This window comes from Salvia splendens, chromosome 21, assembly GCF_004379255.2.
Source record: "Salvia splendens isolate huo1 chromosome 21, SspV2, whole genome shotgun sequence".
In the NCBI taxonomy this organism is placed as follows: domain Eukaryota; kingdom Viridiplantae; phylum Streptophyta; class Magnoliopsida; order Lamiales; family Lamiaceae; genus Salvia; species Salvia splendens.
In genome coordinates this window covers 20740707-20800016 of record NC_056052.1, presented here as the reverse complement: position 1 = coordinate 20800016, position 59310 = coordinate 20740707, and the positions used below count along the sequence as shown (strand labels likewise).

Genomic DNA, 59310 nt, shown 5'->3' with positions numbered 1-59310 from the left:
TAATCTTAAAAAAAATATCAGGCTATTTGAGCTAATTAGCATGTTTCGGATTTAATTCGGATCCCTAATCTTGATAATAAAGGAGACTTATCGAATTTTGAAATATAAGGTACAAAACAATATCCAAATAATAATGATAAAAAATTAGTCAAATTACATAGTAGAGTAACTTTCCAATTCATTATAAGTAGGCTATTTACGCTTATCCTTACTGAATAATTCAAATTTATTAAAGTGCAGCCTTGCATGCAAGCAAGTCGTTTTAGAGGCAGTGTAGTTGGGTTTCACTAAAACGAGGGATATTTTTTTTCAAAAGTTAATATCTAATTCAAATTTCCTGCACTATTAGGCCACCCGCAACTCGTCTCGCGAGTGACTCGTATCTCGTCCCGCCGAGACGAGACAACGGCGAGACGCGTTGCAGCGCCCCGTCTCGTCCCGGTCTCGCCGAGACGCCCGTCCCACCGAGACACCTCGCGGGCTGTCTCGCCACGCGCTTGCGCGACGTGGCGCGCTCCGGCGCCATGCGTGACGCCCACTCGCCGGCCCGCGAGTGGGCTTCGTCACGCTGACGCAATAAATCATTTTTTTTTAAATTCGAATTTAATTCAAAAAAAATAATCGAAAACAGTAATATTACCGTTTTTCGACAATTTTCCTTTTTTTATTTTTTTATATATTTTTTTTACTCTATAAATACTCATATTTCATCATCATTCCACACACAAATACACATCAAATCCTCCAAATCATCTCCATTTCTTTTCCAATTTTCATCTAACCTCTCATCACAAAATGTCCGGCGACGGAAACTCTGGCAGTAGCAGCTCCGACGGGTTTGACATTAACGCGTTTGGTGACTGGGGGGCATATACAACGTGTTGGGTGGTTCCGGTTCCGGTTCGTCTACGCTGGGCACCCAGGGCTCGTCGACGCCGGGGGGTACCAACCACCCCATTTTGATGTGGATGCATACGCTCATCCCTCCGCCCCGAGGTATTCGCAGGGATTATCCCAAATTCCGGAGGATTATCCGGATGAACCCCATCCGGAAGGAGGACGAGGCAGTGGAAGCTCCAGGGCATTCGACGCCGTGTTGGAAGAGACGGATGCGGTCGAGGAGGATGAAGATGTAGGTCGGCATCCGTACAGCAGCAAGGACACGATGGCGGTGTACAACGCCTGGATCAGCGTCTCGTACGATCCCATCGTCGGGAATCAACAATCCCGGAAGTGCTTCTGGGAAAAGGTCATCGAGGCCTACAACGAGATTAAGCCAAGAGGGTCCCGCCGCCGCACATTGAAGATGCTTCGCGCTCACTTTGACCGAGTCGACATTTAGGTCAAAAAATTCTGCGGCATCTACAAGAACGAAGCGGCTTATTACCAAAGCTGAGCCACGGGAGCCGACATTCTGAGATCGGCTTTGCGAGTCTACTTCGACGACACCAGCAAAGAATTCTGACATGTCGATGTTTGGGAGGCCGTCAAAGACGAGGAAAGGTGGGCCGGCGGTGTGCGGTCCAGCTCGGGCTCGACCTCGAAGCGCACGAAGCACACGGGGGGTGGCCAATACTCGTCTAGTGGGGGCGGTTCGGGCAGCGCCGCACAAGAGGCTGTCTCGCAGGAGGTTGAGGGCACGGCAGACGATGCTGGGGTCCTCCCGTGTGCGCCGTTGGCCGCAAGGGACCAAGACGACGAAGGCGGCTAGAGGGAGGAAGGGCCGAGGCGAATCAAGCCAGGCGGGCTCGGGCTCGAATACCCTATTGTCTATGTACTTGACCGCCACGATGGCGGACACTTCCCGCATGCCGCCTCCACAATACCAAGCCCATCTTACCGGAATTGAGTATATAGCAAGACAAATTGGTATTCCGTCTCCAGGTAGCTTGAGTGCACCGCCACCGCCTTCAAGAGATGAATCGCCGACGGAGTAATTTTTTTAATTTCTATAAAATTGTATTTTAAATTATTTTTTTATTTATTTTGCCACGAATTTAATTATGTATGTTTTTTATGATTTTAAGTTGTATTTTTATTTTATTTAATGAAGTGAGTTTTTTATTAATTGAATTTGTTGGAAAAAAAATAAAAAAATTAAATTGAATGAATAGTAAGTTAACAGATAGTTAATAGACTAATAAGAGATGGAGGGTTGCAGGTTCTGTCTTTTAGTTAAGAGATGGAGTGAAAAGTACAGTGAGGCCGATGAATAGTTAAGGGATGAGACGGTTAAGAGACGGCGTTGTGGATGGCCTTATCTACTTCTTCAACCTCAATCCCGCGTCAAAAAGATTTGCAATTGTCGAATTTGCTACAGGTCACGAACAATTGCATATTCACCTAGCAATTATCATTTCTTATTTATTCGCTTTTCTCTCTTTTCCTTTACTCTCTCTTATAAATTATTTTCTCTCCTCTTAACATTCTAAATATTATTTATTTCAATTCTTATGCTCAAAATAAACATCACGCTTATAGCAGGATATAGAAAGTACATAATTTGATTTTAGTCTTTGTATTTTGTAAATATTTATTTATTAAATGAATGCAATCAATCTTTCTTTCGCTTATTACTTGTTTCATACTCAAATTTTTTGTTTAGCAATTCATAAATAGGTGAATTAAAACAATCATTAAATAACAATATACTCTCCTCGTCCCAACTAAGTTGAGTTGTATTCCCGTTTCGGATGTTCTAATAAAGGTGATTCATTTCTTTTTTTTGATAAAAAACAAAACATTCAGTCGTTCTTACTTTATTTCATCATCTACTTTACTCCCTCCTTATCTCTCCTACTTTTTTCTCTTTCCAATTTTATATTACTTTCATTTAATCTATTCAACACAATTTCTTAATCTTCGTGCTCAAAAGTTTTAAGAAATGTAAATAATAGTGAGTTGAATAAGTTATTGGACTACGAGTCTCACTTATATATATTATTTTTATAATAAAATGTAAGTGGGATAAGTTGGTGGAATACGTGGCCTACTAACAATTTATGGTAAAAATGAAATATGACTCTTATTGTGTTACAGACTGAAATAGCAAAATGTAACTCTTATTATAGAGGTAGTATATGTAAACTAGGGAAACTTCTTCAATTGGATACCAATGTCTTCAATCTTCTTGCTTTGATTTTTTGAGCTTTTATGCAAGATGGAAAAATGAGCTGGAGATGCCTTGGAGGCTCTTAGATGAATGAATTGATGAATAATGAATGAATGGGGGTACTTATACGCTTAAAAAAGGTTGAGATAACGTACGCACGATGCTAAATGAAGGTTGTATCACATCCCTTGATCTTAATGTCCGGGTCCGATCCCAAAAAAGTGAGTAGAAGGGAGGTACAGTGGAACGTGAACTCTACTTTTATATACTACTTCATTCATCTCATAATAGGAGTCACATTTGGTATGAGCACGAGTTTTAAGAAAATGTAAAAAATAGTGGATTGGAAAAGTTAGTGGATGGGTCCACTTTTTATATTGATTTTATAATAGAATGTGAGTAAGTGGAATGTGGGACCTACTTACCATTTATGGTAAAAGTGAAATGTGACTCTTATTGCGGGACGGAAGGAGTATTAGTTTTATAATAATTGTGAGTAGAACGAGTTCGTGAAATGTGAGTCTACTTATTAGAATTAGAAAAGGTGAAATGAATATTAGGTACCGTTAAAAAAAATACTTCCTCCGTCCACGAATAGGAGTCTCGTTTACATTTTTGCTCTTATTTTATAAAAATGGTAATAAATAGTTAAAGTGTAGAAATGATAAAGTAAGAGAGAGAATAATGTAGACAAGTTGTCTACATTATTCTCTCTCTTACTTTATCATTTCTACACTTTAACTATTTATTATCATTTTTATAAAACAAGTGTAAAAAAGTAAACGAGACTCCTATTTGTGAACGAATATAGTAGTATGAAATATTTAATAGGGACCGTAAGGAGTATTACATACTGTGGGGGCAAACAATATCCCACATTGGAGAATGAATAAAAGTTGCAAGCATATATATGTGCTACCTCAACTCCATTAGTATGAGGCATTTTTGGAAGTACCCCAAGAGCAAAACCGTGAGGGCTTTGCCCAAAGCGGACAATATCATACTAATGTGGAGTTCGGGTGTGCACTACGATTCCCAACAGGGGTATCAGAGCCTTGGATGTGAGCTCAACCAAGACATGTGATGACTTGGTGACCTGTAACATGTGTGGTCGACATGTGGTCTTGGTCTGGTGGTCTTAGTTTAAGGGGAGGATTGTGGAGGCAAATAATATCCCACATTGGAAAAGTATTCCCAGATGACCCCTCTCTTAGGCGGTACCAAATTTTATACTCCCTCCGTCCCCGAATAAGAGTCGCTAATTTCCTTTTCGGGATGTCCCCCATTAAGAGTCACTCTACCACTTACCATTTTTGGACATCAAAATTACCCTTAATGTTTAGCAAAATTTACAAAGAATGCCATTATTTACACTAAAAAAAAAAGAAAATGCAACCCCTCATTCTCGATTAAACTCACTCACTCTCGACCCTCTCTCACTGTCGACCCTCTCTCATGAATCCTCTCCCCCTCCTGGATTCATCGACGACGTGAGCTCCGCCAGGCCTCCAGCTGCTCCGAAATTGGATTTTGCACCTTTTTTTCATTTAATTTTGGTAAGACAAATTTAATTATGGAATTTAGTTAATCACTACACCATTAAATTTAATTGAATTGATTGAGGCAGTGAATCTGCATTTGTAAAATTAAAATTGAACATTGAATTGATTTAATTAAATTTATTATACCAAAAGTCAAAGAGGTCCCACATTTCACTACCTACCTCCATTTACTGCACCAACTATTCAAACACTTCCTTAAAACCCGTGCCGAGTCAAACAACGACTCCTAATCGGGGACGGAGGGAGTATCATTTTAATGTGTGTTAAGTGAAGAGCATGAAGTAATAAAGATGGAATAAAGTAGAAGGAGCTGTTAGCTTGACTTTTTTTGAACACCATCATAAATATAACTGGGCCCGAACTGGAGAAGGGTGGCCCACCAAGTGTGATTTACTATTTCTCTCTCTGTTCGGTGACTAAGATCTGCATGCACTACATGAGTGGACAAAAATCTCCCCTGAATTGTTCGATTTAGGGGTGATTTTATTTCTGGAGGGATAAATTAGTCATTTGCACCCCAGATTTGAATTACCGTGATTTTTTTCTGTTTTAATTCATGGGAATTGTTGAATGAATAGTGAGGCCTGGACCCCGTATCTTGGGCCTGGCATAATGGATCATGGGCCTGGTATAAATGGATCATGCACGTGATTTTTGCAAAATAACCCTAAAACATGGCAATATCTAATGGAGTTGTATTTTTAATCGGTTTGTGTCAATTTAACCAAGAACCTTCAATTAAATTGCTAGTCAATTTTCTGGTCTTGATTACTCTGATATTATGTGGAACAATACCCAAGGCCATTCACTTAATCAGGCCCAGTAATGGAGTCACAATACTTCTCTCATTCACTCATAAATTTGGAATTTTCCCTTTTATTCTTCCTTCTCTGATCACTTGTGGCCAAAATTATGTAGTATTTTTTTTATTTTTGTGTGAGATGTGATTTTTCGATTGTAACATAAATAAGTTCAATAAAATTTGACCAATATATTTAAGAAAAAAAATCAATAGTTCTCGTAAATCTACGATGACTCAAACTTTATTGGACGAAGGAAAAACATACCAAGTCAGTTGTGTTGCATGGTCCTTAGAGAGTATAATTTGAGGAGCAATACTTTACACGCGTTAAGATAGGTGAGAACAAAATCAAAAATAAATAATGAAGCTTTTTTGTATAAATAATTAAGTTCTAAAGGAGGTAAATAATTCCCAAAAAGTTTTTTGCAAATGAACTAAAAAAATTTGGAATTCTGAAATTGGCTAAACGTGTATCTAAAAACCAACTTACATTAGCACTATAATAGAACTATGTAATAGTCGTACGATATGAATGACACCAGGAAATATTTATAACTTCAAGTTTTGTTACCATATCTTTAGGTGTAGTACAATTTAGTTACATTTATTTTTATTTTTTATTTTTTTTAAAAATAAGATCAACAATTGTTCTCCATCTACCCTATGATGACTCGAACCTCCAACTTATTAATTGGAGAGAAAGCTTTTTACTAAGTGAGTTACGCTTCATTGTCAATAAAATTTAGTATATCTACATATGCATGATATGAGTATATGTTTTTTGTTACATTTAAAAACTGCAAACAAATTATAAATTTATACATCAACAATTACTAAATTTTGTGATATGCTTTTATATATTTTTGCGCCAAAGAAGCTGCCATAATCTATCGGTTGTTGAAATGTGATGGGTGCAAGTGCAAACTAAAATTTATGCATTGACCAGCCACCAAATTATGATTACTTAATAGGAAAAAATATTACCATGATTTAAGATTATTTAAAAATATAATACGCTTAAAAGCATTAGATCCATACATATATAGAGACAAAAGTTGAATGGATGTGAGCTGTAGTTTGTTCATAATAATAAATTATATTTTGGATTTTTCAAGTGGAATCTATTTGTGTATGATCCTATGCACAGAGTTATTTTGCTTTGCCACTTCTTTTTAATTACCAGCACCTGAGATACCAACCACCACCTCTTCAGTTCTACATTTCAAATTTTATAGAGTTATTTAATTTTAAAATTAATAGTATCATACTATGTACTTGATATTTTTTCAGCCAATTATTATGAAAGTGATATGACATTATTATATTATACCATGATGCATATTCCTAAAATAATAAATCCCATAATTCTCGAGCTTTTCAATTTTAATACCCGCCACCTGCTGGGAGACTTTCGGTCTTAATCCGCAAACCCAGTCGAATAAGATTAGTTGAATTCCGTCAATGGCGAATTCAGTATACATGTAGTTTAACCAAAAATAAAAAATTAAAATAAAATAAGGAATTGAGTAAATGACTTCGCTAATTATTTAATGCAAATATCTTATGAAAATTCATATACACTAGAAGAATGCCCAAGTCGAATTACTATATTAATATAAATTTATTCTTTAGTTAGAAAACGTATTATGGAGTATTATATATTATTTCCTATCTTGTTATTTTGAATATATTTCCTATGTTGTTATATGAATTTTGAGTGCAAAACGATAATGTCATTCAGTGTAAATGACTATACATGTACTACAAAAAATTTATCTTTTACGGACTTAAAAATTGAGACGCAATTACTTGTCTTAGAAAATTTTTAAAAATAACAACAATTTAAGACTAAAAAAAGCGAACCTAAATGAAGGACAAATTAACTTACTATTTTATTTTTTTAGGACGCTTTTATATGCATCCTCTAATTTTATTTAGAACACTAACAATAAGGACATTTTTGAAGCATTGATAGTATATTTTGAAACACAAATTAGTGTCTTTAGTTGCATTAAAAATATCATTTAACAATTTTTTTAGGGATGAAACAATGAATCTAGTTCAAATACCAATCGACTGTTAATTTAATGTGATAACCTTGTAATGAGACTTCTTTCAAAAAACTACTTAATGCTTGAATCAGCATTTGGATTTTCCCTTTTATTCATTGTATAACGAGTAGTGCGATTTACCTATATTGTGGTTGAGAATGCATTAAATAACATTTGCTATAAATTCATGAGAATACATATATGTTAACTGGAAACTGAAATTAAATAATTTATTCACTATTAAATTAGGAAAGCATTTCGACCTAATTAGTTTTTGCCTATTCAGATAGTGAGACATATATACTAATTAAGACTAAACATAAAACAAAACAGCATCTCACCCACTACACATGAATTTGCACACACTCATAAACACAAAATCAATTGAAATACACTATAAGTTTCACACACTACACCGTTTCCACAACACAAAGTTACAAACCATGGCATTGGTAGCAGCCATCCCCATCTATGAACCCTTCTTCCCCAAAGCCCACCCTTACCTCCACCACTCCAACACCAGAATCATTTCTTGCAAGAAAATCACTCCCACAAATGCTACTAAAACAACATCCTCATCACCGTCACCACAACAAACCCTAGCCTCCCCAAATTTCAAATTCGAAGAATACATGAAAACCAAGGCAAAAAAGGTGAACAAGGCCTTAGACGACGCCGTTCCACTCCAAAACCCGGTAAAGATCCACGAGGCGATGCGTTACTCCCTCCTAGCCGGGGGAAAGCGCGTCCGCCCCGTCCTCTGCCTGGCCTCGTGCGAGCTCGTGGGGGGCGACGAGGCCGCAGCCGTCCCCATGGCCTGCGCCTTAGAAATGATCCACACGATGTCCCTCATCCACGACGACCTCCCCTGCATGGACGACGACGACCTCCGCCGCGGCCGCCCCACCAGCCACAAGGCCTTCGGGGAGGAGACCGCCGTCCTGGCCGGGGACGCCCTCCTCTCCCTGGCCTTCGAGCACGTGGCCGCCAAGACAACAAATGTGGGCCACGAGAGGGTGCTCCGGGCCATCGCGGAGCTCGGGTCCGCGGTGGGGTCGGAGGGGCTCGTGGCGGGGCAGATCGTGGATTTGACGAGCGAAGGGAAGGAGGTGAGTTTGGATGTGCTGGAGTATATCCACGTGCATAAGACGTCGAAGCTGCTGGAGGCGGCGGTGGTGTGCGGGGCGATTGTGGGGGGAGGAGATGGGGAGGAGGTGGAGGCGCTGAGGAGGTATGCGAGGTGTGTGGGGCTGCTGTTTCAGGTGGTGGATGATATATTGGATGTGACCAAGTCGTCGGCGGAGCTGGGGAAGACGGCGGGGAAGGATTTGGCGACGGATAAGGCCACCTATCCGAGGCTCATGGGGCTCGGTGAGGCGAAGGAATTCGCCGGGGAGCTGGCGGAGAAGGCCGTGCAAGAGCTCGCCTTTTTTGATACTTTGAGGGCGGCGCCGCTTCATCATTTGGCTCAATATATTGCTTCCCGACAGAATTAATTTGATTCTCAAATTATTGTTATGATTATTCTATACTGTACCATTTTGATAATCGAAATGAAGAATCATATTTAGATTTTGGGGTTGATTCAGTATATGTATATAGCATCTTGCTAAGCAATTAGGGATATTATATTGAAAGGAATTTTTCAATAGATTTTCATTCATGGTGAACGACTCCACGTAAGCAGAGCGTATATTAGTAGATGGAAGAAGTATATTATTAGACGAAATGTGAATAGTGTATTATCCGATTCTGTAGGATACAAGAATAGTACTAGTACTTCCTCAAGCCCTTCTTGGAATGATAGAATGGAATAGTAAAAATGAAAAGTGATTCATACTTTCATTTTTTTTCATTTGCTTTGCATGAAAGAGAAAGAGGGAATGAAATGAAAATGCAAAAAACATTGTTATTTCAATCCTACATTCATTCAATTTCACTTTCATTTCATTCCATTGTACCAAGAAGGCCTTAGAAAAAATTAGTTGCTCCATATGATAGAATTAAGAGTCCACATTTTCTCCTAATTATGTGGCACTGTCGAAGATCTTAATTTCTATTTTTTCTCAATTCTTCATTTCTTCTCCATTTCTTCATTTCTCCCTCGAATCCAATTCTATTCACTATCATCATATCAGCAATACACTTTTGGCGATATGGGAATTGTTACATGAACTGCAATTCGAAATTCAGTAAACATCGCTCATTGCATTCCTAGATGTCCTTCAACGAAATTATTTTATTTTTTTAAATAATATAAACTAATACACCAAAATAATTTCAACATCAACACGACCGGAAGAAGATAAATCAGCCTTCAACTTTTGGTCGCCAACCCTCAATCACATCTTTAACTATAGCTCTAGTGTTCACAAACGACTCCCTCGAGAATATAGTCTGAGAGTTGAAGCCAAACAATTTGAAATCAGTGCATACAAGATCCACATGTAAGATCAAACTAAATTTCATATGATGAAAGCATATACATATATGCTTATGAAAAAACAGGATAAAATTATTGTCAGATTAACTAATGCCCATTAAAATCTTATCCTACAGTACAAGTAGGGCAAAGAAAATACAGAAGTTCTCATATCATACATTAACTATTAGTAGTATCGATTTAATATTGTGGTCATCAATCTAGAGTCAGTGCTACTGATTTTTCCACAAATTTTACAGTCAAAACCAAACTACCTTTGGATAAGTTATATACAGTTGTACAGAGAGTTCAAAAGGTATTGTATGCCATATTCAGTTGGAGAGCGATAGACGTTAAATTGATGGAATATGTGTCAACAAAATAAAATGGAAGAAGAACAGAGAACATACATCAAAGATTGGTTTTCACCAAGATAACAAGTGTATGCACAGGATCATTAATGCATAGCATAGTTTGCCTTGTTCCAGAGAAAATTGGCATCTAGATGACCCATGTTAAAGCAATATTGGCAATATATAAACCTATGGCATCACAAAAGCGACTCGATGCTGGAAATAAAGAACTATTGATGCATATTTACACATACCTTCATGTATGACTTAACGTAGGTGAGTGAGTCTGGAATGGACCACTTCTTATAGTGTCCCAAAGCAATTTCTAGATGATAGAGCTTAGGAGCAAGAGACAAATCCGCAGCAGATATCACTTCCCCATTAATAAACGGGCCCTGAGTGTGGAAGGTTCAAACCAACCAATGTTACAAAAATAAAATTTGGAAAACATGTCATCATGAACTAAGTTTCCTAGTATGACATTATTCGCCAATAACAGCACTGTGATTGGGTCTTAGCATATGAAAGAGAGTGGTTTATATAGACTGTTCAGACAGAGCCAAAATCACAAGGCAGATAAGTTTAGCACAATCAGCATAGCCCTTTCATCACTTAGACCAAGCAAGCAAATAGAAATCTGATAATTGTAACGTCATTGTTTCTCTGCCTGAATCATGTTCTTGGGACATGCTAAAAATTTCTGAAAAAACAAATTATTCAAAATCCACTGCAAATGTTAGGTTGCTGTAATTATAAAGGATAAAGAAAAAAGAAATCCATATGAAACAAAGGAAGACTTCTTGAATTCCTAAGAAAGAGACCGAAGCAAGGAATTGACATAGTACCCTGTTCCGTGGTCACTATCAGAGGCCCTCTTATAATACCCGATCATCGAGAATTCAGAACTTGATACATTACCATCATGACTGTTATCACTATACACTTATTTTTAAAACCATGTCGTCCTAATTCAGCAACATTGAAAAATAAGATCAGAATCCTCACATCTTTTTCAAGATAACTATTGAAATCAGTCAGCTGATCAAGTAATGCCTGCTCTGTTCCATCACTGGTGTCTTTGCTTTTAAGAAATCCAATAAACGTGGAGAAGATCTTTGAACCACTACAAAATAAATTGATACTAGTGGTGAAAGGATGTTGACTGTTGTGTTGACAACTAACCATAAAATATTTGCAGGCAGTTCAATACTACAAAAAGAACCCATAATCTGTTAGAAACTACAGGACGGCTATAAAGCAATTACCTATATTATATTGGCATGCATGAGAAATATCATCAAGGAAAAAAGCATCTTTTAGCATTAGGATACATGAACTTGTTATGTTTACTCCTTTCTTTTTATGATTAAACAAAGCAGGGAAAGTTGTGGTTTTCCTTACTAATTTCAAAGCGAGTAAGCAACCTTATGGTGCAATAGGTACAAAATTCAGCCCAAAAGTAAAAGTGAGAGTAGGTAAATTAGTTAGACAACAGGGCTGACCAAAGTCATACTAACTAAAACAAACAAACAAAATATTTCCAGGTGCAAAAGAACATTTAAATCTAACCTTAAGATAGGAGAAAGAAAGATAGATGCAAACTTCCTAAAGTATACTAGGAAGCAAGAATGGCAACAAAAGAAACCATTAGATTGTAGAAATGCATCAGTATTCAAGCATGTGATAAGTCATCCTGACAGCCACGAACACTCGGAAGAACTTTTTTTTTGTCCCTCTTCATCAAGAGTCAACAAAGACCAATTTTTATTAGGGAAAACAGTATTCACTATTCACTCCAAAAAATTGAATTCCACTCTCCGCTTTTAATTTCCTCTAAACAGTTGTCCTAAATATCCAATGGATTTGACAAATCAATAGTATGTTACATCTACGACGAGTAACTACAATGGGAAACTACTTCATCGTTTCCAGTAAAATAGAACCAAAGATAGATTACCTAGCAAGTTCAATTTTAATGTAGACTGAGAAACATGTCTAAATTATACTCAAATATAGCCACAGAAACTTCGACGATACTCTGAAACCTCCCCCAGAGGGCCCTAGGAACCAGCTTAGGTTTTAACATCTTTGCTAAAACTAATGAGAACATGAGTCCAGGTAGCAACATTTTGAGCAGATATTTGAATTCACACACTTTTATCTTTAAAGATGAATATAACAAGGTGCAGTCATAAAGATAGTGCAAATGTGCACGTACACTGCAGCTTTCTCAGGAGGTGTAGCAAGAGAAGGTTCAGGGAACTTTTCTTCCAATGCCTGCGTTATAACATCCGAATCTGGAATCCATTTCTCTTCAAGCTTTATCAGTGGAACTTTACCTTCTGGACTAACATTTAAGAACCTAAGCAATACCCGAAAAAAGAGTACATATTCATAAAAAATAGCCCGAATAACCAATATGAGCATGAATAGCAACAAATACAAACAAATCAGTAGGGCCATCACCACTCAGGCTTGTTCCTAAAATCAACCAACTTCAAGTCATAGGGAAGGTTCTTTTCCTCCAATGTAAGCAAAACCCTTTGCGTGAATGGACCTGTGAATAAGTTTAGCATCATTTCACAACTCATACTGCATACCTTAAATGGGCGGAAGCCGGAAAGGCACATTTGAAAAGATGGTTTTTGTTGAAAAAATTTTACTGTAACAAACAGATACTGAAGCTCAGAACAAATCCAAAAAACTCAATTATTCATATTAACATACATAATCTCTTATTGACATGACATAGAACACCAAATACGGATTCCAGCTCATCAATTTTCCCTCCGCAGCACAATCAGATAGTAAAAAGAATATATTTTTTGAAACTCACAGTCTCCGAGCTTGTTGGGGGTAGTGAGAGATTCCTTGGCGCAGACCTCGAGCGGCTCCGACGCTTTGGAGTAGATTTTTGGAGCGTAATTTCTCGGTCGTCGACCAATTACCAGCGGGGGTAACAGAGTGATAAGAAATGTGCGGCGGGAAGGAGGGGTTAAGGAAATGTGTCTGATGGTGGCGGAAATTGCCGTAGCCGACGGTGAGATTCTCGCCGTCGACATATATCCTCTTTTGTAGGAAACTGATATCTCTGGAAAGTGGGAGAAAGTGATGAGCCGTGGGTGATGGATGTGATGTGTGTAGGCGTCATAAATTGGCGTTTGAAATATTTTATTTACAAAAACTCAAAATAAATATTGCACATATTTTTGGCAAAATAGGGAATATTTTTAGCCGAGTTTGAATCAGAAATTAAGAAAGTAATATTCCCTCCGTCCACAAAAAATAGGGCATATTTTCCATTTTTAGTTGTCCACGAAAAATAGGGCAGATTTAAAAAAGAAAAGTTTTCAATAACTTCTTTGTTACTTTTTTTTCTTTTCTCTCTTACTAATAATATGGACCTCACATTCCACTAACATTACTTCTTTCTTACTTTTTTCCATTCTCTCCTACTAATAATATAGACCCCACATTGCACTAACACTACTTCTCTCTTTTACTTTACCTATTCTACATTAAAACTCGTGTAATTCACAAAGTGCCCTATTTTTCATGGACGAAGGGAGTAGTATCTTTGAGAGCACCCTCAACGGTTGACCGAGCACCGCCGTCCCAACGGGACGAAATGCATCGGCACGGGGGGTTGGAGGTGGCTCGCTAGAACGGTCGTTCTGCACAGGCAAGCCTAGCTCGCTGGAACGGCAACACGCCCCGAAGCGACGTGGCGCATCCAGGAGGAGCATGATGGCCACTCACTAGCTTGCAAGTGGAAGTCAATTATGACCATTTTAATATTAATATATTTTTAAATCTGAAATATCAGAAAAAATAAATAAATTTCACTTCGCCATATATTACCATTTTTTTGAAGTAGAAATATAAAAGTTGAATTCTACTATTTTCATTTTGAATCGTTCCTTAAAAGTAGAAACTTTTTAAATTTTCTATTTTAGGACATGGATTTCACAACTATTAACACTATTTCTACTATTTTTTCTTCTCTTATCTTATACTTTACTCCATCCGTTCCAGTTTAGGAGTAAGATTTAGTTATGGCACGGGTTTTAAGAAATTGTTGGAGTGTGTAATAATTGAAGTGATATAGTGGTTGTTGAAGTGAATAATAATTGAAGTGAGGTAGTGGAAAGTGGGACCCTTTTGACTTTTTGTATGTTTATGATTTTGTTTTGTTTTATTTTTATGAAAGTAATGAAATTTGAGTGTAAATTTGATGAATAATTAGGTTAAATTTTATGTCTAAATATGGTAGATTCTAAATATGACTCTTACACTGGGACGGACTTAAATGACAAAATGTGACTCTTAAACTGAGACGAAGGGAGTATTAATTTTTTTCCTCCTCTCTTTTATTTTACCAATTCTTCTCTTTTATTCTATTAATTATGTATTCAAACTCGTATCGTTTTAAAAGTTTTCATTTTTAAAAAATGGAGATAGTAATATATTGTTATTTTACTTTTTTTATCTTTATTATTATAATAGCAAGTTTGTTTGTATACTGCTATCTTATTTCTACAAATTGTTTTACTATTTGTTGTATAATTTCATACTCCTTGTAGTACTACACAAATTCGTCGAAACAAAATCAATCTATGCAAAATTGATTTCCAAAATCAATGATCACTGAAAATTACCAAAAGTCCCCATTAATAATACTCCATATTGGCAGAAGTAATAAACAGGCTATCAAAATTAAAATCAAAATCAACGCGAAAATTTAATCTGCAACAGAAAAGCTAAAAATGAAAGAGAAAGAAATGAGAATAAAATTGCAATTAATCAGAGAGGAAGAGGTTGAGCCCCATTTCTGCAGTTAATCACGATGGACTCCACCCTAATTCAATCCCCTAACAACAAGACATTCGCTTCCAAGCTCCCCATCAAACGCAAAACCCCCGACTCAATTCCTCCCAACACGCCGCCGTTCAAGTTCCACCGGATATGGACCGAATCCGACGAGATCCGATTTCTCCAGGGCCTATTGGACTGCTCCTCCCACAATTTAGCCTTCCCGCGCGACTTGGGAATCTTCTACACCCGCTTCTCCCACACCATGTCGCAGCCCTACACCAAATCCCAGCTCTCCGAGAAGCTCCGCCGCCTCCGCAAGAAGTTTCGGGTCATCTCCACCCGTCTCTCCAAGGGCATGGACCGATCGCAGTTGTCCTTGCATGATCGCGCGCTCCACGACCTCTCCAAGCGCCTCTGGCACCCGGAATTCGCCGCGATCTCGCCCTTTAGCGGTGCCAGGAATGTGGGATTGAAGCACGGCAGCAATGCCGGTGATGACGGCGATGGGAATTTGAAAAAATCGAGTCTTGTTGGAATCAAGGTCGATTTTTCGCCTACGTTGCCGGTGATGGAGAATTTTGGGAATTCAGAATCAAATTGTGGCAATGAGGGAAGTGATGATCACGATGATGAGGTTAAATTGAGTGAGGTGAATGTGGAGTTTGAAGGGAAAGAGGCAATTGCGGAGGATGAGGCATTAGAGGATGCAGAGGTGGGGCATAATGTGGATTTCAGGCATGAGAATGAAATTGGGGAGGTGGCGGCTAAGGTGGTGATGAACGTGTTTGATGAGTGTTTGAAGGAGGTGAGGAGGGTGATAGGTGGTGGAATGGGCTCACGGAGCTTCCATGCTCGGTGGCGGGATCAGCGGATTGCTGAACTCGATGTGTTACGGAGCAGATTGAGGTTGGTCCTCGAGGACTCTCTTACAAAAAAAATTTGAGCAAACTAGTAAAGTATGGCTACTTTTTTCAAGGGGTAGGAAAAGTCGATTATATAAAAGAAAGCCCTCTTTTTTGTGCTTCATTATAGGTTCATCTCTCTCAATATTAGTTAACTTGAGATACCTGTAAATTTATCTGGTAGTATAAAAAAGTCTTTGCTGATATTCTTGGTCTTTTGTGTGTTTTATAGTACAATTTTGTTATCTGTATATTTTTCATAAAATGATGTGAGAGCAGTTCAAGAAACCATACGGGAAGGATTAGGAATAACAACAATTAAGCGAGTAGGGCCTTGCTTCTACGGACTTATGTCCGCTGTTTTGGTTGGTGTTAAATGTGTGTTGCTAATTTGGTAGCTTATCTTAGTCTAGCTTGTGGTGGAGCAGAAAAGTTATTTTTTCTTTATACACTTGGATGAACAAACTGTGTCTCAAGCTATTTGCAAAGTTTGGGAGTTAGACCTAACTTGAAGTTGGTTGAAAGGTATCTGTGATAACATCACCTCTATCATTTTCTGATTGCCATGTTAAGTTATTGGATGGAATTAGATTCTCCAATAAAACTATAGTACTATACTAAGGGGTGTTCAAAAGGATCAAAACAATGTAAATTTCATTCTTGTTTACGACCATGAATTTGTTTGATCGATGGAGTGACTGTAGGATAGTTGGAGGCATAAAGTGAATGGACCCATGAAGCCTATGTTGGGATTTCCCTCCTCTTTGTAGTTCATTGGTTTTCTGAGCTTTACGAGACGTTAACAATGGAGATGATGAGGTCCGAGTTGTGTGTTAGTACGGTGTTGAAGAGGTTGATGGTGAGGTGTGTATGTATATATAACTAACTTCGTGGCATACAATAACTTAATATGCTTCTGATGTTGAATGCTGATCTTGATTTTCTTAATATGCATCCGGGTTGTCTGTGGTGGCCAGAATTTGATTGATTAGTGGTGAAGATGAAGCTTTATTTTGGATTTTTCCTCCTTACTTTTGTTTTTCTCAGGCAGACTATTCTTTTTTTATAGAAAGATGAAACAATCCAACATTTGCATATCCTGATTTATCATCAATCAGGAGAATTATTGATATCTAGGAACTCTAAATTGGTAAGAAGAGTATTATTTATCTGTATGGTTGGGGCATGATATGGGGAAGGTGGATTCCAACAACACCAACATGATTTCAGCTTATAACATTTTGCAAAGCTGAAAATTTACTCAACAAGGATGGTGATGTAGGAATAAAAATTTAGTGGTCAAAGCATACCACATGGCAATGTGATATGGTATGTCCCACTAATAATACTTTGACAAATGGATTTATAGAAGTCCAACTAAATACTTTCATCCTTTTCTAAAAATGGACATTATTATAAAATTTGGAAAGTCCAAAAATTAATACCACCTATATAATGAATACATGTATAACACACTTATATATTTTGTTACCAAATTAGTTGTCAATAAGAATGCAGACGAGTATTTAATATAACAAAATTAAGGTCATTTGCCACCTTTATGTTTAATAGTATAATTATTCATATATGTGCAATGGTAAAATAATATAAAAATGAAACTATATAATTATTCCTAATTTCGCATAGTTAATGTAATGCCACTGAATTTTATTTATAATTTAATTTATAGTTACATTTTTTATTTGTGATTTTTCGCACAGTTAGTGTAATGATAACTTAAATTTGTTGTTTACTTTATTTCTTGTTTTATATGTATGCAAAAAATTACAAATGATTACCATAACCTTAAACTAAATCATAAACAAAATTTGTTAGCATTATATTAAACGTATGTAACTATGATTGATTATATAGTTTCATTTTTATACTTATTTTACCATTGTTAAAGACTATATGAATAATTATATTAAATATATAAGTAGCTAATAATAAGAAAATGACATAAAAGTTAATTTTATTATATTAAATTATCATTGACATACCATAAAAAACTCTAAAAATCAAAATATAATAAGTTAATTACTACATATATTTTGTTTATTAAATTATTTTTAGAATTAGAAATATAAAAGGACGAAATAAATTTTACTAGTTCATAGTGGAAGTATTTTGGTCAAATATAAATGCATTCATTATATTAAATATAAGTACTCTTAATTTTTGGATAGTTTCTGAATTTTATAATAATGTCCATTTTTAGAAAAAGATGAAAGTATTTAGTTGGACTTCTATAAATCCATTTGTCAAAGTATTATTAGTGGGACATACCACATCACATTGCCATGTGGTATGCCTTGACCACTAAATTTTTGCTCGGTGATGTAGATGTGGTGCGCATTATGCAAGAGTGCAAATCCTAGTCAATCTCAACTTTTGTTGGTCGATTAAGGTAATATTGCCCAATTAACACGTGCGGGGGAATGCTAAATGCTACTCCCTATGAATATATTTTCTTATCAAATTTGTACTCCATTTTAAACTTACTATGAGATATTTGTGATGACACATAATAAGAATATAGTACTAACATAAATCATTGAGAGACAATAAAACAGTCCATTCTTAAGTTATTGCTCTTTCAAAGGTTTTTCTCAAATAGTATTATTAGTAATATAGTATTATCATTTCACGTGTAGTAGTACTAGTGTTGTTTTATTTATGGTTGAGTTTTGTTACCGAACAAAGATTCAGTTTTGTAAACACTATACACTTGTCTACATAACTACATTGAATATTATACTCTACTCATATGAGTGTACACGAAATTAGATTAAAAATTCTAATATTCAATTGGTCTTTTTATTACATAAACATCTGAAACTTCAAATATGTAATGCTTAAACCTTGTTAAGTTCATACTACTAAACTAAATTTGGAAAATAAACTGGCATAGTTTTATACTCTATAATTTATAAGAATGCAGAGAATTCACATGAATACTCTACATTTGGATTCTGTGGAGAAGAAAAAATCATAAATAGTTAGAAATGTTGAATCAAATCTATCTATAGACAAAAAATTAGTGTTGAGAGTAATAATCAAAGCTATGCTGTATTTATAGGCAAAAAATTAGTGTTGGGAGTAATAATCAAAGCGTAGTTGTATTCAGGTTGGTGCGGTACTATGTGTTACTCACTTACTCCCTCCATCCCTCGCTAAGAAAGATGTTTTTCGGCACGAAATGTAAAAAAATGGAGATTTATTAGTTAAATAAAGGGATAATAAAGTAAACGAAGAATAAAATAGAGAAGAAAATGTAAGGGAGGGAATGCCAAAAAAATTGTCTCACTTTAACTTTTATACTTCCAAAAAGAATACTACCCATCACTTAATAAGGAGCAAATGAGTCTAACTTTCTAAATAATTAATTAATACTGGACTAATAAATCCAGTTATATACTCTGTTATGCAATTAGGTAGAGTATTTCATTTTGACTTTAACATGAATTTTTAAAATTATAAGGAGTAGTAAAAAGTAAGTACTTATAAAACATTGAATAAGAAACGTCTCAAACTGAAAAATCAAGGGAAACGTTTTATCAGTGTGCTATAAACTAGCTTAGGCATTGCTCTAACTAAAATTATGATAATATTGTAGGCAAAATCTTGTCTTGTATTGGTTTAAAATCCTTGTGATTGTGGTGGGAGGCAGGGTGTAAGGTTGATATTGGCCCAATAACTCCGGCCGCATCTGTCTCACCCACTTTTTCCTGGCTTGCATCGTCTCTGAGATTACACTCACGTGGCCCTCCAAGATTCCTGCTTTCCATCTCTCTCCACCAACCACCACTTGTTTCACTCTATATGTTCACATCGTCAATTCCCTACCCAACCCCTCTCTATCATTTCATTCTAACACGCCGGTAATTCTTTCTTTCTTTTCCCCTCTGAATAGAAAGTGACTCTGTAAAAAAACACTTAAATTTTTGCATTTCTTATTTAACTGCAGAAGGGGCGTCGTTCCTTTGGTTCCACAACACTCATCGGGGGTTGAAGGAAGGGAACATATTCAAAGGTGAGATTTTTAGCCAAATCACTTTTTGATTCTTTATGTATTCGAAAACTAGTTGCCAAGTTATTTTGATGTTTGTGTACTGAATTGGCCTCTGTTGGTGAAATCAGTTTATCATACTGTTTCCTGTGTGTTCTTGCGAAAAGAATTAGTAATTTAATTGATTATGGGTTTAGGTAATGAAATGTGTGTCAGCATTTGTATATTGGTTTTTAGTTCTTGATAGCCTTGTGATAAATCTCAGCAACTCTAGGAGAGAAACCAAGACTGAAACTTCCAATTCTATAATGATAAGTAAGTTGAATTGCTGATTGAAGAAGCAAATATTTATGATATCAGAGTCAGAGTGGTCTTCATTCCATGGACTTTGTGTGTATGTTATCTGCGCGGTAGCACGATCCTTTGTTATGCGCCATTCGGAAAATGCAGCCCTTCAGGTCCTTGTGGATATAACAGTAGCAATAACATCGAAAAACACGGAATTACTCGTATAGCTTATACATTTGAAATCAAAGAATGGAAGTGTTCTGCCTACAGATTACAGATTCTGTTCAATTCTGTGTTCTTGTAGTTATTATGTAGGAGTATGTCGTCGTGATAGAGGAAGTCAAGCTTTCTTTTCAACTATACATCTATTGAAGGAAAGACACTTCCATTCATGTCAATTAATCAGTAGGGGATTCATAGAGTAATTATCATTGGCTTTATTGAACAATAATTTCATTTGCTTTTTTTCTCCGGAAGTGTGCTATTTTCGTTAGTTATCATCCTTTCAAGAGACTTTTGAAGTGGTTTTCTGTTTTCAAAGGCATTTAGAGAGTGGAGAAGACCCAATATGTTGGTTGTGATAAACAGTTTGGTGTCTAAAACATCATGACGGAATACAGGCGGTACTGTAACTTAAGTTTGAGCACGGATGATCATCTTTGCACCCGATGTCATAGAAAATGTTATCTATAAAGAAGATTATTTTTTTTCTCACCATCGCGATCTCCTTATGGTTGATATCTACTGGCTAATCATTTATTGCACTACAAACTGTGTAGATGGGTGATGTAGCTAAAGATCTAACCGCTGGGACTGTGGGAGGGGCAGCACAGTTGATAGTCGGGCATCCCTTTGACACCATTAAGGTCAAGCTCCAAAGTCAAGCTGTCCCACTTCCTGGACAGGCTCCAAAATATTCCGGTGCCATAGATGCCGTGAAGCAAACATTGGCTGCTGAAGGTCCAAGGGGTTTATACAAAGGCATGGGAGCTCCACTTGCTACTGTGGCAGCCTTCAATGCAGTGCTCTTCACTGTCCGTGGCCAAATGGAGGCGCTCTTGCGGTCTTCTCCTGGCACTCCTCTTACTGTCGGCCAACAGGTTGTGTGCGGAGCTGGAGCTGGCGTGGCTGTTTCCTTTCTGGCTTGCCCCACTGAATTGATCAAGTGCAGGTTAATATCCGATCCCAATTCTAATCGAACCAAACTGTATACGTCCTCTTGAAATGCTTAATCCGATGCTCTTATAGATGCTAATATTCATAGGCTTATTATGCATTTCTGCATCTAAAACTTCATAGGCTTATTACAGTATTGATCGTCTGGCTAATCGTTTAATCACTATGACAACAATTGCACGAGTGCAGACTACAAGCACAGAGTTCACTAGCAACTACTGGGCCGGCAGTTCCTGCTGCACCGGGTGGTGCTGCTGTTGCTGTTGCTGTTGCTGTCAAATATGGAGGGCCCATGGATGTGGCAAGGCACGTCCTTCGGTCAGAAGGAGGCGCGAGGGGTCTGTTCAAGGGGTTGCTCCCAACCTTTGCCCGCGAAGTTCCTGGAAACGCAGCTATGTTTGGTGTGTATGAAGGACTGAAGCAGTATCTTGCAGGAGGGCAGGACACTTCTAGTTTGGGAAGAGGTTCGCTGATACTAGCCGGAGGGTTAGCTGGAGCTACGTTCTGGGGTTCTGTTTATCCGACCGATGTTGTCAAGAGTGTGTTACAAGTCGACGACTACAAGAACCCCAAGTATTCGGGCTCTGTAGATGCGTTCAGGAAGATATTGAAGTCGGAAGGAGTGAAGGGTCTGTACAAAGGGTTCGGGCCCGCGATGGCCCGTAGTATTCCTGCAAATGCAGCTTGCTTCTTGGCATATGAAGTTACTAGGTCTAGTTTAGGATGATGGCTAGATAGTTATCTTGATTTAAATTTCTAAATGAAAAAATGTGAATATTTTCAATGCAGAGAAGAACTATTATCATTTCTATCTTGGCCTTTCTTCAATCATGCATAATATCATATTCTTTCACCCAAGAAGTGTGATAGTATTATACTATGAAAGAGAATTAAATTCATTCCATGTTAGCTAAATTTTAAATGAGAAAATTGTGGTTTAAAGAAGCCAAATTTACTAAATGGATAAAATGTTGATTGATTACTTAAACGCTATCGTCTAGATAGACTTGGAACAACGTCGCTTCCATCATTATTAATTTTATGAATTTATTTCTTAATTTGCATCATTAACACCTAAAATTTAGGATGTTTGCTATTTGGGTTTGCATCTTCAATTTACGATTGAGTTGACAACTCATCGCGATGTAGACGCTGAATTAGGGTTTGCATTTCTCAAATTGGGATTTGGGCACCCGCAATTTAGATTTTCTCCTATGACAATTGTGAATTTTAATAAAATTATGGTTTAACCAAAGAATTTCAAAATTATGAAATTTAATTAACTAGAATTTGCTCTGATTTGAGTGACAATTTTTCCAATTTGAAATAAAATAATTTGATTGGGAATTGGCCCTCAAACTCCCTATAATAGCATGATAATAGTTGGGTGAACACAATCATAGATGGTGATCATGTTCATGCCCCAGTGACCAAATAAGATTTAAATGAATAATAAAAAAAAATCATTTTAACAAACAATATCAAGAAAAATCTCTTACGAATTTGGAGATAATAATTCAGGAAAGCTTAGGTTAGGACCACCATATACACACTTGAGAGAAAAAGAACTGCAAAAGTGAAAAGAAGCTTTGGTTTGAATATTTAATCCACACCAATGTATAAAGCTATAAAAATAGTGAGTCATCTTTATCACTGCCCTTAATTTGATGTTCACTTTTCTTCCATCTCAACTTTTTCACCAAACATCTTGTCCATTCTTGATAACTACATTTTATTAATTTATCTCAATTTATTGAAAAAATTATGTATAACTCTTACTCTGTATTTTATTTGATATTGATATCTTATTCTTGCTCCCCACTCGAAAAAAGAAAAGAAACGGTCGCATGCAAATTCATGTGGTATCTATTTGTGTTGAATTACTTCTTTAATTTTGTAGAATAAATTGAATAACGAATGTTAACATGGTTAGGGATCTTCAACATTTTTTTGTTTCACTAAATATATGCTGTTACTTGTCAAAAAGTTAACTCCAAGATCACTCATTGATCCATTAATCACAACAAATTACCGGATCTAATTGACTGTAATAATTTGCATGTTGCAAAATTGTACTATTAATAGTTCCACAATAATCATGAAATGCCATCGAATAAAACCTTTAGGTTGTGATAATAATGACGAATTCAGTGATAACATATCCTCAATTTCATGTTATGTGCTCACTAATGCACATGTCTCGGGCGAAAATAAAAGACCTAAAATTGAAACAATTTGCTATAAAAAAATATTAAGTGCATTAGAGTTCAATGAGATTTTATAAAAATAGGATATTGCAAATACAAATCATAACAGCTGGAAAATACATTTTGATTTATTTTTCTCGCTCTCAAAACATTAATCCAAAAATTCACAATTGAAATATGCACAAATAATACAAGGATGATTCGGAGCGGATTCTGCTGAAATCTCGACTCCTTTATTGATAAATGAGTTAGTATTAGTATAATTAAATACTCTAAAGAAGGCATTAATAATAATTGGTAGCCAAAACCTTACGCTTTACCAGCCTTGCAACTCAATATGCTGATGATGTGGTGGGCTAAATAATATTCCACTTTTCATATAAATACTAAAATATAAATAGTATAAAATACTCAAACTTTATCAACATTATAAAATCTGCATATATTATGGAATAATTGTAGATCTAAAATACCCCATAATCTAGGAAATAGTGTAATACAACTAATGTGAAATGTCCAAGTAAATTTTTGTTTAACCCTTATTTCCGGCACTTAGTTTAATAAACTCAAAACGGATTCTCACTTATGAATTATGATCACCTTGCAATAATTGTATTTTTTTTTTTCATTTTTATTATAGTGAGCACTTCTCATATTTGTCAAAAGGAAAACCACAAAAATATCATGTAATCATATCGAGCGAAAAAGCAGATTTTGAAATTAAAATCATCGCTATCATCATAGGATTTTGAAATTATGCGTTTTTGATTGAGATTAAGTACGTTTCTTACTCAATCCACGCACAAATGAAACCTTTTTTTCTCAATTAATATGGCCCTAATCAAATGGAAAAGCACCTTTCCAAAATTTCTAAAAGGTATAATGAATTGGCCCGCTCCTAAAACTTGTATCACGTCCAAAAAAACTTTTTTCACATGGGGATGACCCAAATATTAAAAATTTAAAACAAAAACAGTTTAAAATACAAATGCTATTTTAATGAAAACCACCCCATATTTCTTCAATGAGATTAACTCAGACCACAGCTAAATCTCCTCCATTCCACCAAGTGAACCAAGCAAGCTTCAATTCATACACAAGAGCACCATTCATGTTTTCTTCTTCTGCATAGGAAAGAAGCATCCATGGCTGCCAACAAGTTTGCAACCATGCTACACAAAAACTGCCCCAAAATGATAGTGATTCTAGTGTATGCATTTCTTGAATGGATCCTAATACTCCTCCTCCTCCTCAACTCCCTCTTCTCACATCTCATTGCAAAGTTTGTCAAATTTTTCGGCCTTAAACCATCCTGCCCATGGTGCTCCACACTAGATCACCATTTTGATCATGTGTGTGAGGCACACGGCACAGAGATAACCAAGATGACCTTCTGCTCCGCTCACAACAAGTTGGCCCCCGACTCCCACACTTTGTGCATCCGCTGCTCTTCTTCTACTGAAGCCACGAACGATGTTTCATCCACGGTTGCCTTCTTTACATGGAGGAGCGAGAACGCAGGAGGCGGGGGGGCGAGATGTTCGTGCTGTGATGATCAAATTTTGACCACACGTCAATCTTTTCCCTTCAAGCCTACTTGGGATCTTCTTCTTGAATATGTTCATAAGCATAAGCTAGGGTATGAAGTGAAAAAGGAGACTGAATTTCAAGAAAATGGTGGAGATGATGGTGATGGTATTGATCAGAAAAAGATTGAAGGTGGAAAAAAGGCTGAGGATTCAAATGTTGAGGTTGAAGAATGGGACTCTAGCCACACAGTTGATGAGCCCTTCAGCCTAGGGCGAAACGAGGACGAGGAATCTGAGTACATAGAAGACATGCTCTTGCAGAAAGCAGAGTTAATGGATTCAGATAGATTCATCTGCATAGAGCTTATTGACACAGATACAGAAGCAGCTGCAGCTCCCACACCCACAAATAGCTCTGAAGATGTTGAAGACAATGACACAAAGATTGATGGAGCAGCACTTGCACATGAAATTGGCCTAATTGAATCGAACAACATAGGTAAAGTTGGCAATACTTTTCTACTCCAATTTAATTCAATGTGATGATCTAATCCACAAATGATCCGCAGAGCAATTGAGCAGAAACGAGAGGCACTCGATCGAGGCACTATACGCAGAGCTAGAGGAAGAAAGAGAAGCCGCAGCAGAGGCAGCCAAGGAAAGCATGGCTATGATAACGAAGCTCCAAGAAGATAAGGCGGCAATGCAGATGGAGGCGGTGCAGTACCAGAGGATGATGGAGGAGCAAGCCGAATACGACCAAGAAGCGCTCCAGCTCCTCAACGACCTCATCATCAAACGAGACAAGGAGAATAAGCAGCTCCACGAGGAGCTCCGGATGTACAAGGTCACGCCCACGACGTCTCCATACAAAACTAGGATGACTCATTCAATTGATTCGGAACACGAAATGGGGGGCGTATCACTAGCTGAATTCGACGAGGAAAGGGCGTCCATCCTCGAACAAGTCAAGGTTTTGTGTGATGATGGGGATCATCCTATGGCGAAGAAACTACTCCCACTTTTCGATGGAGCAGAAGATGATCAAGAGGAGATGGTTTTGATGGAGGAAGAAGTAGAGCATGTTTATGAGAGGCTGCAAGCTCTTGAAGCAGATAGTGATTTTCTGAAACACTGCATCCGGTCGATGAGCAAAGGCAATGAAGGGATGGCTCTTCTCCAGGAGATTATGCGGCATCTTCGTGATCTCAAATCCGTACAGCCAAAGCTTCTCTAGGATAGAATGTGATGTATGTATATATAGTATTGGATGAACTTTGGGTTTACATGATGAATTGAGAGGGGAGTGGTCATCCTGGTAATTTTTGAATTTGTGTTTATAAGTCGAGATTTTTGAAGTTGTTATTCATGATATGAAACAAAATCATTATCATAGGTTGCAATTAGACAACTTCTTGCCTGAGGGAAATACCATTGGAAATTGGTTACTTTTAAATTGCAATATTAGCTTATACTTTCTTCTCCGTCCGCTATTAAGAGTCCTATTTCTTGGCAGCATGAGTTTTAAGAAATGTTAAGAAAATTGGGTGAAAAAAGTTAGTGGAATATAAGTTTCACTTGTATATATTAGTTTTAAATGAAATGTGAGTTGAATAAGTTAGTGCAATGTAGGGCCTATTACCATTTATAGTAAAAATAAACCGAAACTCTTATTTGTGGACAAATTAAAATGGAAAAACGGAACTCCTATTCGCGGATGGAGAGAGTAGTTTTTCTTATCAAATTTATTACATGGTGTATATTCAATAAGAAATCAAAAATCTAAACTGTGAGTTTGGGAACTCTTTATGTTTAAGAATCAAATGGGGATTTGCCCAAATTCCAAGCAGGGTAGGGTACGAGCCTAGCGTCCGTAGGGGATGAAGGTCAGTGCCTATAGAGAGTCGTCTCATTGAAATTAAAGCGGCCAAGAGGAAGGCGAAGGCGACATCAACCGAGCTACAAGCCTCAGCGTCGCTGCCTAGAGACCCAACCCTCGATGGCTTGGTCCAGACTTCGTTGCAAAGGATGTTGTTGGACACCGTCAGGTATCTCTTCGTGACCCAGGACGAGGAAGAGAGAAAAGTCCTACAACGATTCATCAACAACCATACTAGACAATTGAGTTTCAATTGTTTATTTATTTTGTCTACTAGTTCTTTTTTATTTCCTTTTTTTTTGTTTTGTAGCACCCTTTTTAAAAAAAATATTGAGTATGTATTGATATTGTCTTTACTTAATGTTATATTTTGCTATTTTGTCTTATTTGTTAACATTTCAAAAATTAAAATAAAATAAAAATAGTGGTGGAAATGATAATAGGCAGATTTTAAGGACAAGATTTAGGACGTTATTGCAGGTGTTGAGTTTGAAAGATAAAATACTAACATGATAGGGGGAAAATGAGGATGAGAGAATTTACAGGATGAGTTTCTAGGGCATTATTGTGGATTTTCCCAAACGATTTACATTCTTTTTTTGATGTCCCACCTAAATTGAATGATTTCTTATTTTTTTTAAAAATACAATATAGTAATTCTCTATTACTTTATTATTTTATTCTATACCCTTACATCATTTTATTAAATCTTTTTTTTAACTGAAACTACGCTTATAGCGGGTGGATTGCAATACCAAAAATATTCATTTCCATAATAATTTTGAAATATAAAATTAATTAAAATAAGGAAAAAAATAATTAAAATACTCCATCTATCTCATTAAAAATGAAAATTTTTTCTTTTTGAAATGTTTCATTAAAAATAAAATATTTTATAAAATGTAAACTGTGGATTGATTGATGAATCAGCTGCGAGTATGATAATGAAGTATGAAGTTTAAGTGAAGTTTGAGCTGGGATGTTTCAGTGACCGTCGGATGAAGCGAGATAAATCAGATTAAGTCACAGCCGTCGATTCTTTCGACCGTTAGTTTTTGTATTAGTTTTAAGTAGCTGTTATGTGTGTTTTTGTTAGTTAGTTAACTCATTCATTCTCAATAAAAATTCCCTTTTCAAAACTCTCTCTTCTCCTTCGTTCAAAACACAAGAAAACACCCACACAAATATTCACCAGAAGTTTACAATGGGCGCCGTCTGTGGGAAGTCCGATTAGAGGATCGACTTGAATCTTGTGGAGGGAATCGAATCTGTGATTGAAATGGCGTCGAGGTTTGAGGCGGAGAAGTTTACCGGCAAGAACGATTTCGCACTTTGGAAAATGAAGATGCGAGCAATGCTTACTCAACAAGGGCTTGTATTGGCTCTGACCGAGAAAGAAAAGGATGCAGAGGATAAAAATCTTGATGAGAGGGAGATACAACAACGTGCGGAGATTGAAGCAACGGCTTATAGCACGATTGTTCTTTGCCTCGGGGACAAGGTTCTGCGGGAAATTGCCAGAGAGAAAACAGCTTCAGGTATAATGGCTAAACTTGAGGATTTATATCTTACAAAGTCGCTTGCGAATAGGTTGATTATGAAGCAACGTTTGTATTCATATAAGTTCTTGGAAGGAAAGGGAGTGTTGGAGCAATTGGAGGATTTTAACAAGGCAATTGACGATCTGGAAAACATAGATGTGTCAATTGGTGATGAGGATAAAGCGATTCTGTTATCGAATGCGCTCTCATCAAGTTACGATCAGCTTCGTGATGCTATATTGTATGGTAGGGAGATGACTGTGGGGTTTCTTGAGGTGCAGGCTGCCTTGAGATCAAAGGAGCTGCAAGGTGGGGAAATGAAGTCAGGAAGCTCGGTCCATGAAAGCCTGAATGTGAGGAAGTTCAAGGGCAAAAAACCATACAAGAAATATAGTGATGCCTCCAAAGTCTCCACACCTGAACAAAAGGAGACTAGATCTTGCCATTGGTGCAAGAAACCGGGCCATCTTAAGAAAGACTGTTATGCATGGAAAAGAAAGCAACAAGAAACTGGAGGGAAGGTTGTGAATTCAATCAAGGAGGTCGATGAAGGTGAACTTCCAGTGGCTCTCAATGTGACAGACAGAAGGGAGAAGGGTTCATGGATTATGGACTCGGGTTGTAGCTTCCATATGAGTCACAACTTGTCTTGGTTTGAAGATTTGAAAGAAACATCAGGCTTGGTTATTCTAGGAAATGATCAGGTATGTTCTATCCAAGGGATTGGTACTATCAGGCTGAAAGTTGAGAATGGTGGTAGCATATTGCTAAATTCAGTCAGATACATCCCGGAGATAAAGAGAAACTTGATTTCGTTGGGATCTCTTGAGATAAGAGGTTGTAAATTTGTTTCTGAATCTGGAGTCATGACTGTCAGTAGGTCAGGAAGACTATTAATGAGAGCAGAAAGAAGGGGGAGCCTATATTACATGACTGCCACTGTTGAAAGAAAATTATCAGAGGAGTCTTATGTTCTAGTTGCTCATGATCTGAAAGTTTGGCACTCTAGATTGGGTCATCCAGCCATGGGGACAGTGAGAGAGCTTGTCAAAAGAGGATTTGTAAAATGTGAAGGTACTGATGATGATGATACAACAAAGTGTGAAGAATGCATTTTGGGAAAGGCAAAAAGGCTGAGCTATCCGAAGGCCATCCATTCATCCACAAAACTACTTGATTATGCTCATAGTGATTTGTGGGGTCCCTCTCAGGTGAAATCTATTGGAGGAGGAAGATACTACATGAGTATTATTGATGATTTTTCAAGGAAGATCTGGATATTCATCCTAAAAGAGAAATCAGAGGCTTTCTCAAGGTTTAAAGAATGGTGTGTAAGGGTGGAGGCAGAAAAGGGGGTTAGCTTGGGTTGCTTGAGGACAGATAACGATTTAGAGTATTTGTCAAATCAATTTGATGAATTTTGCAAGTCCAAAGGCATCAGGAGACACAGGACAATACCAATGCACCCACAACAAAATGGTGTGGCTGAGAGAGCCAACCGCACCATCTTGGAGAGAACTAGATGTATGTTGATTGCTGCAGGTTTGGAGAAGCGTTTCTGGGCAGAAGCAGCAACAACAGCTGTGGTACTATTGAACAAATGCCCCACATCAAGCTTGGATGGGGACATACCAGATACCAAATGGTATGGAAGACAATGCAATTATGACAATCTCAGAACTTTTGGCTGCATGGCTTTTGCACACATCAGTCAAGGGAAGCTGGAGGCTAGAGCTATAAGGTGTATTATGGTGGGATATCAACCAGATGTGAAGGGGTATAGACTATTGTGCATTGAACCTGGGAATGGAAAGATCATTGTGTCCAGAGATGTCATCTTCTGGGAGGCTGATATGCCATTCAAACAGAAAGCTAATACTGATGTGTCTAGAAATATTTTGAGGAAGAGTGCTCCTGATATTATAGAAGTTGAGGTGGAGCATCCAGGAGCTACACCTTCTGAGAAAGATAGTGAGAATGGTGCAGATACTGATTCTCCACAGCCTCAAGAACCAGAATTAGAAAATTGGAGATTGGCTCGAGACAGAGTGAGAAGAAATATCAGGCCTTCAAGTAAGTATTCAGATGCTGAGTACTTATTCCTTTGTTTGATGGCTGCAGAAGAAATAGAGTACTCTGAACCCAATACCTATGAGGAGGCTGTGAACAGTAGGGATTGGGAGAAATGGATGAAAACCATGATAGATGAGATTGATTCGTTGTTGAAGAATGGGACATGGGTGCTGGTGGAGAAACCAGATGGAAGGAGGATAGTCAGTTGTAAGTGGATATTCAAGAGAAAAATTGAAGGTGCAGATGGTGAGAAGCTGAGATACAAGGCTAGGTTGGTTACGAGGGGTTTTACACAAGAATTTGGCATTGATTATGATGAGGTGTTTTCCCCCGTAGTCAAACACACTTCTATACGAATTCTGCTAGCCATAGTGGCAAGAAATGACTGGGAGTTAGAGCAGTTAGACGTTAAAACATCATTTCTACATGGAGAACTCAAAGAGACTATCTACATGGCTCAACCTAGAGGTTTTGTGAAGGCCGGGGATGAAGGCAAGGTTTGTCTTTTGAAAAAGAGCATCTATGGGTTGAAGCAGACTAGTCGTCAATGGCACATGAGATTCAATGAGCACATGCTCAAGAAAGGTTTTCTGAGGTCATCATATGATGAATGTGTATACATCAAGAAGGTAGGTGGAGCTGTTGTGGCTTACTTGCTACTGTACGTAGATGATATGTTGTTGGCTGGAGTTAATGTGAATGAAGTGCTGCAAGTAAAGAGAGATCTCAGTGATGCATTCGAAATGAAAGACTTAGGACCAGCTAGAAGGATCCTAGGAATGTCCATTGTCAGAAAAAGGGAAACCAAGCAGATATGGCTTTCTCAGACTGACTATGTTTCCAGATTACTAAAGAGGTTCAAGATGGATAGCATTAGAGGAGTGGCTGTACCGATGGGACAACACTATAACTTGTCCACATATCAGAGTCCAAAAACAGAAGCTGAAGTAAGGGAAATGCAGAAGATACCATATGCAAATGTCATTGGTAGCATCATGTATGCAATGATATGCACTCGGCCTGATCTAGCACAAGCAATCTCAGTGGCTAGCAGGTACATGTCCAATTATGGGAAGGAACATTGGTCAGCTTTGAAATGGCTAATGAGATATTTGAAAGGGGCTTCTGATTTTGGAATTCTGTATGGTGGTGATGATAAATTCGAGGGAAATGCTCTGATGGGATGGAGTGATTCTGATTTTGCTGGGAATTTAGATACTAGAAGATCACAATCAGGATATCTATTCACTTTATATGGTTCAATCATTAGCTGGAAGAGCAGTCTACAATCGGTAGTGGCATTATCAACCACTGAGGCTGAGTTCTTGGCATTAACCTCTGCTGTCAAGGAGAGTTCGTGGCTCAGAGGGATGTTGAGAGACTTTGGTATACTCCAAGAATCTGTGAGTATAGGATGTGACAATAACAGTGCTTTTTGTTTGGCAAAACATCAGGTATACCATGAACGTAGTAAGCATATTGATGTGAGACTACATTTCATCAGAGAAAGGATAGAAGAAGGGGAGGTCAAGCTGTTCAAAGTTGGGACAGCTGAGAATCCGGCGGACATGTTAACCAAGCCTTTACCAAGAGCAAAACTGGAGTTGTGTATGGACTTGATGAAGCTGAAGAAATTCAGATAAATCGCAGTTGAATCATCAAGGTGGAGTTTGTGGATTGATTGATGAATCAGCTACGAGTATGATAATGAAGTATGAAGTTTAAGTGAAGTTTGAGCTGGGATGTTTCAGTGACCGTGGGATGAAGCGAGATAAATCAGATTAAGTCACAGCCGTCGATTCTTTCGACCGTTAGTTTTTGTATTAGTTTTAAGTAGCTGTTATGTGTGTTTTTGTTAGTTAGTTAACTCATTCATTTTCAATAAAAATTCCCTTTTCAAAACTCTCTCTTCTCCTTCGTTCAAAACACAAGAAAACACCCACACAAATATTCACCAGAAGTTTACAAAAACAACATGATCTCTATTTTTTCTTCTTTTTTTTTACCTTCTCTTCATTCACTCACATTGGCAGACATAAGAAGAAGGGATAAGGGGCTTAAGCCCCTCCCAAAAGATATTTTTAATCATTTTTTCTACTACTGCTATTTTCAGATTGGTTGAAAATCATGTTTAGCCACTGCCAAAATGTGTCACTAAAGATTAAATTATTGAAAAGTGATTAGTTGGAAGGGGCTGAAATTTGAAATTAGAGAATGAGAAAATATCAACTCTCAACAATGGCTGCCAATCGTTTGATGAAGAAGAAGCAAACCAAAGTTTCATATAGCATTCTAATTTCTTACACTACTAGTTTTATCAATTTAACTTGATGAAATATTTATTAAAAGATTTAAAATTTGTTTCCTCAATGGAGTGCATTTATATTTAAACGGCTTATTACTTATTAGATGTTTTAATCTCTTATATAACAAGTTATTTATTTTTAATATTAATAAGAGTGTCATCCTCAATTTGTTTCGATTATAAATTTAGGAAGTACTCTCACAAAAATGGTCAAACTAAAAGATATTTTGTTTTTTATTAGTCCATTGAGTTATTGAATTAATATAAATTTTAATCTATTTGTTATATATTACTCCATATCTTTTAAACTAAAAGATTTTTCATTGCATATATTTAATGAGTTTTTTCAATGATTTGTAAAATACATATCTTGAGCGTTTTTAATCAATAGAAAATGTAGTGTCCAACGTGGAACTGTCATTTTTAGATAACGTGGGAGTAATTTTTAGTTCGTTATAAGTTCATTTTCAAAAATTAGGATTTTAAGAACATAGATATCATTTTTAGATCGTTTTAAGTCATCCTTACTAAAATAACTAAAAACTGAATAAAAATCACTTTCGCATTGTCTAAAATTATTCAATCTAGCCCCTGCCAATAAATTTTTCTGCGTCCGCCACTGTTCACTCATAAAACAATAGCGCAAAAATCATGTATGTTGGAAATAAAATATTTTATATTTATTGAAATGAAGGGAATATAAGAAAAAGAATTTCTATTTTAAAAATGAAATTTTTTTTTGGGGGATATCTAGGCATGCACACGGTTCATAAACCGCCGGTTCGGAACCGGCGGTTCATGGTTCAACATTTTCATGAACCTGAACCGGCCCGCCAAGGGTTCCAGCGGTTCCGGTTCAAAAAACCGCCGGTTCGGACGGCGGTCCAGAACCGCCGGTTCAGGACCGGTTCGGCGGTTCGTAAATTTTTTTTTGCATTTTCTTATTTATTTATCTATGAAATATGCGTAAATAAAATTCAAAAAATCACAATGAAAATTGCAATTTTATTGAGATTACAAGTTACAACAATTACAAATCACAAAAAACTTGAAGTCTTGAAGTCTTAAACAAAAAATTTAAATACAATGAGACTACTAGTCTACAACGAAGCTAATTACAAATTACAAAAAAGACTTGAAGTTCTGAACAATAAATTTATAAGTATACATACTCTTAGTCGGCGAAGGAGATGTTTCTACATAACTAAACTGATGACACATTTAGCAATTCAACCTTAAATGTTGAATTTAGTCTAACAATCAACAATTATAGTAGAATTGTCAAAAGTTTCCCGGATTTAGCCTTATAGAGAAATCTACTTCACCGACTAGATTATGTACAAATACAATTATTTAATTGTATTTGCATATTTTTAAAGTAGAAACAAATGGAAAAAAATAAAATTAAGGAAAAAGGACTTTAGCTCAACTTAAATTTAAATTTTAAGTTGAGGTGCCTACATATCCCCAATGCTCATTTGCATTAAGAAATCAAAGCCCACGTAGTTCTCTTACCTTACTTACCTATTTGTATTGGCCGACGGTTGACGGTTGGCCTACGATTCATCCTCGGTGAAATCTTCTTGTGATTCCTGCTGACGATCATCCCAATCATTTTCTTGTTCTCTGACGTCAGTTTTGGTCCAATCATCAAGTAACATCACGGCTTCCATATTTTTCGCAGAGAGCTTACTTCTTGATTCATCCAACACATGTGATCCAACACTGAAAGCGGACTCGATGGAGACAGTGGAAGCCGGAACCGAAATAATCTCCTTGGCCATTGACGCAAGTATGAGAAAATCTTTCTTGTGTGTTCCCCACCAATCGAGGACGTCGATTTGGGCGGGAAGATTAGGACCTTCATCACCAAAGGAAAAGAGTGAATCGAAATATAAATCTAACTCACTTACCATACCTGAGGTCGACCTTCCACCGCTGTTGTAGCTGTATAGGTCGGCTAATTAGGTCTTCTGACTTGGTGGGTACTGTTATACTTGGTTTCATATTCGGTGTAGAAAGCACGCAAGTTAAACTCGAAGGTTTGTTGGACGATTGACCAATCCGAGAGGTTTATTTGAAATGTTTCGGTTAGGTTCACTCCCCATTGGTCATTGGTATCTGCTTGCAATGCTTGGGTGTTGTGGGGTCCAACGACGACCTCAATGTGTTGAACGAGTCTCCATTGTTCAATGACTTGTGTGTCGGGCGAGCGCTGAACCTAGATTTCACGGCCAACCACCATCGGTATAGTATGAGGTACTATCTGGCAGACGGGATCTACCCTCGATGGCCCGTGTTCGTGAAGACTATCACATGTCCGACAACGGATCGGAGAGCATTGTTTGCCCAAAGGCAAGAGGCGGCTCGGAAAGATGTGGAGCGTGCATTCAGAGTCCTCCAAGCACGGTGGGCTATTGTGAAGGGAGCGACCCATGGTTGGCAGCGTCCACTAATCGCTGACATCATGTATTCAGGTATCATAATGCATAACATGATCGTTAAGGACGAGGAAGGAAATGTCACTTTGTGGAGCGACGATCCGCTCTCCAGTACCGGGAGTGACTACACTGTCACCGCCCCGCCCGTGCAGGGCCTTCCTCCCGACATCCGCAATGTCATGGCCCGTTCAGCTGCGATGCGCCAAGACGAACTACACACTCGCCTCCAGGCCGATCTAATTGAAGACATTTGGACTCGCACCAACGTTTCCTAGCATTGACGTTGTTGACGTTATGTTTTTAAGATTTTTTTTGTATTTTTAAATTTCTATATTGTAATTTTCAATTTCCGATCAAAGAACAACTTTTTCGTGTTTTAAATTTCCAGCATTTTTTATTTTACGAGTAAAATAGATTGAAGTTGTGAATAGTATAATTTATTAGTTGCTGCCCGGGTTGGGGTCTGAAGGGTTAGAGCAGCTGTGGCCTGTGACTCAAATTTAGGAAAATGATGATTTGGAGGGGACTTGGGGCCTGATTCCGGCCAGGTTAAGGCCATCCACTACGCTGTCTCTATACCGTCCCTTAACTACTATTTGACCACTATTTGAGGGCCCCACTGTCCTTTTTTCCTCCATCCCTTAACTAAGGGACGGAACCTGCAACGCTCCGTCCCTTAACCGTCCCTTATTCCGTCCCTTAATTACTATTCATTCAATTTCATTTTTTATTTTTTTTCCCAACCCAATTCAATTAAAACAAACACACTTTATTAAAAAACACACAACATAAAAAAACACACAACATAATTTAAAATACAAATTTAAAGAAAAATAAAAAAACTACTCCGCCGGCTAATCATCCTCCGGAGGCGGTCGAGGTTGGGGGAGTCGGAAGGCCAAGTTGTGCTGCCATATGCACAATTTCGTTCCACCAGGCCATGAATTGGGCGTACGAGAAGCGGGAAGTGTCCGTCATTGTGGCGGTCATGTACGCCACCATAAGTGTGTCCGAGCCTCCCCGCGAGCCCGATCCCGAGGCTGACTTTCTTGATTCACCTCGGCCCTTCCTTGCTCTAGCCGCTTTCGCCGCCTTCGTCCCTTGCGGCCGACGGCGCCCACTCGCGGATCCTCCAGCATCGCCGACCGTACCCGCAAACTCCTGGGATTCAGCCTCAGGTTGGCTGATTCCCTCAGCGGTGTCACCACCAGATGAGTATTGGCCACTCGCCGTATGCTTCGTGCGCTTCGAGGTTGAGCCCGAGCTGGAGCGAAAACCGCCGGCCCACCGTTCCTCGTCCTTGACGGCCTGCCAAACATCAACAAATCTGAATTGATGACGTTCGTCCTGGTAGTAGGCGCGCAAAGCGGACGTCAAAATATCGGTTGCCGTGGCGCCGCTTTGGTAGCGCCCCTCTTCGGCCGAGTAGATGCCGCAGAATTTTTTGACCTGTCGGTCGACTCGGTCAAAGTGAGAGCGAAGCATTTTAAATTTGCGCTTGCGGGAGCCTTTCGGCTTTATCAGGTGTTAGACCTCGCAGACCTTTTCCCAGAAACACTTCCGGGATTGTTGATTCCCGACGATGGAATCGTACGAGACGGTGATCCAGGCGTTGTACACAGCCAGCGTTTCGAGGTTGTTGTACGGATGTCGGCCTAGTTCCTCTTCCTCTTCTTCCTCTTCCTCCTCGTCCTCGCCCGCCTGGGGTTATACACCGCCTCGGCCACCTCCACCGCCTCGGCCTACTCCCGGCGTGGGATCAACGAGAAAATCCTCCCGGATCTGGGATAATTCATGCGAATACCGCGGGGCGGAGGGACGGACATATGCATCAAGGTCAAAATTGGGTGGTTGGTACCCCCCGGCGTCGCCGAACCCTGGGTCCCCGGCGTTGACGAACCGGAACCGCCCAATGTGTTGATCATGGTCTCTCAACCGCCGAACGCGTTGAGATCCCACCCGCCGGAGCCGGAACCGCCGTAGTTGTCGTCGCCGTCGCAGGACATCTTAAGTTGTTATATGAAAATTTGAGAGAAAATTTGAGAGAAAATTTAGATGATAGGAAGAATAGATGTGTAGTTGTGTGTGAAATGAGGATGCGTTTAGGAGTATTTATAGAGTAAAAAAATTAAATAAAAATCAAAAAAATTAAAAAAAAAAACAAAACACACGGTATTATTACCGTTAGAAAAACAAAAACGGCGGCAGCAGTCTGCGGTACCTCGGCCGATCCATCGTCGAACTACAGTACCCCGTGACCACATTGCTGCACATATTCGGTTGTATGCAGACTACTTCGCTCCGCAACCGCGTTTTGGGGAAGCCTTATTCCGGCGACGCTTTAGGATGCATCGTCCGCTGTTTCTGCACATCGTGGGTGCTTTAGAGAGAAGATACCTGTATTTTAGGATCAGGGAGGATGCAGCTGGCAAACCCTGACTCACGCCCTTGCAGAAGTGCACTGTCGCAATCAAACAACTGGCGTACGGAGGCGCGGCCGACATGTTCGACAAGTACTTCCACATTGGCGAGTCGACAGCCGTCGAGTGTCTGTAGAATTTTTGCGCGGGCTTGAGAGCGATATTCGGTGAGCGGTATCTTCGGAGTCCGAGCCCCGAAGACTGCCAGAGTCTGATAGATATGCATGGGTCGGTGCACGGGTTCCCTGGGATGTTGGGCAGCATAGATTGTATGCATTGGGAGTGGAAGAATTGCCCCGCCGCCTGGAAGGGGATGTACACTACTGGCTTCAAAGCCAAGCATCCCACGATGATCCTTGAAGCTGTAGCTGACTACCGGTTGTGGATATGGCATGCTTATTTTGGAGTCGCCGGGTCGAACAACGACATCAACGTTCTCCAGTCGTCGCCCCTGTTCAATGCTCAGTGCAATGGCGTTGGTCTCGCCATCAGTTTCGTCGCCAACGGCAACCAGCACAATATGGGATACTATTTGGCGGATGGGATATACCCAAACTGGCCCGTCTTTGTGAAGACAATCAAGCATCCGCTCGGACAAAAGAAGTCATACTTTGCGAGTCGTCAGGAAGCAGCGCGCAAGGATGTGGAGCGGGCATTTGGTGTGCTCCAGAGTCGATGGGCGGTAGTCAAGGGTCCTGCACGATAGTGGTATATTCCCAACATCGGCGATGTCATGTACGCATGTATCATAATGCACAACATGATTGTCGAAAATGAAGCTGCGGAACTGACTCAGTGGACCAATGAAGATGATACGGGTGCAGGTCCAAGTCACGGCGTGACCACCGCGAATGTGAATATGGGGGTACCTCATGGAGAGGCCGAGCGGATGCGTGCATTTGCCGACATGCGGCAAACAGATGCCCATGTTCGACTTCAGAACGATATTATCGAAGAGGTTTGGACGCGGAAGGGTTGACGTTGATGTTAGTACTTTTTTTGTTTTATTACTATATAATTTTTTTTCAAATCATGTATGTTTTTTTAAATGAAGTTGTTAATTTTCCCCGTTCGTATTCGTGTTGAAATTTTATTTCCGTAAACGTAAATTGCTTTATTTGTGAATTTGTGATTTTTTTATTGCGGGAAGTCCTAGTGGAAAGGGCGATGGAAAGAGCGAATTGTGTAGGGGATGTCCTAGTGACGTGACAGTGGGATGTGAAGTCCTAATAATGTGGCAGGAGGTATTTTTGGGAAGTCCTATTGAATGTCCTAGTGGGACGTCCGCCCAGCCCAATGGAGATGCGATGTTCTAAATTTGAAATCATGCCTGGTACCCCTGGTAAAGTTTGCAGTTTGGTGAAATCAATTTAGTTTTTTTGTTCTCTCAAGTCCGATCCAAAATAAACAGCAATCGAAGTCCAAGCCACATCACGAATCCGCAGAAGTTAGCATTTCCTCCTGTTTCCACCCGTTAGATCATACGCACCTCAACCGTCCGATTTCATTATTTTTAGAATTTAATACAACTGCCATTGTTTCATGATTCCCATCTATTCCTCTAGTCTATCTACCTTTCTCTCTCTAAAATTAAATCCTTTTTTGTTTCTTTTCACTAAGCTGACCTACCTGCTCAGCTCAAGTTTCTGAATTCTCGGGTTTCTCTCTGCCTTTTTTCTTATTGTCGTTTTCTTTCAGTGTTTCTCTCTCCCAGCTTCAATGGCTACTGAAGAGCTCAGCAAACCCTCCTTTCTTCCCCCATACCCGCAGGTAGATTTTTTTTTGCATGTTATATTTTAAATCAACGTTTCCCTGTTGTATGTTCATGAATTTTGCTCAAAAGATCCCTTTTTGTGTGTAATTAAACCCTTATTTTTAATTATGAATACTTTTTTTTTTTCTGGAAATTTTGCGTATTTTTCAGTCTTTGGTAGGCTTAATCACAAAATATATGCAACAAAGCTTCAATCTTTCGTAGTTCTGAAGATGTTAAACACAGAATCAAAATCAATTTAGTACTGTTTCAAGGAATTTTCCTTTTTCCGGTTAATTATTGATTAATTTGTTGCGAGAGCAGATGATTATGGAAGCAATAGCTGCAGTGAAAGAAGCAGATGGAGCAAACAAGTCAACAATTTCTCAATACATTGAGGCGAAGTATGGTGAATTGGGCGCACCACATGCTGAATTGCTCAACCATCACCTCACCGCCATGAAAGACAGCAATGAGATTCTCTTTGTGAAGGACAATTACCTCCTTCCGACCTCCGATGGGCCGGTGAAGCGGGGCCGGGGCCGGCCCCCGAAGGCCAAGGAGGGTCCTCCGCCTGCTGGGGCTAATGTGGCCCCCCCACGCCCCCGTGGCCGCCCGAAGAAGGATCCCAACGCGCCGCCTGCCCCTAAGAAGGCCAAGACCGCGGCTGTGGCTGCTCCACCGAGTGGGAGGCCGAGGGGTCGGCCGAGGAAGGTGCAGCCACTGCAGAATGGTGTGGAGGCATGAAGTTTGTTGTGACTCTTTTGGAATGTTTTAGGTGCTTGTTATGTTTGATGTTTGTATGAAATTAATGATCAGCTATGTTTGGGATTTAGTGTGCTTTTGGGTAGCTTTTGGATGTAAATTTGGTTACTAAATTGGCTTATCAAATGCTATTTGCTGGTCAATTATTGAGATTTACTGTTGCATTGCATGCATTTTCATTGCAGATATTGTTTGCTGTATCTTCCATTTTATCTGCTGGTTTATTACTTTGTCACTTTCAATTAGTACTATATTCCATCTGCCATTCAAAGTTCTAAAAATCAAAATTATCTTTTTTAAAATTTTAGTCTCTCTAATTAATATAGTACTTATTCGATAAAATCATTTGTCAAAGAAGAAACATTTGTTTTGAAAGGCAAGGGAGAATAATATATAGAGGGTAAGTAAGTTTAATGTAATGTTGCTTGTTCTTTCAGGAGTATCTTGATAGTAGTAATTATGTACTCCTATCAAATAGTAAGAGTGAAATAAAAATGTTCAAATTTGAATAGTAAACTCAACATTTTTTATGACTCCACACAATAGGAAGACCAGTTCTTGATTTATCCATGTAATCATTGTGTAATAGTTGTACTAATCTTTTCTGTGTCATTCCAATTTAAATAGATGTCCTTGAAGGGACAACGCTACACAATAGGAAGAAGCATCAAGTGTAGCCCATCATATGAGAGATTTTATAAGTAATTTAACTTGAATTTTATTTATTTATTTATTTTATATCGAGAATTAGAGATTTTAGCCTATTATTCACAACTCAAGATTATAAAGGAGAGTTTTAAAATTTTAACCCATCATTATGACTCCAAAGATTGTTGAATGTGAATAAGTTTCTAGACTGAGTTTCACAACTCGAAAAAAATAGTGGTTGTGACTAAATTTTTATAAGCTATTATTATTCATAATTCGAATTACATTTAATTGTGAATGAGAGTTCTTACTTCTTATGCTATCATCATTTCAATTTGAAATTGCTCTTGATTACAAAATAAAATACATATGTTTTTAATTACTAAAGTTCCTCTAATTTACTTTTAATATGATATGAAATCAACCAAGTTAACTGAAATCAAGAGCTTTAGATAATCGAACACATTAACTAATTGAATCCCCTCGTCTACTTGCAAGAATACAACCATAAATTGGTAAGCTGTACAAAGCTACTTCTCCAAAAAATTCACATGCATCGAACAGGTAACCTGATCCTCCTAATTCATCCATCAAGAAACCTCGCATGTGTTGTTGTTCGAGGGCGATCCACAACTCAGCCAACGAAGCAGCAGACTACGATACAACTGCAATCCACAGTGCTCCAATCAGAGCATTCGCTATGGAAAAAGCATTCATGTATTCGAACATGGCTGGAGAGCTTGCACTTTTCGTGTCCATAACTGGAATGGTGCCGTTTAAAAGCGAACCGTTCCTGTCACTACACCAACACAAAACACATTGTTCAAGTTTTATGCTCCAAAATATCAAAATTCTTGACCACATGTTATGTTGTGCAAAATGGACATACCTTCCTGGGAATATGCATGAACCGTGACCTGCAACGATTTCATAAGAAACGTATATATAGCAATATTAGATATACAACCAATTTCGAAATGAAAATAATAAGTTCAATTTGGAGAGGGTGTTGGTGTTTACTTGGATTGGTAGTAGTGATAGTTGCCACTCCATTGAAATCACAGCTTCCGGGAGCCCTCCCCATCTGATGGTAATAAGTGTCAAACGCGTATGTTGCATGTGCAGCCACGTTGTCTGGTTCGTAGCACGCTTGCCCCTGCAACAACGGTGCACAGTCCACCTTCCCAGGCCCACAAGCCCAGTCCAATGCAGCCTGCAGCATTTTCGAGTCCACACCTGGCTTTGCAGAACAGTAGGTCTGGTTTGTGGTGTCGTTTGTCAGTACGGATCCTGAGTCAGTCAAGCGCAAAATGTATATTGGCTTTCCATCTGAATCGAACAAGCCCCAATTCTTCTCCGAGAGAGGTCCCTCTTTCATGTCTTCGTTGTAGAGCTCATAAATGTAAGTGCTAACAGCAATGCTGGGATGCTTGGGAGTTCCTGTTTTCTTCAGCACATGTCTTATCAAGTTGCTGTTGTAAGTGTTGGCATTCTCCGCATTGGCATCTGGCTCGTTGGAATCCCCTTTCGATGGCCATCCAGACTCAGTGACCAGAACAGGAACGTTAGTGACATTAAGGTCAGCCATTGCAAAATATGCAGCATCAACCATGGCATCAAAGACATTAGTGTAGCGGAGGAGGGTGTTTGAGTCCACGGCTTCTTTGTTAGCCGGGAGAGGCTTGAAGAGCGCATAGTCTAACGGAATGACGCCATTAGACTGTATGTAATCAAAGTAAGGATACACATTGAGCATGAAATATGAGCCTGTGGATTGCAAGAACTTGAGCATAGGAACCAACACCGGATTCCACGTCTGGTTAAAGAAGGCTTTAGATGGTGGGAAAGAATCTAGGATCATGGAGGAAGAAAGAGGTGTCGACACTTTGATTTGCCTGGCAAGGTTGGAGGCCACAAGCGCCGACTGAATATATTTGAGAGCATTGATCAAGACAGGTGCCACATTCGGCATGGCAGTCAGAACCTCAGAACCAACACAGATTGTGGTGATATTGGTGGCGGGGTAATGCGCCACCACATTCTGTGCAACCCAATTAGCAGCAGTTGAGTTGGATTGGCCAATGCCTAGAAGTTGCTCGTTGGGCACGGTGATGGCAACTCTGATCCCTGTATTGGCAAGTGCAAGAAGCATGCCACGGTCTGCATCGTACAGCCTGACATTACGGAGTTGCTGGGCTTTGAGAAGTGCAACCACCTGAGTTGGATGAGGCATATCTGAGAGCTCCGTTCCAATGTTCACTCCGATGAACGCTTCTACAAGAGACAAACCGAATCGCTCCAAGTTATTTTAGCACTCCCGATTGAATAATAGGTTACAAACTTGTAATCACTAACAATGACACTATATCTCAAGCCAAAGTATTACTGAACTTATAAAAGATATTGGATATAGAGAAAAACCAAGTGTTTCTATGTAAGAAAGATAATGATAAAATTGAATTTTCTGATATTATTACTTGGATTCAAAAACTCATCATGTAATATACAAACAAGGCAACTTAGTGGCATCTTCAAACATCAAATCAGGCCTCTAAAACATGTCATTTTGGGACATCCAATAACCTACCAAACATCACATAGTAATGTTTTAAGAAGCTTAGAAGAGTCAACCTCGGCCAAATTTACAAGGAAGCTTTCATATCTTGAATTCACATAATGTATCCATCAATTTATCTATTATACCAAATATAAGCACTAAAATAAATAGTAGTAGGCCATAACAATGACACTGGGCCATGTTGGCACTTATTCATACAACTTGAAGTGCATCCCTGCTAGCAAGAAACAGACAAAAATAAATGGCCTAGAAGTATGGGAGTGTAGGCCCTCTTACAGCCATTGATGCATTGTTATTCTTTTAACATTAACGCCGACCAGCTAAATTGCAACAGACAAAACAATAAAGAAAAAGGTGAAAGATACTATTTTGTTAAACCCCTTTGGTCTTATTACATTTTACTCATTAAAAGTTAGAACTTGACCATACCATAAAAACCTGCATTCCTACACTGCTCTTCAATCCTAGGTAACTGTAGCTGGAGTTGAGCCAAATATCAAGAAACTAAACAAATGAAAACTAAAAGACAGATCCCATTTCAAAAATTTCAAAAATGCAATTAAAAATCAGCTCTATAGTTCAACTGAAGCACTTGGGTAAAAGAAGTCCTAAAATATCAGGCAAACAGAAATACAAACAACCACAACCCACCAAAGTGAAACTCACAACAACTTAAATGAAGCAAACAGAAGAACACACAGAGCATTAAAATAAGATTAATTTGACAAAAAGAGAGCTTCTAAAGCAAATTAGGTAGCAAGATTGAACTTTTATAATTTAATTTTGTTACCTTCATCAGCAGAAACAGCTGACACTGTCAAAACCATAAGTAAAAGCACCAATGCCATTCTCTTCGCCATCTCCAGAACCTAACCTCAACAAAATGTGGGGGTCTAAAAAGAAGAGAGAGAAGCAAGTACAAGGAAAATTTTCAGGGAAATCAGGAAAGAGTAGAAGCAGTGTGTGTGAAATGGTATTTAAGTAAGGAAAATTGGTTGAGCATCAATCACTAAAAGTTCAGGCCAGATTGATCCGACGGCTAAAATTTCATCTTTGTTCTGTCCTGTTCTAACATGTGCCTTTATATCTCTCTCTCCCTCCCTCTCTACTTTTATTGGGAGATTTGGTTTTTACTGAAGGTGGGCATTTTCACAGTCCCATAGTTTGTGCCTAGAGCAAAAACATTTTACTCTGATGGTAGCCGTTATAAGCTGATGGATTAGCGTGCTTGTTTTTTTGTTTTCATTTATTTACATTGCAGTTTTTAGGATTCCCTCATGGAAGAAAAATTACCAAATTTTGCACTACTTTCAACAAGAATGCAGGTCGGTATATTACATGCCATAATTTCTTATGCGGTTAATATAAGTTTGTTCATGAATTGGTAAGTGTTTTTTACACATTAGAAACTTGTAAAGTATTTGAAATGTAAAATAGAGGCTTATTAAATAAATGTAACTACACATAAAATCAACTTTAAAAGCCAGCCACGTAATAGAGAATAAAAAGTTGTAAAAACTAAAAAGCATACGAAGGATGAATAAATAAATAAATAAATGAATTGGATTGGTGAAAATGGGTGGTTTGTTGGAAGGGCAAATGACGCCACATCTGATGTTGTCGGAGAATACAGCTGTTTCCAACGGTCCAATAAGTTTCAACCTTTTCTATTTCTTAATTATTTTCAAGAAAAATAGATTCTGTTATGAAATTTTCAATCCATAGATTTTAATTGACGCACTACACGTGCAATCAACATATAACAAACCTGTAATGATTTCTCACTAACAAGTGAAATTTGGAATACAAGAATTAGTAGTGTCGACTGTCGAGGGACTCAAAACAAATTATGATAATGATAAAAGATGCTTCGTCACAAAGCACTATGGGTAAATTAAGGCTTGCCTATTTGATTTTGGGCCAGGTTGGGTCCAAGAGTTTAAAGAATGATTGAATTTTGGATCTGCTGAAAAATATCAAAAGCATCATGGGCCAGTCCCAAGATGAAAATTTTTCACTCTTTCTGGCCTCATCGGTTTTCTGATAAAGTTTTGGCCCAACCCAATTCGGTTAGAGTTTATGAAAAAGCTAGGTTGGCTTAATCACCTCTAGCAACAGTAAAACATACTCCCATGTTCATCATTAAATTGATCCATTTTACGTGTTCACTAAATGACACATTTACTTTTTTTCAACTTATAAAACATAATTCTCCTTTTTCCACTCCACTAGCTCCATTTAGAGCATCTCCAAGAGCCGGGGCGGATCCACTTGGTTGGAACCCCACCTCAATATATTTCACTTATACTAATTTGTTGATTAATTTTTTAAAAAATTATTTCCTTTATAAATGCCCCACCTCAAACTTCTAAAATTTCTTTATGTATTTTTTTTGCCCCTGCTAAATTGAATTCCTGGCTCCATCCCTGTCCAAGGGGGAAAGGTATATTGAAAATGTATATTTCTCATTTACCTTATCAAAAATGGGTATTATACCTTCTTAAAAAGTAACGGACTCCAAGGAAAGAAGGTAAATTAAAAAGACAAACAAAAATAACTAACTTTTTACCTTTTCTATCAAGAAGAGGTAAATATACTTTCTCAAAATGAAAAAAGGTATAATACCTGAAATTTTATGAAGAAAAAGTAAATGTGATAGTTATTTCTCTTTTACCTATTCATTTATCCTTTGTCTTGGAGATGCTCATAGATATCAACAAGATTAAGATATCATCGGGTTTAATTAAATACAGTTGGATTTTAATGAAGTAGTGTAGATAAAAGAATGCTAAGTCCATGGACCCAGATCCTATGATGCATTTATATATATATTTATCTATTATAGAGAAATAAGAGAGATCAGTTCAAAACGTTTAGAACATATAATGTAGGGGAATGTTGGGCCGGACGGTAAAGGGCTTGATTGGTCTTGGCTCTAATAGCTTATGGCCTTAATAATATACAGCATATTTAAAACTAAATTTTCGGAATCGTAATTTTGTTACCCACAAATATATTGTCACAAATACACATCCATCGACTCCTTAAGAAATTTATAACACAAACGGATTTATTTAAATGAATTAGAAAGATGGTAGCATATGCACCTAGACTTATTGGTTATTTTCTTATTCGATCCCTAGGCCCTAGCAACTAATAAATGTAAAAATAAATAAATTAACACACCTCTATTCAAACGAATTGCAGATGCATCGACGCAGTTTGCATGCATGCTTGCAATTCACGTATAAGAAGAAGATGTGATTCTTTCATATTCCAAAAACAGTATATACCTAAAATTTCAGTAAAAAAGCCTAATCATGTGCGAGAGTTTAAGTGTCAAATCTCCTTTATTCTTTAATTTGTATTCTTTTCTTTTGGACAATCATGGATATTACTTATAACGTGGCATCATTCGGCCAACACAATAAAGCCACGGACAAAACCATGATTAATTTCCAATCTGTCAACCAATAGAAACGGGTGAATTTATGCGGTTATAATAATTAAACAACCTTTTCCTTTTGCAACTTAAAAGTGGCAATACCAAATATTATTATCCAACAACAACAACTCCAAACACAAACTACTCAATCCTAACAAAACTTCAAGTGATAGAGATATGTTAGAAAATGGTTGAAACAAGTAAGCATATGAGTGCAAAGTGCCCCAAAACAAACTGTCTGCACCCCCACCTTACCATCTAAATGCTACACCTTGCCAAGAATTGGAACATTGTAGAATTTATAGTGTGATTGAGAAATATGAGGTGAGAGATAATGAAATGTAGTAATAATGTTTGAGGCCATTCTTAGTGTAACTACAATGATTAATAATGAAAGTTATACATATGTATGAAATGGAGAAGATGCTAGCAAAGAATGAGTTAGAGTTTCTCTCTCTTTGGCGGTGGTGGTGGTGTTTTTGTCATATGTGATGTGGTGGCATTGCAATTGACCTACATTTGGATTCAACTATATTATGGATCAATGCCTTGCTTATTGTCATTTTTGGCACAATATCCAAGTCAAAAAAGAGCATATATAAACCGCGTACTCTAAGTAGGGACAGTTTTTATGTGATATGTGATATAAAGTAGTAATAAAACTCAAGAATGATAATTTAAGAAGATTATAAAAATATTATTGATAAAAAGTTGTACGATTTACTAGAATGTTTAAAATAAAAGTGGGTATGTAATTTGTTTGTGTAGTGGATCGGAAAAGAATATACATATATTTTGACTTGTTCATATGTGTAAAGGTAAGCAATGCATCACACGCATGTATTTATTGTGTCATACCTATAGATTAAATGATAAGTGAAAGCCTATATATACAAGTGCTCAAAAAACTTCTCTATAAACATATACCCAATATCATGTAAATTATGTATTATATACTAGTAAAAGAAATAAATTATTACAAGTACTCCCTTATTTCAATCTAAATAAAAAAGTGAGACTATATATTTCTCCATTCACCAGTTCAATTTAAGATGGAAGCCTATATATTTTTAACACTACTCACGGAGAAGAAAACCTAATTAGGAGTAGTACTAGATTCTTAACCCCCTAGCAAACCTCGACTCCTTTATACACTTTGATAGAAAAGATAAATAAACAAAATATAATGAAAATACACATTAAGATCAATTCTAAACTAAACGAACTATCTAGCCTATTAAACTGACATTTAAACTAATTTATTATGTATGTGAAATGGTCTAATAATAAAATAATTAATGTCTAACATCAAAAATTTTAAGTGTTCCTTCACCTTAAATTATCTTTAAATATTTATTTATTTACAAATAAGTATCAATGATGATTAATAAAATACTTCTTCCGTCTCACTCAAGATTTATATTTTCCCTTTTTTAATTTATCACATCAAGATGTCTATTTTCTGTATTTAGAAATAAATCTATTTCTCTCTTCTCTCTCCTCATTAATATATTCATTTACTTTTTTCTCTTTATTTATTTTACCTAACGACTCCTCTTAAAATATCGTACTTCCTCTGTTCCATGGTAGTGGAGACATTTCTTTTCGGCACGGAGATTAAGAAAAATATGTGTAATATATTAAATAAAAAGATAATAAAGTAGGAGAGAGGAAAATATAGAGAGATTAAAGTAAGAGAGAGGGAAACATAAGTGAGAAGAAATGTGTTGACTTTTATTAAAAAGAGAAATGATTCCAATACTATGGAACGTATCAAAATAGAAAAATGACTTCACTACTATGGAACAGAAGGAGTACCACTCAAGAGTGTGGATATATCTTGAATGAGACGGAAGGAGCATAAATATAGAAGGGCCCGTTATCCACTTGAAGGAGCCAATAGGATAATTAGAGACATGGATGCTGTGATTCCGCCACCGCACCAGTGTCTAAGCATGCTCATCTCCACCATCCTATATAAAGGAACATTTTTATATATGTGTGGTTCAAATATAACACCTTGCTTTCACCATTATTTTAAATATAAATATTTAATATTTTATTTTCAACTTGTACATCAATTCAATACATCTATTTCAATTAAAGCAGTAGAAAGTGCTTCGAGTATTATCAATAAATCGTGCAGAGCCTTTGTCCTAGCGGCAATGAGTTTAGACATTATTGGATGTGGTGCCAAGTTCGAGCCTCTTGACATCAGTTGTAATTTCCTCCTATCTATAATATAGGAGTTTATTTGTAATTTCATCCGGGTTTAATTAAAAAAAGAATATTATCAATAAATCGACACATTCTAGTAGTATTAATTAGTAGGACTACTATACAATATCGTTATTATTTTATCTGTATTTCCAAAAAAGGAGTATATCAAAAATGGAAAATAGAAAATTAATAAGCCAATTTGCCGTCCTCTAATTTTCCTTTTTTTAGTGTATGGACCTATGGTATAGATATAGTATATTTGCCAACCTCAACTATGCAAATACAATCATTAATATGCAAATAGGATACATTTTCTTGGATCCATCACAGAGTTCCACTACATTTTTGCCGTTGTCAAAATCGACTGTGATACTCTCTCTTCTACAATGACCTGACGGCCTTTTATACTAAATATTTTATTGCTGTTCATAATTAGTTTTTCTATTCTCGGCCCCAAAGCATTCCAATAGATATACTTTTAAATAAGAATATAATTTAAATTAAAAAAAAGTACTTTAGGAGAGAAAAATTATTTTGTCGGGTTGTGAGGAAATTGATTTGATAACAGCGTGAATTTTGTATGAATGAGATTGAGTAATAAGTTATCATAGTAGTATTAATTAAGGGCCTAAAATGACTCAAATATTTGAATTCTATATTACTATTTAATTTTAATTATTTATATACAATTTTTTTAATTAAAGGTGAATTTAAGACAAATTTTATGAAATCATTATTATATTTGGTAATATATTAAATGCTGAAATTAAAAAAATAATAGTATTTTTTTGGTGAGGAAACATAACAATGTTATTGGGAAACATGGTATTATTTGTTATTAGAGGGAACATCTTTTTTGGTCCACAAACTTTACCAAAGTATCATTTTAGGTCCGTGAACTTTGAAAATATCATTTAAGGTCCACCAACTATGAGTTAATATCATTTGAAGTAATTGTTACTATTTCCAAGTTTTTTTGGACAAAAATACCCTCAATACCTTAAAGGGTGTATATTTTTAATAAATTTATCATATGCTCATATTTTTTTTATAAATATCTTTACAATATATTTTTGACAAATTTTCTAAATATAATTTGACCTTCAATATTATCATTTAATTTTGTGACATGCAAGAAAAGATCTTTATTCAATTTTTTATTATTAAAGAAAAGTTCTTTATTCAATTAAAAAAAAATTAATATAAAAAATTGAAGATGCAATTTTACTTGCATGTCACAAAATTAAGTGATAATATTTAAGGTCAAATTATATTTAGAAAATTTGTCAAAAACATATTGTAAAGATATTTATAAAAACATATGAGTATATGATAAATTTATTAAAAATATATACACTTTAAGGTATTGAGGATATTTTCGTCCAAAAAACTTGGAAATAGTAAAAAGTACTTCAAATGGTATTAATCTATAGTTGGTGGACCTCAAATGATATTTTCAAAGTTCACGGACCTAAAATGATACTTTGGCAAAGTTCGTGGACCAAAAAAGATATTCTCTCTTGTTATTAAACATGATATTGTTTATTAATAAAAATGATAATTTGAAAGCATGAATGATATGGTGATATTTGAAAATGATATACACATATATATGCCGAGTGTTATATTACTAACTCAATACTTAATTGTTAATTATAATTAAATAATAGCCATTAGATATTCAAATTAAAGGCCTAGACTACAATCAATAAAAAACGTCAATAAGATGTTAAGGTCAATTTACAACATATTAGTTGTAACTAACTTTTGAAAAATACCCCATAACTCTAAAATGCATATAACTTTCTCGATTTAAATTATTTTTTCGCACAACATATATCAAATTAAAGATAATTTCATAAGGATTCTAACGAGATCCCACTTGCATATGTTCCGATGTCTAAATTTTAAAAAAATTTCTAAAATTTACAATTTTTTCGTACAGCAACAAATGTCAATATAGTATATAAAATATGTAAATATAATACATGTAAAATGTCATTCTTAAAGCAATGTGTTGATATAAGCAATGCGTTGACATTCTCAAAGCATTGTGTTGATATTTTCAAAACACTATATTGACATTTTTATCCAAAACCCTAATTTGGTAGTTTTTTTTATCTTTTTCAATTTAATTAATAAAAACGAAAATTACACGTGGCAAAATTTAGACCACTAGATTCTAAAATCTTATTGTCTTAAATTAATTATAGTTAGCAACTAGAGAGTGAGTTAGCAATTGATCACTCCCTATACCATTATCTCTCTCTCTTTTTTTTTTATAAAAAATTATATATACATGTGGAATAAATATATAACGAACAAGAAATAATGAGGTTATGACTTAATGTGAATTATATGGAAATCGACTAATCTTTTGTTTAATAGTATTAACTCTAAATATTTATAGGGATGGTGCACTATGGGAAAGATGATATTGTTTGTGGGAAAACATGAGTACTTTTTTGTGGTGAAATATGATACTATTGTTAGTCGGAAACACAATATTTTGTGGCCTGAAAAACATTAGACATTTAATAATATACTAGTATATCATTTTCAATTTGATGCAATATCATTATTGATGAACACCAGTACTATGTGAATGCGCCGATTTTTTTTTTGCAACAATCATAAAAATTGGACAATTTTATCATTTTATTTGATTTGAAAAATTATATCTCATGATTAAATATGTACAATTATTTTTTATTTATAAGATTAAATAAATAAATAATTATATGATAATAAATTATGTCTATCTCATTTATAACTAAAATAATCCTACAATTTAATTCCAAAGATAATTATATAATAACAAGTTATCATAATCAAAAATACGTAAGTGATGTTATAATGAAGTAGTAACGAATGTCAGTTTTGTTGAACCACAGATTTCCATTTTTATATTCATTGGTTGGAATTTAGTTTTAACTACTGTTAACCCACGTGCGATGCATGACGAAATATTTTTTCATCATACGATTTTAAATTATTTATTAATTAATTAAAATAAAAAATAATATAACTATATAAGATTAAAAATATAAAAATATATTATAAATAACAATTTAATAAATATACTCCACTATTTAAAATGGAACCAAGACAAACACAATTATTTAGACAACGAAGAAGAGATTATAAGTGTTGATACTTTTGAAAAATATGTTTAAAACAATCATTCATATCTCTATACTGAAAAATGTAAATCACAATATATACACGCGGTACTCTAACTATTGTAAGAAATCTTGGGATACAATTCTCGAGTGAAGAATGTTACGATTCTTCCCTCTCTAAGAATTGTAAGAAATATTGGGATAAAATTCTCAAACTATATATACACGCGGTACTCTAACTATTACAATCAAAAGAAAAAAAACATACATGAAATGGAAATTACAATAAAAATTATAAAATAAACTGAACTATAAGTCTAGTTGTGAAAGCCCCTATTTCAGCAAGACAAATTACATTACAGTTAGTGCTCTCGGATTGACGCATTATTCCCAATGAAATCCTCCTAATGTACATAACATCTCAAACCCACTAGGCACCGATGAACTTGATGGGGCTCCAAAAATTGAGTAACACAATGTTCCTAAAATGTACAATAAAATATTGAGAACTTGAAAGAGAATGGAGAATGCTTTTGTTGGTGTGTGATTCATCCACAACTCTATGCCTTTTATAGGCACAAAATTAGTCCATGAGAGATCATGGAATTAAAACAACATAATTATAAAATTAAGACAATAGTAGTTACAAAATTTGACTTTTCTTATTATTTTTGTTGTTATTAGCCATGGATTAAAAGTTATAATACGTTTCTTATTATGAATAAATGAGTTTCAATGCAGATTTGTTTAGTCTACCATGATGATTGGCCGTTACTTCATATTGTATACATGCAATAATTTATAATTAATTTCTAAATAATAACTGAAAATTTGTAATTACAATGTCAATCAATCATCTATTTTATACTCAATCACCCCTAACTCATAAATATTTATATTTAAATCTCAAAACTTATAAATATTTCAGAAAAATGTCAAAACTCGCCATATATATATATATAGATAGATTATGGATTATAGTATTGTCTCACCTTTAACAACTCTCTCTCAGTATAAGAAATTCATTGATCATTACTTTAATATATACGTATGTGAAATAAAATGATTGTTAGTAATTTTAATAGGTCAATTAATGTATGTAGAATTGAAGCTACATACAAATTGTAATTTTTCCATCTATGTGGTATACGCGGAGATGTTAGTAATAAACTTAAATTTGTATATCCGATGGTTTACACGGAAATTGGACCTAACTATAATGCTAAAATAACGTTGTCGTTCTTAAATTTTGCTTAGTTTAATTAATAATTACGGCAAAATGAGGTGAAGCCCCTCAAATCTCAATTGATGACATAAACATCTTATCCAACTTGTTTTTATGCCATCGGAATATGTATCACAAATCATATTGTGTACATAGCATGTAACTCAATGATTCGAAACCTTCGATCGCATACGAGAGAAACAAACCAATAACAAAGAACAAACAACAACACAACAGTTTACGTGGTTCGATCCAAAATGATCTACGTCCACGGGAGAATTCTAGAGACTTTGTATTGATGATAGAAGTCGAGAATACAAGTACAAATCAACACAAGAACTTTACACAATCTTCACAGCTTTCACTCTCAATCTCACAGCTAAAACTCGATAGCACAATGAATGAGAATACTAAGCAAGGATCAGTGATCTCACTCTTTCAATATCGACATACTCACGTCGAATCTCCTTATTTCTTCTTGAACAAGGATGACACCAGAGCTCTTTCTTAATCACTCGATCTCTTCTTGAAGTGTAACTGTTTCTTTCTTGTTGAATCTTAAAGCATGCTTGAGGTGTGCTTGGATATTTATATCTCTCACACCAACTAACTTCAACCGAGTTGCAATCCCATGTGCTCATCCTCACGTGCACCCTCATGCATAACCAACTTAACTAATTATGCTTGATGTGTGAGACGCTAACTGCTAACAACTCTCCACCTCGTTTCCAACATCAACACTCTCTGTCATAATTCTCCAAGTCCCAACTTCATTCATCTTCTCAACACATTTACCAACTCCAAGCAGTAAGTAAACTTAGAAGCTGGTATCACCTTGGTTAAAGCATCTGCCGGATTATGTTCAGTGGCTACCTTTCTCACTTCTATCATTCCTTTCTTGACTTCATCTCGAATGAAATGCAACCGCACATCTATGTGCTTGCTCCGTTCATGGAATGTCTGATGTTTGGATAGGCAAATAGCTGCTGCTATCACAATTCACTGCCACTTTTCCTTGCTTTTCACCAAGATCTTCCATCATTCCTCTGATCTAAAAACTCTCCTTCACTGCATCTGTGAGAGCGATATACTCAGCTTCCGTAGTAGACAATGCCACCACAGATTGCAAGTTGGACTTCCGAGACACAACAGAACCATACATAGTGAATATGTAACCAGTTTGAGACTTTCTATTATCCTTGTTAGAAGTATAGTCTGAATCACAGAATCCTTCCACAATCTCTTTAGTCTGATCTTTGAAACCCTTGTACAATATTCCATATTCTGACCTCCCTTTCAAATATCTAAGCATCCACTTCAGTGCTTGCCAATGGATCTTCCCAGGATTGCTCATATATCTGCTGGTTACACTTACAGCATGAGCAAGATCTGGTCTGGTGCAGATCATCACATACATCACACTCCCAATAATGTTGGCATATGGAATGTTCTTCATTTCATTTAGCTCTTCATCACTTCTTGGTCCCTAGCTAGCACTAAGCTGAAATTGTTGTCCTAATGGAGTTGAGACAATTCTGGACTCACTCATTTGATATCTCTGTATTAGCTTCTCAATGTAGTTCTGCTGGCTCAACCATGGCAACCTTCTCTTCCTGTCCCTGATGATATCTATCCCCAAGATTCTTTTAGCCTCCCCCAAATCCTTCATTTCAAATCTGCATTTGAGGTCATGCTTCACCTTTTCAAATTCATTGATGTCTGATCCTGTAACAAGCATATCATCCACGTATAGGAGTAAGAAAGCTACTAATCTTCCATCCCTTTTCTTCATGTACACACATCTATCATACTTGGAGCTTTCAAAATCGATTTTCTTCATATGTTGATCAAACTGCAAGTTCCATTGCCTACTGGACTTCTCTTCAGCAAGCATACTTTATTTTCATCCCCAGCCCTTATATATCCCTCTGGCTGCTCCATGAATATACTTTCCTCAAGCTCACCATGCAAGAATGTTGTCTTCACATCCAATTGATGCAGCTCTCAATCATTCTTTGCCACCAAAGCCATCAGCATTCTTATAGAACTATGCTTCACAACTGGAGAGAAAATCTCATTATAATCAATGCCTTCTCTTTGATTATATCCTTTAGCCACCAACCTAGCTTTGTATATGATTCTATCTCCCTCAGAAGCCTCTATTTTCTTCTTAAAAATCCATTTGCACCCAATGAGTTTTTGCAGCTTCTTTCTGGTTACAAGGATCCATGTTATGTTTTTCAGCAGGGAATCAATCTCCTCTTGCATTGCTTTAATCCATTTATCCTTTTCTCTGGATTTGATGGCCTCCTTGTATGTGCCTGGCTCACTGGATTCAATATCCTCAGCTGCACAAAATGCATAATAGACAAGACTAGCATTACTGTATCTAGCTGGCTTTTTGATATTGGATCTCCTCTCTCTGTCCCTTGCAAGCATGTAATCTTGGAGATTGCTATCAGTAGATTCTCTACCTTCATTCATGATCTCATTCTCATCTTCACTAATCTCATGAATCTGATGATCTGAATCAGAAGAATCTGTATCTTCAGTAGGTCAGTGACTCTGATCTTTGTCAAGAAGCTCCACCTCAACTTGAGCACCCGAGCTATCTATTGCTGTACTTTCTCTCTGGTCATTGTAAGGTATTTCTGACTCTCTGAATACCACATCTCTACTAATCACCATCCTCTGATTACCAGCCTCTTGAGACCACAACCTGTACCCTTTTACTCCCCTTTGATAACCAAGCATCACACATTTTAGTGCCCTTGGTTGTAGCTTCCCTTGCTTAATGTGAGAGTAGGCTCTGCATCCAAAAGACCTTAACATAGAATAGTCTCCATGATGCCCATACCACCTATAATCTGGAGTCTCATGATTAATGGCTGAAGTAGGGCATTTATTCATAAGTGTGACAACGGTTGATGCAGCTTCTCCGCAGAATTTGTGTGGCATTCCAGATGATTTCAACATACACCTTACTCTTTCAAGAATGATTCTATTGGCTCTTTCAGCAACTCCATTTTATTGAGGATTATTTGGGACTGTCCTATGTCTTTTAATCCCCTTCATCTTATAGAAATCTTCAAACTGATGGGAAATGAATTCTACCCATCATCTGTCCTCAAGCATTTCAGTGAGGTTTGTTTCTCAACTGCAACCTCTATACACCATTCTTTGAACTTGATGAAGGCTTCTGACTTCTCTTTCATGATATATAGCCAAATTATTCTGGAGTAATCATCTACAACAGACAGAAAGTACCTGCCTCCACCCATTGAAGCAGTCTGAGCTGGTCCCCATATATCGCTGTGTGCATAATCCAATACAAATTTAGAAGTGTGCATCCCAGATGGATATACTAATTTCTCTCTCTTTGCAAGCACACACACCTCACACTCTCCGGAGGTCAATTTTTTGTCTGCTTGTATCACTCCATCCTTTATTAGTTGATTGACACCATCTATGGACACATGCCCCAATCTGAGATGCCAGATATCTGAATCTTGTATCATAGATGCATTAAGCTCATCAACTATCACTTCTGCCTGCAAGTAGTATAGGCTGTTGAATCTCTCAGCTATCAGCATTATCTGGGATCCCATCAACACCTTCAACTCACCACCAGATGAAAAGAAAGAGAACCCTTTTGCTTCAAGTGCTCCCAGAGATATGAGATTCCTTTTAATATCAGGAATGTACCTTACTTCAGTTAGAATCCTCACAGAACCATCTTTCATTCTGAGTTTGATGTTCCCCATTCCCTTAACCTTGCAGACCTGGTTATTTCCAGGAAGCACTGATCCAGTAGATTGTTGCATATTGTGGAACCATTCCAGCTTAGGGCACATGTGAAAACTACAAGCGCTATCCAAGATCCATCTCTCATTTATGTCTGCATCTACAACATTCAGAGCATGAGCCATTTCCAGCTCCTGAGCAACATCAGCTGTGTTGACTCCATCTGCTTCTTCTTCTTTCTTTTTCTTCCAAGAGTAGCAATTCTTTTTGAGATGTCCAGGTTTCTTGCAATAATGGCAAGATCTTGTTTCATTTTCTTCTTCTTCTTCTTCTTCTTCTTCTTCTTCTTCTTCTTCTTCTTCTTCTTCTTCTTCTTCTTCTTCTTCTTCTTCTTCTTCTTCTTGTTCCACTTCTTCTTGAATGCCTTCTTATCAGAGGACTTGGCTATCATGGCTTCACCAGCCTGATCCACTGGCCTCGAAGTAGTACACTTTTGGAATTCTTTTGCCTTCAATGCAGTAAGAACTTCTTCATACGTCAATGAGGAATCACTTCCATACAATATCGCATCCTTGAGCTGATCAAAACTTTTAGGCAGAGCATTCAACAACATAATTGTTTTATCTTCATACTTCAAGTCTCCATCCACAGACTCAAGATCGTCTACAGCTTTAACAAACTCATCAAGCTGGTCCATGATGCCTTTACCTTCAAGAAACTTGATGGAGTAGAGCCTCTGCTTCAAGAACAATCTATTGGCCAAAGACTTGGTCATATAGATTGACTCCAACTTGTCCCATACATCGGATGGAGTCTTTTCTTTGCAAACTTCCCTGAGCACTCGGTCTCCTAGGCTCAACATTATTGCGCTGTGGGCTCTCTCCATCAGGTCCAGCTTATTGATCTCGTCCTTATCATCAGGATCTGCATCCTTATCAGGTTTCTTGTACTTCATCGCATCCCAGAGTCCTTGCTGAATCAGCATGGCCCTCATCTTGACCTTCCATAACCCAAAATCATTCCTCCCAGTGAACTTTTCGAAATCAAAACGTGCTGCAGCCATTGTTGTCGCCAATTCCCACAGACGGCGCCAATTTGTAACTCAATGATTCAAACCCTTCGATCGCAGATGAGAGAAACAAACCAATAACAAAGAACAAACAACAACACAACAGTTTACGTGGTTCGATCCAAAATGATCTACGTCCACGGGAGAATTCTAGACACTTTGTATTGATGATAGAAGTCGAGAATACAAGTACAAATCAACACAAGAACTTTACACAATCTTCACAACTTTCACTCTCAGTCTCACAGCTAAAACTCGATAGCACAATAAATGAGAATACTAAGCAAGGATCAACGATCTCACTCTTTCAATATCGACATACTCACGTCGAAGCTCCTTATTTCTTCTTGAACAAGGATGACACCAGAGCTCTTTCTTAATCACTCGATCTCTTCTTGAAGTGTAATTGTTTCTTTCTTGTTGAATCTTAAAGCATGCTTGAGGTGTGCTTGGATATTTATATCTCTCACACCAACTAACTTCAATCGAGTTGCAATCCCATGTGTTCATCCTCACGTGCACCCACATGCATAACCAACTTAACTAATTATGCTTGATGTTGTGAGACACCAACTGCTAACATAGCAAGCTAGTCTTTTTTTGTGTGGAAAAATTCTTATTAATGTAGTTTGTTTGTGCATGGCAAAAAAGTCGTGCAGATTAAGCTATGTTTACATGCAAAACAAATTTCTACTATGATATGACCTGAAGTCTTTAGCTCAACAACAGGTAAAAAAATATGTAAATTTACTAGGGTTAATTGCCTATAAAATCATGAAGTTTGATCAAATTCTAGTCATTTCACCTTTCAAAATTTGAATGACAGATCATAAAGTTATAAAATCTCTTAA

At 37.1% G+C, this 59310-nt stretch overlaps 7 protein-coding genes and 1 non-coding gene across 8 annotated transcripts; 5 read left to right on the top strand and 3 right to left on the bottom strand.

Moving 5' to 3' along the window:
• Window positions 1-7970: 7970 nt before the first annotated feature.
• Window positions 7971-9023, top strand: LOC121784366 (geranylgeranyl pyrophosphate synthase 7, chloroplastic-like). The gene has a single exon (XM_042182516.1). The coding sequence runs from the start codon at window positions 7971-7973 to the stop codon at window positions 9021-9023; it is 1053 nt and encodes a 350-aa protein (XP_042038450.1).
• Window positions 9024-9715: 692 nt separating this feature from the next.
• LOC121783291 (glutathione S-transferase DHAR3, chloroplastic-like) lies at window positions 9716-13443 on the bottom strand. Its single transcript, XM_042181318.1, has 6 exons — window positions 13139-13443; window positions 12769-12859; window positions 12521-12664; window positions 11308-11425; window positions 10557-10697; window positions 9716-9924 (listed from the first exon to the last, which is right to left on the bottom strand). The coding sequence occupies exons 1-6, from the start codon at window positions 13362-13364 to the stop codon at window positions 9838-9840; spliced, it is 807 nt and encodes a 268-aa protein (XP_042037252.1). The 5' UTR covers window positions 13365-13443; the 3' UTR covers window positions 9716-9837.
• A 1705-nt stretch (window positions 13444-15148) lies between these two features.
• On the top strand, window positions 15149-16060 carry LOC121784365 (probable transcription factor At5g28040). The gene has a single exon (XM_042182514.1). It carries the CDS (start codon window positions 15149-15151, stop codon window positions 16058-16060), a length of 912 nt encoding a protein of 303 aa, XP_042038448.1.
• A 3628-nt stretch (window positions 16061-19688) lies between these two features.
• LOC121785486 (mitochondrial carnitine/acylcarnitine carrier-like protein) lies at window positions 19689-22304 on the top strand. The gene is made up of 4 exons (XM_042183931.1): window positions 19689-19903; window positions 19990-20055; window positions 21099-21490; window positions 21685-22304. The coding sequence occupies exons 3-4, from the start codon at window positions 21099-21101 to the stop codon at window positions 22220-22222; spliced, it is 930 nt and encodes a 309-aa protein (XP_042039865.1). The 5' UTR covers window positions 19689-19903; window positions 19990-20055; the 3' UTR covers window positions 22223-22304.
• A 2404-nt stretch (window positions 22305-24708) lies between these two features.
• LOC121785061 (myosin-binding protein 2-like) lies at window positions 24709-26637 on the top strand. Its single transcript, XM_042183402.1, has 2 exons — window positions 24709-25730; window positions 25801-26637. Exons 1-2 carry the CDS (start codon window positions 24848-24850, stop codon window positions 26466-26468), a joined length of 1551 nt encoding a protein of 516 aa, XP_042039336.1. The 5' UTR covers window positions 24709-24847; the 3' UTR covers window positions 26469-26637.
• Window positions 26638-39431: 12794 nt separating this feature from the next.
• Window positions 39432-40560, top strand: LOC121783315 (HMG-Y-related protein A-like). The gene is made up of 2 exons (XM_042181347.1): window positions 39432-39660; window positions 39968-40560. Exons 1-2 carry the CDS (start codon window positions 39610-39612, stop codon window positions 40388-40390), a joined length of 474 nt encoding a protein of 157 aa, XP_042037281.1. The 5' UTR covers window positions 39432-39609; the 3' UTR covers window positions 40391-40560.
• A 388-nt stretch (window positions 40561-40948) lies between these two features.
• LOC121785621 lies at window positions 40949-41051 on the bottom strand. The gene has a single exon (XR_006047006.1). It is a non-coding gene; the product is annotated as a U6 spliceosomal RNA (small nuclear RNA).
• Window positions 41052-41485: 434 nt separating this feature from the next.
• On the bottom strand, window positions 41486-44718 carry LOC121785280 (glucan endo-1,3-beta-glucosidase 2-like). Its single transcript, XM_042183665.1, has 4 exons — window positions 44425-44718; window positions 42077-43330; window positions 41946-41973; window positions 41486-41855 (listed from the first exon to the last, which is right to left on the bottom strand). The coding sequence occupies exons 1-4, from the start codon at window positions 44492-44494 to the stop codon at window positions 41711-41713; spliced, it is 1497 nt and encodes a 498-aa protein (XP_042039599.1). The 5' UTR covers window positions 44495-44718; the 3' UTR covers window positions 41486-41710.
• Between the last annotated feature and the right edge of the window lie 14592 nt (window positions 44719-59310).

Coding starts and splice junctions, on each gene's coding strand:
- LOC121784366 (XM_042182516.1), top strand. CDS start 7,971: ATGGCATTGGTAGCAGCCATCCCCATCTATGAACCCTTCTTCCCCAAA.
- LOC121783291 (XM_042181318.1), bottom strand. CDS start 13,364: ATGTCGACGGCGAGAATCTCACCGTCGGCTACGGCAATTTCCGCCACC. Junction 10,698..11,307: donor ATAGTTATCTTGAAAAAGAT/GTGAGGATTCTG, acceptor TTCCACACTCAG/GGCCCGTTTATTAATGGGGA. Junction 9,925..10,556: donor ACGTTAAGTCATACATGAAG/GTATGTGTAAAT, acceptor TTCAACTCTCAG/ACTATATTCTCGAGGGAGTC.
- LOC121784365 (XM_042182514.1), top strand. CDS start 15,149: ATGGACTCCACCCTAATTCAATCCCCTAACAACAAGACATTCGCTTCC.
- LOC121785486 (XM_042183931.1), top strand. CDS start 21,099: ATGGGTGATGTAGCTAAAGATCTAACCGCTGGGACTGTGGGAGGGGCA. Junction 21,491..21,684: donor ACTGAATTGATCAAGTGCAG/GTTAATATCCGA, acceptor GCACGAGTGCAG/ACTACAAGCACAGAGTTCAC.
- LOC121785061 (XM_042183402.1), top strand. CDS start 24,848: ATGGCTGCCAACAAGTTTGCAACCATGCTACACAAAAACTGCCCCAAA. Junction 25,731..25,800: donor AATTGAATCGAACAACATAG/GTAAAGTTGGCA, acceptor AATGATCCGCAG/AGCAATTGAGCAGAAACGAG.
- LOC121783315 (XM_042181347.1), top strand. CDS start 39,610: ATGGCTACTGAAGAGCTCAGCAAACCCTCCTTTCTTCCCCCATACCCG. Junction 39,661..39,967: donor TTCTTCCCCCATACCCGCAG/GTAGATTTTTTT, acceptor TTGCGAGAGCAG/ATGATTATGGAAGCAATAGC.
- LOC121785280 (XM_042183665.1), bottom strand. CDS start 44,494: ATGGCGAAGAGAATGGCATTGGTGCTTTTACTTATGGTTTTGACAGTG. Junction 43,331..44,424: donor AGCTGTTTCTGCTGATGAAG/GTAACAAAATTA, acceptor TGTCTCTTGTAG/AAGCGTTCATCGGAGTGAAC. Junction 41,856..41,945: donor TCATGCATATTCCCAGGAAG/GTATGTCCATTT, acceptor GTGTTGGTGTAG/TGACAGGAACGGTTCGCTTT.